The sequence below is a fragment of the Daphnia pulex genome, chromosome 6 (assembly GCF_021134715.1).
Source record: "Daphnia pulex isolate KAP4 chromosome 6, ASM2113471v1".
Classification (NCBI taxonomy): domain Eukaryota; kingdom Metazoa; phylum Arthropoda; class Branchiopoda; order Diplostraca; family Daphniidae; genus Daphnia; species Daphnia pulex.
In genome coordinates this window covers 5,659,679-5,725,531 of record NC_060022.1, presented here as the reverse complement: position 1 = coordinate 5,725,531, position 65,853 = coordinate 5,659,679, and the positions used below count along the sequence as shown (strand labels likewise).

General features: G+C 40.7%; 7 protein-coding genes and 2 long non-coding RNA genes across 11 annotated transcripts; 6 read left to right on the top strand and 3 right to left on the bottom strand.

Annotated features, from left to right (window-relative positions):
* Positions 1–9,954: 9,954 nt before the first annotated feature.
* Positions 9,955–11,254, top strand: LOC124195552. Its single transcript, XM_046590033.1, has 4 exons — positions 9,955–10,161; positions 10,278–10,403; positions 10,475–10,623; positions 10,749–11,254. The coding sequence occupies exons 1-4, from the start codon at positions 10,090–10,092 to the stop codon at positions 10,987–10,989; spliced, it is 588 nt and encodes a 195-aa protein (XP_046445989.1). The 5' UTR covers positions 9,955–10,089; the 3' UTR covers positions 10,990–11,254.
* Positions 11,255–11,523: 269 nt separating this feature from the next.
* Positions 11,524–14,214, top strand: LOC124195483 (F-box only protein 21-like). 2 transcript variants are annotated; one of them, XM_046589912.1, is made up of 8 exons: positions 11,524–11,808; positions 11,878–12,120; positions 12,207–12,600; positions 12,672–12,805; positions 12,876–13,179; positions 13,250–13,330; positions 13,394–13,628; positions 13,706–14,214. In XM_046589912.1, the coding sequence occupies exons 1-8, from the start codon at positions 11,648–11,650 to the stop codon at positions 13,876–13,878; spliced, it is 1,725 nt and encodes a 574-aa protein (XP_046445868.1). In that variant the 5' UTR covers positions 11,524–11,647; the 3' UTR covers positions 13,879–14,214. The 2 variants fall into 2 exon arrangements, with proteins under 2 accessions (XP_046445868.1, XP_046445867.1); XM_046589911.1 differs by having other exon boundaries at positions 12,873–13,179.
* A 1,911-nt stretch (positions 14,215–16,125) lies between these two features.
* LOC124195331 (tyrosine-protein phosphatase non-receptor type 4-like) lies at positions 16,126–21,298 on the top strand. 2 transcript variants are annotated; one of them, XM_046589683.1, is made up of 14 exons: positions 16,126–16,696; positions 16,758–17,135; positions 17,199–17,295; positions 17,667–17,835; positions 17,904–18,054; positions 18,135–18,314; positions 18,382–18,502; positions 18,564–18,651; positions 18,710–18,868; positions 18,933–19,959; positions 20,027–20,255; positions 20,324–20,498; positions 20,574–20,804; positions 20,872–21,298. In XM_046589683.1, exons 4-14 carry the CDS (start codon positions 17,722–17,724, stop codon positions 20,920–20,922), a joined length of 2,526 nt encoding a protein of 841 aa, XP_046445639.1. In that variant the 5' UTR covers positions 16,126–16,696; positions 16,758–17,135; positions 17,199–17,295; positions 17,667–17,721; the 3' UTR covers positions 20,923–21,298. The 2 variants fall into 2 exon arrangements, with proteins under 2 accessions (XP_046445639.1, XP_046445638.1); XM_046589682.1 differs by lacking the exons at positions 16,126–16,696; positions 16,758–17,135; positions 17,199–17,295 and having other exon boundaries at positions 17,605–17,835.
* Positions 21,299–21,424: 126 nt separating this feature from the next.
* On the top strand, positions 21,425–24,884 carry LOC124195332 (GATOR complex protein WDR24-like). Its single transcript, XM_046589684.1, has 11 exons — positions 21,425–21,711; positions 21,779–21,895; positions 21,960–22,075; positions 22,141–22,247; positions 22,320–22,536; positions 22,627–22,875; positions 22,947–23,092; positions 23,162–23,726; positions 23,788–24,312; positions 24,395–24,614; positions 24,684–24,884. The coding sequence occupies exons 1-11, from the start codon at positions 21,621–21,623 to the stop codon at positions 24,779–24,781; spliced, it is 2,451 nt and encodes an 816-aa protein (XP_046445640.1). The 5' UTR covers positions 21,425–21,620; the 3' UTR covers positions 24,782–24,884.
* Positions 24,885–25,424: 540 nt separating this feature from the next.
* Positions 25,425–26,415, bottom strand: LOC124195333 (centrosomal protein 43-like). The gene is made up of 4 exons (XM_046589685.1): positions 26,263–26,415; positions 26,152–26,205; positions 25,739–26,087; positions 25,425–25,676 (listed from the first exon to the last, which is right to left on the bottom strand). Exons 1-4 carry the CDS (start codon positions 26,341–26,343, stop codon positions 25,459–25,461), a joined length of 702 nt encoding a protein of 233 aa, XP_046445641.1. The 5' UTR covers positions 26,344–26,415; the 3' UTR covers positions 25,425–25,458.
* Positions 26,416–26,612: 197 nt separating this feature from the next.
* LOC124195359 lies at positions 26,613–27,966 on the top strand. Its single transcript, XR_006875158.1, has 3 exons — positions 26,613–27,087; positions 27,238–27,500; positions 27,561–27,966. It is a non-coding gene; the product is annotated as an uncharacterized LOC124195359 (long non-coding RNA).
* A 1,286-nt stretch (positions 27,967–29,252) lies between these two features.
* LOC124195385 lies at positions 29,253–30,537 on the bottom strand. The gene is made up of 3 exons (XR_006875165.1): positions 30,132–30,537; positions 29,719–29,981; positions 29,253–29,658 (listed from the first exon to the last, which is right to left on the bottom strand). It is a non-coding gene; the product is annotated as an uncharacterized LOC124195385 (long non-coding RNA).
* Positions 30,538–30,600: 63 nt separating this feature from the next.
* Positions 30,601–34,290, top strand: LOC124195384 (pre-mRNA-splicing factor ATP-dependent RNA helicase DHX16-like). Its single transcript, XM_046589758.1, has 6 exons — positions 30,601–31,258; positions 31,318–31,848; positions 31,933–32,201; positions 32,265–32,474; positions 32,536–32,892; positions 32,952–34,290. Exons 1-6 carry the CDS (start codon positions 30,751–30,753, stop codon positions 34,116–34,118), a joined length of 3,042 nt encoding a protein of 1,013 aa, XP_046445714.1. The 5' UTR covers positions 30,601–30,750; the 3' UTR covers positions 34,119–34,290.
* A 7,694-nt stretch (positions 34,291–41,984) lies between these two features.
* LOC124196091 lies at positions 41,985–43,577 on the bottom strand. Its single transcript, XM_046590904.1, has 2 exons — positions 42,802–43,577; positions 41,985–42,686 (listed from the first exon to the last, which is right to left on the bottom strand). The coding sequence occupies exons 1-2, from the start codon at positions 42,817–42,819 to the stop codon at positions 42,222–42,224; spliced, it is 483 nt and encodes a 160-aa protein (XP_046446860.1). The 5' UTR covers positions 42,820–43,577; the 3' UTR covers positions 41,985–42,221.
* Positions 43,578–65,853: the final 22,276 nt, after the last annotated feature.

Here is a 65,853-nt window from a genome sequence, read left to right as displayed (position 1 = left end):
ATAGGCGGACATGCAAGCTACCGGACACACGAGGGATTACGGATTTAATCGGGCGAGCGCAGAGGACTTAAGAGGTCCTTTCTTTTGATTTTTACGTAATTTGAACAACGCAAATTTTACACCAAAATTACTCACCGCAATGAAACCATGCTCGATAGCAGCCAATTCGGAAATTCTGCACAGGGAGGTGAGTGCCAGGAGAACCGCACTCGCAGCCGTTAATTTTAAAGTTAGTTGTTTGAATGACAAGTTGGCGTTATGGCCCAGAGATTCAAGATATACAATCACCACATTAACATCCCAAAACCCGCTGTATTTAGCTGACGGCGGGTTTGAAGTGAATATTCCCTTCATCAACCTTATCATCAACGCTTACCTACGTCGAAGCCCTCAATCTTTTCGATGGTCGCTGACAGCATGGACCAATAAACGTTCACTGACCTGTACGCTTTACCTTGATCAGCTAGGTTGCATAGGAAGTCCAGGACTACGTTTAAAGAAGAAGACAGCCAGACAGGGAATCCTGGTTCCTCCTAACACACCAATCAATCCAAGCGTTCCACGTGCTTCGGTATGTAGCAGATGTGGAGGCACGGTCTGCGGCCAGCAGATATTTGATGACTCCGTTCGGAAGTCCTCTTGCCTCGTACTTACTCCTGACAACCGCCAAACGGTAAGCGCCGTCCACCAGGAGAAGGGTGCGGAATCCCGATCGGGCCGGCTTGAAGGCGTTCTGTCTGAGGAATTACCAGCCACATTTCGCATGCTAGTTCCAGCAGCGATGGGAACCAGGGCTTCGTTGGCCAATACGGCGCCATCAACGTTAGCTAGGCTTGATCCCTCCTTATTTTCCCCAGGCAACGCTGGATCAGGGCAAACGGTGGGAAAGCGTAAGCCTGCAGTTGATGCCAATCCAGACTGAAAGCGTCTATCGCCTTGGCCGACGGCTGGGGGTGCCAACTCACGAATGACTCCAGTTGCCGATTCCAGGCCAATGCAAACAGATCTATCTTCAGAATCCTTTGACAACTGATTCTCGAAAAGAATGCCGGGTCGAGCATTCAGTCTCTCGCGTCCATGCGGGCTCTGGACTGAAAATCCGCTTCGTGATTCATCGCTCCCGGTAGATTGACTGCATGCAATGAAATAGAGCGGATTTCACAGAAAGATGTTATTCGCTGACTAATGTCGTTGAGGCTTGCCGACTTGGTCCCGCCTGTCTTGTTGACATAATTGACAGCCGTCAGTCCATCATTATGCGGATTGAGATTTTTGTTGCGTTGCTTGCAAACGATTCCAGGGCGTGAAGGGCTGCCATGAGCTCGAGCTCGTTAATGTGTCGGCTCAAATCACGAGAGGTCCATGGACCTCGGGCCCTACTGCTGTTTAGTAGGGCACCCCACCCGGTTAAACAGGCGTTGGAAAATAAAATCAGATCTGGTTCCACGCCGTTTAATCCGTTTCCTCTGTTGGACTGTTGTTTGCCTTGTCGGTCCTCCCCGCCCTGCCCAACCCAATTTACTTATTTCTCTTATTTATTTTCTTAGGCGCGGTGGATCCTTCAATCGAAACTATTTCGGTGGAAGCAAACAACAGTCCAACAGAGGAAACGGATTAAACGGCGTGGAATATTGGCTTCCCATTTGCCATCGCTACGTTGCGGACCACCAAAGCAAATTATCTTTGGCCCCGGCACTGAGGGAAACTTTGATATGCAGATCCCCGCGACTTGTTTCTGACTCAGAAATGTAGACCCGTTATAATGACCTATAATTAGCCTGTGCAAACGGAATGGCCTGGATGGCCCAGGCAAAGTTGTCTAAAAGCATGGCAATATCACGAAGGGATACAAAAGTAGCTTTAAGTGCGACTACACAAAGATTAACAATACTTTGGACTTTCTCCTCCAGGAGTGACAGCGATAAGAAATGTGAATCAACAATCAGACCGAGATACTCGATTATCTTCAAAGATGCCACCCCGATCGATTTTTCGTGGATAGTCAGAAAACCACAACGCTCCAAAATAGAAACTACTAGCTCAAAATCCCTCTCTGCCCCACTCTTGCTTTCATTTAAAATTAAAATATCGTCCAAATAAATAATTAGGCGTATTCCGCGTTTTCTACAAAAAGCTACGACCGGCTTCAAAAGTTTAGTGAACGACCAGGGCGCCGAGGCTAGCCCAAAGCAGAGGCATGTAAATTGGTACAGAACCCCTTTCCATCTAATCTGAAGAAATTTTTTGTGTTCGTGAAAGATGGGGACGGTAAGGTAAGCATCCTTTAAGTCTATCTTGGTGAAAAAATCAAGTGGGCGTCAGAATCTGAACCCCTTCCATTTTAAAATGATGGTATTCAATATACCTATTGAGACCTTTCAAATTGACAATGGGGCGGTAACCGCCCGTTCTCTTAGGGATTACGAAAAGGCCACTTACAAAACAGAGCTCGGTTTCCGGAACGATCTCGATCGCCTTATTCTGAAGGAGGGATTGAACTTCTGTATCGCAGATTGCCTCAAACTCCGCACTCATACCCATATTAGATTGGTTGAAAGGCACCGAAGGAATTGAAATAAATGGAATACGGAACTCTTCCGACACAGAACGAATAACCCATTGATCACTCGTGAGCGTGGGCCAAAAACCGGCGCTAAAACGAACCCGACCACCAACATAGCCAAAATCGCTAATAAGAGAAGCAGATGGATTGACATACCCTTTTCCGGAAAAGTTGTTCTTGAAACCTCCTCTGTCGGAACCCGACGGGAAGTTTGAGCTTGCTAAATGGCGCCCTCCTTCACGACCATGGTGATGGCTGCTACCCGAAGGACCGGAGTGGAATACTTATTACCGTGGGCATGGGCTTTGGCCAAGAAAAGTGTTTACACGGAATACATAAACAGCGGGTTATTGATTTTTATCATTATTATTATTAATATTAGGGTTTATTAATAAAACTTATCAAACTGATATTAAGTAAAGAAACGACTGACCTAAAAGCAGGATTCTTGAGATGCGGGTGGCTGGATTGATGGACATTTGGACCCAATGGTATCAACCGGATATTCGAAAATGTCTAACTGAAAAGGACAAGATAACAAAAAAAGTTTCAAGAAAAGAATCACCTCGATTGTCTCTAAAAAATTTGAATGGCGCTTTTGTTGTATTCTAATCGGATACCTTGTCTCTTTTGTCGCATTTCTTGCTGAAAATATCATGCCGTATTGTAGAAACCTTAGAAATTAAACTTAGGCCCTTCTACGTTTTTTTTTAAATTATCTTAAAATGTTTCTAAATTATCCTCAATAGTACAGATGAAAGTCGATGGAAGTTGTGATTGAGAGTTGAAGGAAATCGTATCTTGATTTTCTGAGGGAGTTCTGGCTGTGAATCAAACGAAAATCGATTACACAATGTATAATTAAATGTTGGTTTGATTTTGTAACAATTATTTGTGGCCTCCAGCTTCCGTTGAGTGAATCAGCGAAAACATTCTCAGCACCTTTTGCTTTCCTCCGAATTTAGATTAAAAGGTTGTAGGATCTTATCAAGAAAGAGTTGATATGGTCATCTTAGCACATCTACACTACTTTTTGCACGGGTAGGAAAGTATTAGGCTATACGTTGAGTACAACAGCTGACACATTATGTGTGCCGCACAGACGCACAGATAATAAATAAAAAAAGTGGATCATGAAATTGTCACAGTGCTCTCAAAAGTTTCGATGAAACCTTCCACAGAACAAGTATCGATTTATTGATTATGGCTCTGCTTCTATACCCACAGGTTGAAATTAATTATTCTACGTTTGAGTAATGATGGTGATCCGTGATACGTATAACTGAAAAGTGACTATAAGAAACCGTGAACAAGCTATTATTGTTACCGGGACAACAGCGATAAACGCAGTTGGGTACCGTAAAAAACATAGACCTTTCATTTTTGTGTTAGTTTCAACAAAATTCTTTGTCCTAATGTATGTCACTCCTACACAGTTCGACGAATTCGATATTTTGATATTTTATTTATAGCCTATACGTTTATTAGATATAGGCCTAGGTCTTTTCATCTGTTTTTCTAGCCGGCTTTCCACTCATGCGACTGGCATCGTTGCACACTGCAATTTGAGTTTTCTTTCCTATCCTGTAATAACAAAAGTACCAGCAAGCTGATTAATTGATAACTACCGCTACCTAGTATCCTTAGGCTACTATGTTTTTGTTTTTGTTTTGTTTTGTTTTTTTATTCGGTTCTTGCCTTTGACACAACAACTACCTTTATAAATCCGATACTGCTTCCGATCCATCTAAACTCTGAAGAAATTGTTCACTTTAATTGGCGGTGCATAAACCTGTCCCATCCGACTGAATGAATCACGCTTGGCGTGAATTACTCGGGTAGAATTCGTGCGATGCGAGGCATATTTTATTATTTATAAGTATACGTTATACACTCAAAAAGACGAAGCAGAAATACATCGCGCATATTATTGCGGATGAAAGATATTTTGTGCGCGTAAACCGACCTATAAAAAAAGGATATTCCATGAAAAAGGCTTGAACCAGTTGAATGTCAACTTTGATGGTGAAAACAGCATAGACTATTAAATGCGCTTTAAAATATTTAAAATGACATCTCTTGGAAAAAAGTGAGTCACGTTGAATGATGAAAATTACGGTATTTTGTCACGAACATTGCCTATACTACACAGTAGCGATACCCTCAAATTTTTAAAAATTAGTGTGACGGGTTATTATTCTTTAAATGTTGGAAACATGAAAAAAAAAATTAACTTATTGGTAACCAAGACAACTAAAAAAGGACAAAGTAAATAACATGGCATAAGAACAAAAAGATGCGTAGTTGCGTACCCAGTAATACGTACTCCTGCTTTTACACAGAATAAAAATCCGGTATATAAAAAGGCATTTTTTTGTACACATTAGTCAGGTGTAAGATAGAAGCGTAGCTTATTCCACATCTAGCGCTCATCTTTAATAATCTCATTCATCTAGGCTTATTACGCGCAGCCACAAATTAAAATCAACCATTAAACGTTTCAATATTTTCAGAAATCCTTTAAAACAAAGGAAATGCAAGATATTCCGTTTTTTTCTACACTGTCTAAATCTAAGATTTTCAGGACACGCCTAAAGTTGCTGGTTTTCTTGGTGAATTCTTTGTCATCGTCAGAAGCGACATCATTGAATGGGAAGCATCTCTCCGTTGCCCCGTCAAGCGTAAGAAAAATACTTGCATATAATTCTGATTAAAAATATTTGTAATTACAAATCGTTTTCAATTATCGGTCACGCAGTTCCCAGTTGCCATCACTGTAGAGAGAAATTCTTCGGGCCACGTTATTGCTATGGATGGAGTATCGCCACGCATGTTAGAATGGATGTCAGCTCGCTTTAACTTCTCGTATGTATGCAGCACAAACGCTATAATAAGAATTACTTATAAGAATTTCCCTTAAGGCCGGATTAGCGTGCAGTCATGACTCCTCATCCAATCATGGCAAAAATTTGATGTTGATTTTCACTTGAAATTTTGCAGATATTCGATATTCCATTATTTAAACAAAACTTCAATCGAAGGAACGAAAGAAATTCCTGGATTTGCCTTCTATTTGGCAAATGGGGTAAGTGCCTCTATGCGTACTTTAATTTGAGTTTCGATTACACTTTTTTTTAAACATGATTTCACATACTTGTATTTACTGGCACTTTCGAATACATCAGCAATGCGATTTGGTAATGGGAGCTATAGGAATCACAACCACCCGGATAGTCTTGGTGGATCTTTCATCAGGTTATTTGTATTCGAGTGTTACATTTATGATCCCAATGCCGGATTCCATGAATAACATAGCCGCAGTCGTCAAACCTTTCCAACTTCCGGTAAAAATAGATTCGTTTTCTGTCAATCCGTCAACTCCCGAAATCCAATCTTATATATAGAAGACATATCATTTTTGATAAAAGAATAATTAAAAAGAAGTGTAGGCCTGTAGCTTATTCGCGAAAATTAAAATGCTATTCATTGTGATATACTTTAATACCGATTTTGCTGCTCACCAGGTATGGATCGCAATTTTTTGTGTCTTTCCGTGCGTGTTTGCCGCGTTTTACTTTTCACAACAGTTTTATCAGATTGCAATTAATAATAAGCGATTATTATCTTCCTTCTTCTCGTCCTATCTATTTTACATTTCTGGCGTCCTCTTAAATCAAGGTATTGTGTGTGTATAATACATATTAGTTTTTGGAAATTTAATTTTTGAAATTTTTCCGGATTAAAGGTTCGTTTTGTCCCGACAAAAGGCTTTTCATTCGATGCATCGCATCTGCCTGGTGTTTAGCGGCTTTCGTCTTAGTCACCAGCTACAACAGTCTTTTGATTTCTTACGTCACCACTCCCAACGCCGAGCCTTTAATTCGCTCCATTCAAGATTTGTCTAATGCCTCAAGGATTCACGTTGTGGTGAACGCCGGTCAGGGCTTCGACATAATTCTTTCGGTATAACAAAATTCAAATTTCGCGCTCGCAGCCTATACACATCGTGTGAGCAATGTTGAATACCGTACTGAAGTTATTTATCTGTTTTCTGTAGAACGGAATTTACCCCAACGGAAGCATTTATAAAGATTTGAGAGATAAGTTGCGGAATTATCCAAAGTCGCGGTGCCGCACCACAGAAACTTGTGTCGATTTGGTCAAGTCCGGCAATCACGTTTACATTAACGTATGTTACGTAAAATACAGAATGACAGAATACTTGCCGTATAGATGAATAATAATCAAATTACGTAATGGATCAAACAGACTCTTTTGGCCATAATGGATGCCATGCAAAAAGATTTCAAGACTACGGGAAAATGTGATTTGGCTTTGGTCAAAGAAACAGAATATTCATTACCGTGGACATGGGCTTTGGCCAAGAACAGTCTTTATACGGAATACATAAACCGCGGGTTATTGATTTTTTTATTATTTATTATTATTATTATATTTTATTATTAATAACAACAATTATCTAAAGAAAACGAGTAAACGACTTACCTAAAAACAGGATTCTTGAGACGCGGGCGACTGGATTGATGGACATTTGGACCCAATGGTATCAACCGGATATCCGGCAGTGTCGAGCTGAAGAAGACAAAATAACAAAAAACGTTTCAAAAAATGCACCACCTCGATTGTCTCTAAAAAATTTGACTGGCGCTTTTGTTGTATTGCTAATCGGATACCTTATCTCTCTTGTCGCATTTCTTGCTGAAAATATTATGTCGTATTATAGAAACCTTAAATATTAGACGCACTTTTCCCCACGTCTCTGAAATAATTATAGACATATACTGATGAAAGTCGACGAAGGTTTTGATTGGGAGTTGAAGGAAATCGTATCTACATTCCAGAGAGCTCTGGCTGTAAATCAATCGGAAATTGATTAATACACAATATATAATACTGTAGTGTTCAACAATATTGTTTGTGGTCTCAAGCTTCCGTTGAGCGAAAGTATTTTACAGCACCTTTTACTTCCCTCCGAATTTAGATGAAAAGCTGTAAGATATTATCCGCACCACACGAAAGAGTTACTACGGTCATCTCAGCTCATCTTGGGTACAGTACAATATTTTGCACGGGAATAAGAAGGAAAGTAGGCTACGTGGAGTATACATTTAAAAAAGTGGATCATGAAGTTTTCAGTGCTTTCAGAAGTTTCCGTTTCGATTAAACCTCCCAAGAATCGATTTAATGACATGGCTCTGCTTATAAATACCAACAGGTAGAAATTCCTCGAGAAATTCTTCTACGTTGGAATTATGATGGTGATCCGTGATATACATAACTGAAAGTGACTCTAAGAAACCGTGAACAAGGTATTATTGTTACCGAGCAACAGCGACTTGAGCAACAAACATGATTTTAATTTTTTGTTTTAGTTTGAACTGTTTTTTTTTTATTTGTCACTCCTATGCCGTTCGACGAACTCGATATGTTCATATTTTTGTTGTATACCCTACGTTAGATTACTTAGATAGTAATAGGTGACCTTAGATCATCTGTTCCTCTGTTCCTTCTATAGCGCGGTTTTCAACTCCCGCGACTGGCATCGCACACTGCAATTTGAGTAGTTGTCTTTCGTATCCTGTAATACGAAAGTATCAAGCTGATTAATTGATAACTACCGCTACCCATCAGTATCATTAGACTACTCAGTTATTCTTTTTGATTCAATTCCTCCTCCACATCTGCGGATCTGCCTTTATAGCCTGTGTAAATAGAATGCTGCTGCTGCCAATCCATCTGATACGCTCTGAAGAAATTGTAAAATTTAATGCGCAGTGCATAAACCTGTCCCATCCGACTGAATGAATCACGCTTGGCGTGAATTACTCGGGTAGAATTCGTGCGATGCGAGGCATATTTTATTATTTATTGGAACCATACTGCGAGCAAGATTGATTGACACTTGACAGTTCATAACTTTTTAAAATGTGCTTCCAGAAACACAGATCGGATTTCAAGATGTCAAAATTTGTATGCATGTTCGTAACGAATCGGAAACAGGAGCACCGAAAATGTCACATACAAAAGAACCACATGATTTCCTGAAGTCTATAGCCAAAGAGTAGCCTTTTCAGTGTGGTAATCAAAGGTTTCAAAAGCATCTCCTGATGAAATCGTGTGTCACAAACCCAATCGGCTCTGCTCGAAGCAGTTCTACCTGCACCTGCAACATCACACAAACGTTTGTTCCATAGAAATATCAAAAGAGATCCTGAATATGCCCAGTCTTAACTCGCTTTTGCTAGCTCTGCTAATTGCGAATCATTTCGCAATGGCACCATCCTTCGAAATAATAGAGGGGAAGCATCTCCGCATTGCTACATCACCCGTAAGTTTTCATGTTTAACGTTATATTTTTTCGAAAGTTAACAAGACACCATGCACCTGATTCCATTTATCCAGTTTCCAGTTGCTCTCGCAGTTGAGAGAAATTCTTCAGGACATATCATTTTTATGGATGGAATTTCCCCCCGAATGTTAGACTGGCTGACAGTTCGCTACGGTTTTACGTAATAATCTTGAAATGGATCAACGCTAACTGTCAATATTTAATATTGGAATCTATCCTAACCTTATTTTTTATTTTGTATGTTCAGGTATTCCATTATGCAATTGAACAGAACTACATTTGACGGAACAAGTTCCTCTCCCGGACCGTACTTCTACTTGATAAACAGGGTAGGTTGTACCTGATGACTATGTATTATGGTTATCTTAATGCTGCACAACGACAACATGCTAATAAATTCGTTTTGTTGGAATATTTTAACAAATATGACAAGGAATGTGATTTGGTAATGGGGGCCATAGGCATGACAAATACCCGTCTCCCCGTCTTGGACTTTTCTCAAGGTTATTATTACACGGGAATTGCATTCATGATTCCAATGCCCGGTAATTCAAACAACGTAGCCGCTGTCGTCAAACCGTTTCAACTTCCGGTAAAAATCTTAATTGCCAATATTTGATAAACACGCGCATTATCGAACGCAATGCGTGTCTTCCCGTTTTCTTCATTTCTTTGTGAACTTATTTTAAAGGTATGGATTGCCATTTTGACTATTCTTCCCTGCGTATTAGCGGCTCTTTATTTTTCAAATCGTTATCGTGAAATCTACTTAATTGAGCAACCATCTTCTTGGTTCTCGACTTTTTTTTTCTACGTCTTCGGAGTTCTCTTGAATCAAGGTAAAAAATGCTAGCTCGATAAGAAAACGGCAACTGCAACCAATCATGAATTTACTTCATAAATGTGTATATGACTTCGTTCAGAAATTGAGCCTGCTATTGTTCGGCATCACTCAAATGACTATTACGACCGACATTTTCTATTTTTAAATTTTTCTTAAAATCTATCTAAAGGTGCATATTGTCCCGACCGAAGACTGTTCATTCGACTGATCGCCATCACTTGGTGTCTGGCAGCTTTTGTTTTAGTCAGCAGCTATAACAGTCTCCTCATTTCATACGTCACCTCGCCAAACGCCCAACCGCTAATTAATTCAATGGCAGATTTGCCAAATTCAAGTGTTGAGATTGTGGTGGACGCTGGACAGGCTATAGATTATGTTTTGTCGGTACGTTTCAATCATTCGCATACCAATCATACGCTTACTTTAGTAATTGCTATGATTTATATTAAAATGGGGAAAAACACAAGGTAAAAGTTTCTTTGTTTTATGCTAAAACTCAGAATGCGGAAAATGGAATAAGCAAACATTTGGGAGATAAGTTTCGTAAGTATCTACCGAAGTCACGCTGCTTAAAAACACAGTCGTGTGTCGACCTGGTCAAGTCTGGCAATCACGTTTACATCGCCGTATATCTATATAAAATGAACCTGAAGATGAAGAACACTATTTTTACTATACAGTTTTGAAAATCATTCAGGCTCTTCTTGTCGCACTGGATGCCATGAAAAATGATTTTCACACTACGGGAAAATGTGATCTGACTTTGGCAAGGCAAATGGAACCCGGAACCCCGGGAACTTGGGTTTTGACTAAGAACAGCCCTTACACGGAATACATAAGCAGAGGGTTATTGCTTAAATATTTTTATTTTTATGTTAAAAAAAAAACAAAAAAAAACAAACAACAGAAATATCAGTTTTGTTCTACGTATATGTTAAATTCATGAATATAATTACAAATTTTTCACGCAGGATTCTTGAAATGTTTGCAAATGGATTACTGGACATTTGGACAAGATGGTACCAGCCCGATGTTCGACAGTGTCTAGACAAAGCGAACAAGATCATGCAACTGAAACCGTCCAAAAACAATCCACCTCAATTGTCTCTCACAAATTTGACAGGGGCTTTTGTCGTATTGTTAGTCGGATATCTCGTTACTTTTGCAGCATTCATTTCTGAACATTTGTTTTGGCATGCAAAATTGTTCTAGGGGCAATTGAATCTCATTTGTCAATCACAAAACATCCAACCCGTGCAGTTATTTTCTTATGTTAAGGGTTTTTGTAGCACAGGCTGAGCACAAGGCTGCAGCGCGTTCAAATAACTAGATTTTAATCAAGAAGCTTTTGATGTATGTAGGGAAAAGATGTGCCCTCTAAGTATACCTTACACTAAAATCTAAAATAGACGATTCACATAACTATGCACTAAATCGATTGATCCCTAATTATTCGCTGTTGTATCGTGATCGTGACTCAAGAAATAATTAGATACTTTAAAACGTGTTGTGTAATTTTTTATTTCAAATTTCAAATAATCTTAATAAGATAAGATTCATGTAATTTGAATACGTTAATTTCTGCAATTTTCTGTTTTTAAAAGTTATTGCTGAGTAAAAAAGCGCATTATTCATTATTCGAATTCGAACTACTATTTTAGCTCAATAGATGGCTTAGCTATAGTTAAAAAACGGCCAGCAGATGGCGTGAAATCAGATTAGCCTCTTCGTGGCCTTGCTCAAAACCACATGCATATGCATTTGCTAAACTGTTGACCTGTTGACTGAGATCATTGTGAATTCGTAATCGTAATAACTGTAAAAAAAATACGTATTATTATCCACCAAACGTATTTATCTGATTCCAACCATGGATCTTCTTTCGTTGCCAAACGAAATTTTGCTAAATCATGTATTTTCAAGAAGTTTTCTTACAATCACAGACTTGAATAATCTGATGAGGTCTTGCCATGGACTTAACAGCTTGATCCGACACTCTAACGACCTGTGGAGGAAGAAGTTCATTAACAGGTGAGTTTAATGACAGTAAAAAAGTACCTTGTTGAATGAAAATCATGTGAATTTTTGTCCCTCGCAAAGGTGGGGCAAGAATTGCTACAAACAAGAGGAGAAAAATGAAGTTATATGGATGAAGATGGTTGCTCTTCGACTTAATCTGGCTCAAGAGGTTAAAGAGACTGTAGGAATGATGTCATCAGTATGCTATCCATTAGGAGAAATGGCATTACCAATGGGTCCAGTAAACAAATGGATAATTTCGGCCCATCCCATTCCAAATTTTGTTGAAGCTGAACTTTGTCAGCTATTGTCCAAGTCTGAAATGTAAGTTTCATTTATTTTGTATTGTTAAATTTTGAAAATTAAAATTAACTTAAATTAAATTTTATTTGCTATTTCAACAAAATTAGGAATGATAATTTGGCATTGAATTACTATGCCAAAGCCTTGTCAGAGAGTTTTTGGATGAAGAAGCTTGACCAACAATGGAAAGATTATTTGTCTCAACCAGAATGTCAAAATTCACTTTTAGGAGGAGCTGTGTTATTCTCTCAATGCATTCAAGGAAATTACCTGTGTTCCAGAAATGTTGAACCATTAATGAAGATCACAACTGAAAGAGTGAAGCAACTTGTTGCTGAAATGGGGAATAGTGCACCTGCACTAAAAACATATCCTGCTAGCTACATGAGGAATGCCAAGAAGATATTATTAACTATAAATAAAGTCATGTTTGAGGAAATGGGTTTTAGCTGTTCAAAAGAAAATGAAGATTGGTTCTTAATCAATTATCAAATTGAAAAGGTATTATATACATTTAGCTACTTTGATTTGAAGATATTGTCTTAAGTATTGTCGGATTTTTTTCTTTCTAGGTACTTGAAAACAGGACAGGGTCCGCAATTTTAATAAGTATCGTATACCAAGAAGTGGCAAGGATGATGGGCCTGCAATGTGAGCCGATCGACTGTGGTGGTCAAATACTTCTTAGATTTCGAGAATGTTGCGAGTAAAAAAAGAAGAAGAAGTAAATTATGCTCTCCTGTTTTCTAATTTTATTTAATTTTTATCACTAGAAGGAATGTGGATTCGAACTACTATTTGATTGACGTCCGTGAAGGCGGTTCTTTAATTCCCAGCACTCCTGCCATTATGGGTCAACCAGTTGTTTCTGCCGAATGCATTTTTCAACGGATTTTGAAAGCACCGATTACTACTTACCAGGAATTCTTCGATGATTTTGATTTTCTCGAAAAGAATTCGCTTAAGTTCTTCCGATTGGCCAGCGTCATTTCACCTCGAGTTACTCGATTTGTTCTGGACTACGGGAAGCTCTCCGCCTCTTTTGGCATCCATTTGGATGATACTATTCAGTTACTTCAGGTATTTTCCTTCGATAAATAATAACTGTTATTTATGCGAGTGACTGTTCTTTATTTTTATTGATATCTAGTCTGCAGGCCTTCACGGTGATCCAGTGATGGCCGATTGCATAACAAAGCGACGCGAACAATATGCTGAAATTTCGCTTGCTGTAAGATTCTACTTTAACTTCAGAATAACAATATTTTAGCTTTATTTATCTTTGTTTTGTCAGAAAATTGTTTGTCCTCGGTTACCATCGATCAAGTACGCAGTTGGCCTTGTCTGTCACTACAGCTACATAGCATGCGGATTTAAGAAAAGTCAACCTTGTGTCATTGTTTCCTGGGATGCCAAGTTTCAGAAATCAGAAGAGTGGTTGACTTGGCCGTCCACTAAAAACCTTGATCAGCCGTATTATCGCATATTAGGTCCAAAAATTGAATACGGCAAGTTGTATGTAGCTCAAGGTAATAGAATCAAGTTTTTTTACTGCATATTTCGAAAGGTTTATAATTCGTCCCCTAATTTTTGTTTTATATTTAAGAGACTTTGGAGCTTCATCCTGTCGGTGTTGCAATCCAACATGAAGAACTATGCATTCACTTTGAACGATTTGACGGCCGCAGATATTTACCAAACACAGAGAAGAAGGCGCAATACCCAGAGGACGAGGATGTCGCGATCTCATTGATTAAGAGTTTAGACGACCAAAATTAATTGTACGTATAAGTGATTGGGAAATGTCAGTATTTTATCACGTCTAAGGAAGCCTTTGATTATCCCGCCAGTTTTTATTTTAGATCAGATTGTCATTGTGCGCTTTTATCTCTGTTTTACACTTTTAAGGTTGAACGGGTCAGTAACTATTATTAGGGTTAGTGCGTTTCAGTAAAATTCAAAATGAATCTAGTCTAGAAATTTACAACTAAATATTAGTAACTTAGTAAAACCTACTTTGTAAAAAATAATGTATTCTTCTGGTATTTGTTTCTCTTTATCCTAACTACATGAGTTGGTGGAAAAATAAAATTGTTTAATTAAAGTTTAATAAAATTCTTTGTTTTTTCTCTTCTGATTGAGCACCGTATCACGTTTGTCGTTCTCTTCCGCCGGCAGCATCCCAATTATTTACGTTCCGCGCACGAAAAAACTTCAATGAGGATCGGACTTACAGACAACTTGAGCCTGTTCTCGCTTTCCAATTAGAAATGAATCGTAGGCAAGACTGTTCCGATCCGTCTGTGCCTCAACAACGAGAGTGGATATTACCTGGACATTTGCATGTATAGGGTAAACGACTGACCCACGAACAGGAGTCGTCAAAGACGAAGCATATGGACCTCGCCACGGACCTCTGCATGGACTTCCCATTTCAACTCCTTATATGACCAAAGATTATCGACAGCTAAACGATTCCAGGCCCAACCCAACGGCACAACTTACTTACGATGGTATGCGGGTATGTTCCGACAGACGTGCAAACGTATGTGGAATGAGTACATCGCTCGCAATTTGAAAGAGAACATCGTCCTGCTGTTTTAGTTTTGGTTTCAGTGACGCAAAACCAAATAACAATTTGGCGCTGTGCCCGATTCGACTCGATCCTAAAGAGTTCATTGTTGGACTTGCCGCATTGAACCTTGTCATTCGGAAGAGCCATTAATGTAAAATTCTTTACTTGCATCCACGAGACAATTTGAAAAAGAGCCCCCACTCACATTTTCGCTGACCCTGCTGATTATGTCCGCATTCAACGCTCGATTACGATCAAGGTTCACTATTTAACAAATTCCTCTGATGTAGCCACGTTGAGGTCCTTATTGAGCTCCATTCTGCGTTGCTTCACACGCAAATGACTGCGACAAAGTAAATTTACTTTTCAAATGAGAAAACAATCGCACTGGGAGCTAAGAAGAAACGCCACTCCAAAAAAGAAGAAGCAAATTCTCTCTTCAGTCACTGGAGAATGGCAGGGGTCCTCCAATCCGAAGTTACACCTAGTCTCTAATCCTGTTTTGTTTTTGTTGCAACACATAGTATAAAATGCTTTCAGCTCCATAGTGACAGTAAATGAAAAAAGTTGGCATCCCGTATTTCAAACCACACCTAAGCCGCCCTTGAACGGTGAACGGATGTATAACTAACTAGTTAAAGTTTAGAAGGGAACTATTGTAAAATCTATTGAATTATTTTTAAAAATTTAAGAAAAAAATTCAAAAAAGGTTGGACCGAGAGGGGTCGGATTTTACTTATTTAATATCTAGTTAGCTACTTTTCCTAGGTTGTATGAAACGAATGATTGTTATTTCATCCATTAGAGGCCGGCCATTAGCTGCATACACACGTTGTATACACTAAACCGGCTTATGCTCATAGGCAATAGCTCACATGAGTCACATCCCTATACTCATAGCACACAACCGTATGTTACGTTTTATTAATCTTAATTATAATTAGAATTCTGACTGACTTAAACCTTTTCTTATTGACACAAGCTTGTTCACTCAATCGAACTTTTTTTTTCGAACTTTTTCTTGTAAGCAACTATGCTCACTTTGAGAGTCGAACCCAGGTCTCTAAATTCCAAATTTCTACGGTCTTACAGCGGACGCTTTATTTGACTCACCTACCCGGCCCCTATAGTTAAATGTTATTTTCCATTAATTATTTATAACTAATTTTTGGTGGAATTTCATTAAAGTGGAAATTTCAGAGATTAAAGAAGTCAAAATTAAAGTTTAAAAAATTCTCTGTTTCTTTACAACCGTTATGTGATGACAATTATTGTTTTATGATGTTGGGACAAATGTCGACGAAATCATTTTAGTATTTTACACATAGTTGTGTGTGTGTTAACTAGTGATTTATTAAATCTGCTTAAAGGATGTAGCCTAAACATTTGAGTTTTTTTTCAACCTTAATACATAATACCATTCATAATAATACCCGTATGGCGGCGTTGCCAACGGAAACCGATGACTAATCCAAACAAATTTGTCAACCTATTCCGTGCCGTTACGTCTTTACGTGACCTCGTCGGCTTGGTCTTCCTACTCTTCCAACTTCCATTCCAAGCAATTTCAATTTCCAATACCATTTCTGCATGGTGCATGCATTGCATTTAATTATTCAACGTCGAAAACTGTTGTCTTCATGCCAGAATTGCTTTTCTGTCCAAATGAAGTCCTAAATATGATATTTAAGTCCTTTACTTGATCCCTGATTTGAAGAATATTTCAATTACTTGTCATTGGCTCATCGCATCTGCCAAATGATAAAAATAAAAAACCCAAATAATTAACGACCATTAACGTTTGTGGAGCACAGCCTATTTAAAAGCTTAAAGCATGCAAACAGTTGTTCAAGATCTAAGAAATACTTGTAGCGGTACGTTTGCTTTGTGTTGGTACTATCCAGTTGGAAATATTCATGAATTCATCTAGCTACAATCGGAAAATTGCCTGTTGATGAATACCCCATCACCCCCTGAATTTGTTGAAGACAAACTTACCAGACAGATATTTCACCAAGAAGTGTGAGTTAAGTTTTTTAGAGTAATATTCAGAATTAATATATAAAATGTTTTTACTTTCCAGGATAGAATATAACCATGTGCTTCTATTAAAAAAATCAAAGAAATTGCCAAGATGTTTGATGATTTACAAGATATCTCAAAAATATCTCAAATTTCATTTACAGAAATTGCACCTCAAGACTTATTTGAAAATGGCTGATTTGGTTTGTTTATGTAGTCAAATTTTGAGCAAACACTTGAAAAATCAGGCAAAACATCAGCATGGTGACATGGCATCAGATTTGTTTCAAGAAAAAGAAAAATGTTGAATGTGCTGAAGCTAATAATGATACAGCTACAAATGTAGGCTACATCTGATTGCATTCATTTTTTTTTCATGAAATGAAGTTCTCCGATGAGTAAAATTTGGGGTACATTGAAAATTTAGTAATTGACAAAGGTAAAAGCAACAAAAAAAATTTATCGGATTTGATATTTTAAATTCTTTTTCACTTGAATCAAGATAACTAAGAAGAGAAAAAGATTACCAGACCAGACAAGGAGCTTTTGTCTTTAAGATAAAAATATTTAGCATTTTCATGATGGAAGTGTTTTCCTTGGTAATATTCTATTATTATTATTATTTCAATGTTGATTGATATTTTAGAAATCATTGTGAAGGAAGATCAGTTTTGCGAAGATCTCAAGAAATATTACCATTAGGACGTAAGTTAAAATTGCCTTGTATTATTTCATTCAAGAAAATTTTACCGTTACGTTCTGAGGGTGTTGTTTCCATCGTCTACATATAATATAAATACATAAGTTTGATGTCTATAGTGGGCAGCGTTTGAATTTCACGCCCCAATTAACGAAGAATATCGATAAGTGAAAACATCGATTCTTTGGAAATAGCAGACGACACTCCGATGAAAATGATTTTTTGTGGATCGATACTGACGCGGAGTCATTGTTTACTTGCAATGCATAGGCCATCAAAGCCAGTCAAAGTTGAGGTGCTGTAGGATCGGAAGCCCAACAGGAAAATGAACCAGCATCGGAGAGATAAATCTAACCAGAAACGGAAAAAAAGATCACCAAAAAACTTGCATTGCATTGTGCATTTTTTAGACCAAACTGCTTTGCTTTTTCGATGCAATGTAAGTCTTTCAGTCGTCTCTTTCTTTGCTGTTCACGTTTGTTTTTCAACTTTTATGTTTTGTTGCAGGGGAAAGATAATGGAAAGTGCTTGATGGATCAGGTGATCCAACGTTTTGGCCTTCGTGAACCCCAGTATTTTGGACTCTCCTTTCCTGCTGACCATTTAATAGGCTGTTGCTGGTTAGAGTTTGAAAAAACTCTATCTCATCAATTTAAATGTAAATTCCATCACAGATTTTACTTATTAAGTGTATATTTTTTTGCTGATCAAAGAACAATTGATGCATTTGCATTACAGGTTCAACTGGTCAGATCCATCTCAATTTTGAAGTAAAATATTATGTTGAGAACCCCAGTCAGCTGCTTGATGAGCAGACTCGATGGCTTTTTTTCCTGCAGACTTGGAAAAAAGTTGTTAATGGTTCCTTACCTACTAGCCCTCAAACTTGCTGCCTTTTGACAAGTTACTATCTTCAAGGTACTCTGATTAACAGTTAAATGTTCCCTCAATTAGTTACAATTTTTCTTTTTTTTTACAACTTCAGCTACATTTGGTCCTATCAGCTCCGAAGGTGAAGATCTTATTAACATCTCCAACTTAGAGAGTGTTCCTAGTGTTGTTAAAGAAAATACTCCCGTCATCTTGGAACTTCGTGGATTGTTAAAGTATTTTTTTTCTTGCTATTTTGATGAAATTCTAAATAAAATCTGTTAAACTCTATTTTAGAGAGCAGTCCATCGAAAGAGCCCAGACAAATTTTCTCGATCACGTGAGAAGAGTTGAATTATACGGAGTTGATTTACATCCCGTTAAGGTATGTCAGGAACGTAGTTTTATTAAGAAATTCATGATGTTGATTTTATAATTCATAGGACGGTAAAGGCAAGTTGATTCAGCTGGGAATTTCTGGCCGTAACTTGTCAATTTATCGATCCAGCAATAATGTACGAATCAATTCGTTCGCCTGGTGCAAGATACTCCGACTCTTTTACAAAAAGAAACGTTTCTTTATTCAACTCCAACACGAAAAGGTAAAAATGTGACAGTAGAAATGGTTGAACAAAGAAAATGACAAGTCTTCTTTATTGTCCACAGTTTGAAGAGTACGACACAGTGGTAGGATTCATCCTGCCTACTAAGAGAGCTGCTAAACTCTTGTGGAAAAACTGCATCGAGCAACATTCCTTTTTTCGCTTGGGCTGTCGACAAGTGGATCCAAAACAAGTCACTAAAGGCGTCTGGCCCGTTTTACGCAAGCTGTTTACTGTTCAATCCTGCTACAATGTCAGAGAGCCCTCGACAAAAGTGGCTGTTGACCGTCGTTCCATCACTTACCGACGATACGATCATCTTCACAAAGTCCAGTCGACCACTGAAGGGACTTCTCCGCGCCCAGCTTGGTCTAGCAGCTTACCGGGCAGCTTGGATGACGACGATGCTAAAAGTGGAATGAAAGAAGCGATTGCGTCCTCTGCGAATGATAGCCCGTCTATTTCACCCGTTTCAACTGCGGCATTCATCCCGAACGGACTGCAAAGCTTTGAGTATGCGGACGAAGATTCTCAACCGGATCTACGCCTTCCACTCTATTTGTCAGATACTTCTCCATCAGTTTCTTGTTCTCGTCATTCGACCGATCAATTTGACGTCCGACTCAAAGCCGACGCTTCAGGCGTTTTTGGTTTCAATTTGCGCTTCGAAAAGGAACGATCCAGTGCCCGTCTGTCTCGTCTTTTACCTAATAGCTCAGCGGACATGAGCTATCCTCCTATGCATGTCGGTGACGAGTTGGTGGCCGTCGAGGGCCACCCAGTTGAATGTCTAACTCAGGCCGAATTGATGGAATTATTCCGAGCGGCCAGGCAATCTTCTTTGACTTTATCACTTCGTCGAGCCGGTTACTGTTGGAATGAACAGGACGAAGACCCTCCCGTGCAATACATTTTGGAATCGACAGAGATGTCTTCTAAGGAAAGCGTAGCTGCTATTGCAGATGGTTTGCGTACCGGCCGTATCCTGTCACATTTTGATCTTTTGCCTCGAACACGTCCAGAACTTTCGTCCAGCGTTGCTCGTCGTGACGAAAACATTCAAAAGAATCGATACGGGGACATTTTTCCATGTGAGTTTTATATTTCAACTTGATACGTTGGCTAGACGAGAAATTCTAATTTATCTTGTTTCCATAGACGATTGTAACCGAGTTGTGCTCTCGTCTTGTCAAGACGAAGATTACATCAACGCCAGTTACGTCAATATTCCCCTGCCGGGTGAGAACAAAACACTCCGTTATATTGCTACTCAAGGGCCTCTTCCACACACCGTGGAAGATTTTTGGTTACTTGTGTGGCAGGAGGAAATCCGAACTGTTGCCATGGTGACACCAGAAACGGAACGCGGCCGGGTCAAGTGCCATCGGTGTGATTTTTTCTATTCTCTATCATTATAATTATAACTTGTTTCTAAAAGAAGTTTTCTTTTCAAAGTTATTGGCCAGAAGTGGATGAAATCGTTCGAGTGGGATCATTGGTAATTAATTGCCAAGCAAAGCTGGACCATTTGGGTCCGTTTATTCACCGTGAATTCCTTGTAGCCGATGAGCAGACGGGAGAAATGCGAGCCATCTCGCATTGTCAGTATCTGGAATGGCCTGATCACGGGGTATTTAATTCATCAACTATCAATTTATACTATTAATAATTTAATAACTATTAATAACATCAATTATTTTATTAGGCTCCCGTTTTAGCTTCTCAATTTCTAGAATACGTCCGTCACATTCAGAAACTTGGCAATAATGAAGAAGAGAACGTGGTGTTGGTACACTGTTCGGCCGGAATCGGACGTACGGGAGCGTTTATCCTGCTAGATTCTGTTTTACGGCTCATGGAAACCGATTGCCCCATCAATCCTATCCATTTGATAAAGATGATGCGGGATCAGAGACCTATGATGCTGCAAACTTCAGTAAATAATGTCTTCCCGTTTAAAGCTTACTATCATATTTTGTTGTTATAAAAATTATTATTTCTAGATTCAGTTCCAGTACGTTTGCGAGTGCATCATCGAGAGTTTGCAAGGTTGAATAAGGTTGAATTACGTGTCTACCGGGAAATTATTATTCAGTCTATAGGAATCCCAAAATGACTGGGAAACTAAGTTTAAAAAAAAGAAGGCACTAGTCAAGAAGAGCGGCATCTACCATCTATTCATCAATTGATGGATTTGGCTGAATCTCAGCACGAGGCAACTCAATCCAAAGATATTTTCATTTTTATACATTCTAACCCAAATAGCTTTGTTCACTGCTACCAAAAAATTAACTAACTCATTTTGCTTCCATCGCATATTTGCCAATGGATTATTTGAAAAAGAAACTCACATTTTATAGCTACAAGTGCTAGATCTTCCACCATTTTGTGTTCCCAATCGAACAAAATACATTTCGTTTTTTTATTCTATGTTTGCCGACTTTTCAACACAAAAAACTTTTCTCATTCTGCTTTTGTGCTTTTAATTGGAATCGCAAATTTGCAATTCGCAACGTCGCAAGGGAAAATTCGTTGCTTTGGTTATGGTAAAATGTTGCAACTGTGTGAATCAGCAGACGACTGTGAGATTATTGTCTTTGTTGATGTTTTGGTGTGAATCATTTCCTTTGAATTCTATACCCTTTGTCCTATCGAGTATTGTCCCCAACTTTATCATTTCCTTTAGTTTCAAAATCCGTTGATACTTATTTAAGCTGCCCAGGGAAAACCTAGGGCTGTTGTGATCATTGCGATGCATCACATGACATTGATGCAAGAGGGCCCGATTAATACTCTTGCCCTCAATCGAGACTGCAATAAAGTTGTTGTTACCGGCAGAAATGGTAATGCTAATAATATTAAAACATCGAAAATTTAGTTCTGCTCACATTTTCATATTTTAAATTTTAGTTTTCAAGGTTTGTGAAATCAAAGACACAGGTTTTGTTGAAAGAGACAATATCCGAACAGGAAAGAATTCCAATCTAAATTTTTCTTGCAATGATGCCTCTTGGAATCCAGTTGATGGTAAACTTCTTCACTGATTTTAAGTTACATGATTTAACATGTCTATTTAACTAAATTTGTGTAGAGCAATGGCTGGCCACTGCTGCCACTAATGGAGCTGTTGTCTTATGGAACATTCAGAAATCTATTAAGCTCAAACAGGAAACAGTTTATAATGATCATAAAAGGACAGTTAACAAGGTATTATCTTAAATTTTTAGTTGCCTCATTTTGTTTGAAAATGCTTTTATTGGGGGAGAATGTAGGTGACTTTTCATGGCTCAGAACAGAACATGTTACTTTCAGGAAGTCAGGATGGGACTATGAAGTATTTTGATATCAGAATGAAAGCTGCAGTCATGACATTTGTCAGGTAAAACAAACTGAAATGTTATTAAAACTTGGATCTATTTAACTAACATTGTATGCATTCTCGAAATTTTAGCAACGCAGAGAGTGTACGAGATGTGCAGTTTAATCCATACCAGTGTTTTAGTTTCGCCGCTGTGTCAGAGAACGGAACCGTTCAGTTGTGGGATCTCCGGCGCCAAGACCGATCTGAGAAACAGTTTACAGCACACAGTGGACCCGTTTTCGCTTGCGATTGGCATCCTGAAAACAAATCGTGGCTCGCCACAGCCGGTAGAGACAAAGCCGTCAAGGTCTGTTTTTGGAAATTTTACGCGTTTATATTTTAATTTTTTTCCTCAGCCAGATGACGAACGAATGATTCAGCATTATACCATTAATAGGTTTGGGATTTGGGTTACCGACCAGTGTTGGAATACACGGTAACAACAATGGCTTCAGTGGGCCGTATTAAATGGCGCCCTCAAAGGATGCATCATATCGCCAGCTGTGCACTTGTTATCGACAGTGTGATCCACGTGTGGGACGTTCGTCGGCCTTATATCCCGCACGCTTCTTTTAACGATCATAAAGACATCACAACTGGTATTGCTTGGAGAGGTTCTCCGGACGTTCTACTTTCAACTAGCAAAGTCTGTTATATGAAAATGTTGAATTAATTTTTTAAAATCTTATCTGATTTGTTTAATCAAAATTTACTTAGGACTCTTATCTCATCCAACACGTTATTGCTGATGCTGAAAGGCCAATGGAAAAGGCCAATCCCATTTGTGTCACTTATAATTCTAAAGGAAGTTTGACATTGGCAGCAGTTGATAAGAACTCCAAAAAGAGTAAAATTCTGACACTGTGAGTTTTTTTTTTAAATTATATTTTCCATTAAAATAGACTATTTAATTTGTTAAACTGTTTTGTTAGACCCAGAAAATCTAAGTCTGAGTCTGAAGACTATCCGGCCGTCCGGTGTTCTATTTACGTTTTTGAGAACGAGAAACCCACACCTGCGCAAGTGTTTCGGGATTGCGCACGACATTACTGGCTGCAGACAACGACGGGAAAATCTTTGGGTGAAATTTGTGATCATAATGCAGTCGTGGCATCAAACGCTGGTCGGATTCAAATCGCCACGATATGGCGAGTTGTCAAACTTCTTTTTGGCTTTTCCGGTTTGGAATTGACTTCAACTTCCGCGGTGACGTCAGTCGGTTCCAATCGACCGACAACCGTCAGCAAAGAAGAATCAGAGCCAGGTGATTCCGGTATCAAAGACGCTTCAACTCGACCCAGCACGAGACACCAGTCCGGAAATGTCTCATTTCCCAATCAGCAGGCAACACAACAGTCTGAGACTTTGGTAAATGGAAGTGGATCTAATAACAGTAATAGCGCCCCAACGTCCAACAGTAACGAACGCGGAGTCTCGGACACTTCTGGAGGTGTCAGCGAAGAAGCCGAATCCGAGGTGGAAGACATTGATTCTCAGGTAAAAGGATATATGGGTGACAGTCGTTGCATTTAAAAAATAAATTCTATCATTTGATTAGGTCATGCTGTCACATATTGCGAGCGGTTCTCACTTTAATACGAGCGATTTTTTCTTCGGGGATGCCGAAGCCGATGTGTTAAATGACTTTAATGGAACTTCAGACTCTGTGCAAGGCAGGAAAATTAGTGGAGATACTGACCAGCAGCAGCAGCAACAACAGCAACAGTCGAATCAGATGGATTGGATTTTACCTAGTGAAGCCTTTCAGCTTCGTCACGAAATCAAAGATCGGTCTCCACCTCCGGAACACTTTCCCAGTCGCTGCTTTGCTGGAACTCGTATTGAAGCTCAGATGGTAGAGGTAGAAGACACGACGTCGGCTCTTTTGTGTTTACCTGGATCGTCCAGTAGTCTCGGCACGACCTGCTGGAGTGGCGTTTCTAACGCTGTAGAGATGGTTTATCACATGGCCGAAGACGGTGATGTCCAAACAGCCGTTTCGCTAATTTTAGTTTTAGGAGATCGGATTCGTCACATGTTAAATGAGTCAGCCGTAGAGCATTGGATTCTCGCTTACATTGACGTAAGCGTGTACTAATTAATTATTTTTATTTTGTTCACTTCTTTTTTATTCCTGTTACTTATTATTCGTTTATTATTGACAGTCCCTTAGCAGATGTCGGTTATGGAATACTGCGGCCCTGGTAGTCAAATTGTCGCAGTGCGAAAGTGTCCAGTTGAGATTCGACGTATACCCGACCCATTGCAATTTATGCAGTCGGGCCTTGCAGCGTCGTGGTTGGCTATGTGATTCGTGCAAGACCATCACCAATACTTGTTCGCTGTGCCATTTGGTCGTTCGAGGCCTCTACGTTTGGTGTCGAGGTCATATTCATTTACATGTACGAAGATAGGTTAGATTGAATGAAAATTTTGTTTCTAATTATTCAACAGGTTGCTCTCATGGAGGCCATTTACTTCACATACGCGAATGGTTCTCCCGGAATAGCGCCTGTCCCACTGGTTGTGGTCATGTCTGTGAGTTTGACTGAAATTTTTACAACGACAATGTTCATACATAACAATGATATAAAATTTGATAATAATGTCCAGATTCTGGTTTCGGTAAATAAAGATATGTACCTTTGAACCTTACTAATGTCACTCAATCTTTATTTTAAAAGAGTAGGCGAACCAATCGATATGGTGTTTTTGTTTTGGTGTAAACAGGCACAGTGAATCTGAGGTAATACTTCTTATAGGCTAAATTGCCTGGTGCCAAAATTTTTTCTCGGAGTTGGATATTACGTAAAAAAAATCAAGTTTAGTATAATGTGTGTTAACAGTTTTGATGGCTAGTTGTTGTGTTGCGACAATTTTAACGGCAGAAACACCAAGATTGAAACCAAGATTGAAACAGCGTGCAGTACGTAACTAGTTCATCCGGCACGTGTGCCTGTCGTATGTTCACAGTTTGTTTGGTTACACAGAGGAGCAACTGTCATTCTTCTATCATTTTAGCGCCCTTGTTTCCTGCCTAAAACGTTACCTCATTGTTATTCAGGAAAGAATAATTTGTGTTTGTTAGATTACGATTTTCAAAATTTTTGTTTGTTTAACATTGTCAGCTCATAGAAACAAATCTTTTTTAAAAAAGATAATACAATTATATTGCAAAATCAAAATATAGGATAATTTAAAGTTTTTGACACCAACCCCTGATTGAAAATCAAAGCTTTTCTACATGGTCAGCAATTCCCAAGGAAGAATTTGATGTTGACTTATCCACAGTATCTGCTGCATTTGAACTCTGACTTGCTAAAAGGTCTGAAGCGGATACATCCAAGTCTTCCTCCACACTAGCCTCTTTGTTCTCATTTTTGGGTGTTGATACTGAAGATTCAGAAGATGACTGGAAATCTTCATCATAATCATCATTTTTCTGTACTATATATGGATGCAAATTACATAATGAAGAGATAATTTCACATTTAAAGTTGAAATAATACCTTTGAGATTTCCAAGTTTTGCTTCAATAAGTTCTATTGATGTTGAGGTTAGTTTTTTCTCAGTGTTTGTTCCAGAAACAGCCGGATTTTGTTCTTTTATAGAATTTGCAACCAATGCATGTAAAAGAGGAACATCAGGATTCACATTTTCCAATCCTAGCTCTGACGCCAAATTTGAACGAGACATGTTTTTATAAGAAACACCTTCACATGTTTCAGGATCAAACACTGCTAGTGTAAACTGCATGTTGAATGATGTAAGGAAATCTCGTACAAGGGACATTGTGACAGCTCCATTCTTTGATGAAGCAAATTGCTGGACAGCCACATTGCTGTTTGGAAAAGTGACCTAACATAAAATATATTGACTTTATTATGACTAAACGATTTCAAAAGTAACTACTCTGGGATACCTTAGGATCTTCTTGTTGATCTAATGCCAGAAATGTGCTTGCCCGTAACTGAGCCTTAATAAAATAATGGATTAGAAATCAAATTAAAAAAAAGTCTAATATGTATTATACTCTTAATTTTCCAAGAACACCATTATTTTCGAGAGTTTTTGCAATAAGATCTCGAAGTTCTGGATCTTCTTCTGTAGACATGTTTGTGTTTGACTTTGGCTGGCGGTTGTCAATGGCGACGAAATTCAAAATTGTTCAAATGATGAAAGCGTCACCTGGTTAACACGGTAAAAACTAATTTTTTTGTGATTGTCATTGTCCAAATGTAGGCCTACTTGGAAGTAAAATAATTTACGAATAAACATTTGAAAATATTTTACAAGATTTTTTGGATTTAAAATTTTTTTTTGTAAGATTAAATCATTAAAATAACATAATTCCTTTTTCGGCTTTTTTAAAAATCCATTTGACCCAACACAGTCTTCACCAGTGAACTGATACTGATCCGATTCCGTGTCGTTAAAAAACGGATTTTTTGAGGGCCGTAGAACGGATTGGTTTCCGTTCTCTTACGCTAGAGTCGCATGAAGGCAATAACGTTATGCCTACCCTCTAGCGCCTCTAGCTGATTCATAATCGGATTCGTTTCAGTTAACCGATTTTTGACAAATCAACGCGTTTTTCAAATCAGTGAGCGGACCCGTTTCCGTTCACAGATTCGTTTCAGTTTATTATCAACTTGTTTTTTATAATAAGAAGCCGAAACCTTTCCATTATTTGAACGGCTTCGTTTCCGTTTCCATATCACGTTTTTAGTAAACAAATAACTATTTGCTTATTAGAATATTAACCGATTTTAATTGTGTTATTGAAAAGCAAAACAAACAAAATGTCGTCGGACAAGAATTAAGTGATCTGTTGAGAGATGCAAAAGGAGTGAAACAGGTTTGTTGTTAAAAATTTGACAGCTTATTTGTAGCCAACGATTTGATTCTCACAGAGCTTCTAAGTTATTAACTATTGTTGAGGAAAGAATTTAAATTTCTAATCTTAATCTTGTTTAATTTCTATTCCTACAACTATTTCTTTGTCTAGCAAAAACTGAGAAAGTTAATTTCGTCAGCACAGCAGCACCCAGTGACCCAGAAGGAAGGGATTGTTTTGATATCAAAACAATTCAACCTTCCTGCAGTAAACTGAAGCCTGACAAGATTCATTTAAGAGGCTGATGGAAACAGAAATATTGTGTTAGAGACTTCTGTACCAAATCCATATGGAATTCACCTTTACAACCTACTTGAATAAGACGTTGAACAGAAGAACCTCATCTAGTCTCGTCATCACTCTCATCTGTGTTGGTAATTTAATGATCAAATTTATAAGTGACAACACTTCTGTAACCAGATCCCTTCCCTCAGGCTGCAGAGCTAAAGTTGGAATGTCTGTTGTTCAATCTCCAACGTGAAAGACCAGTCATTGGAGATTCTTTGAATTCAGACAATGTTCGAGTCAGAACTCATAGATATCCTTTACCAGCAGCACTACTACAGATTATTGCAACGAAACAAAAGGCTGAAACAACTAAACAGATAATCTATTCATATTTCTTTTATCTTATTCAAATTGCTCATTCTTTTAAGTGTTTGTGAAATCAGGTGGACAGGCACAGGCTCCAGAATTATGTCTCACATGATATAATTGACTGGGCTTGCAACTTACATCAAACACTTCAAATTCATACTTTGGTTTATATTACTTTTAATTGAAACTTTCGTGTAATTTTAAAAGATGATGTATAGAATAAATTGTGTATCGAATCAAAACTGTCTTCACATATCCTTTATTCTCTTGCCTAAAAGCTCGGTCCTCCATACAAACACGGCAAGTTAATTAACTCATGCATGCTGCCTACAGCTATACAATCATGCTACAATCGTTGCTTTCAATTAGGCTCATAACAATCCTACTATTACCATAACAAATATAACATGAAGCTATAAAATATGTGTAGATTCCATCATAAGTTTTATTTTCGTGGATGTACTGTCCAACACTCAAATTTCCCACCATTAAAAATGGCCTTCAGCTGCTAGAAGCTGATTGGGCGTTTCATTTTTGTTATTTTCTATAATAAATATAACGAATATAATTGATAATTATGCATCACTAGATGCACCGATTCATGAAGATTCTTAAAATCTAATTATTTTGCTTAAAACGTAAAGATAAATGCCCGTACGAGCATGCCAAAGTTTCGTGGTTTTGACTCATCTTCCCTTCCCCCAAATTTTATCAAAAATTTAAAAATTTAACTGCGACTTAATTATGAGTCGAAAGTTGGTAAATCTTACAGAAATGGATAGCTCTTGTCGAGATCTATCGATTTCTGTAAAATTTAAAGTGAAAAAATCCAACACAAAAAAATTTTGAAAGGGTTTCTACTTTTTCGTTTTTTCGGATAGGTCGAGTATTGCGCCGAACCGCAAAAACGAAAAAGTAGAAACTCTTTTGAAAATTTTTCGTGTTGAATTTGTTCATTTCAAATTTTACAGAAATGGATAGATCTTGACGAGAGCTATCCATTTCTGTAAGATTTATTAAGTTTCGACGTATAATTAGGTCGCAATTAATGTTTTAAATTTTTGATAAAATTTAGGGGAAGGGAAGATGAGTCAAAACAACGAAACTTTGGCATGCTCGTACGGGCATTTATCTTTACCATTTAAGCAAAATAATTAGATTTTAAGAATCGTCGTGAACTAGTGCATCTACTGATGCATCATTATCAATTATACCTGTTATAAAAATTATAGAAATATCAATTTAATAAACGCCCAATCAGCTTCTAGCAGCTGAAGGCCATTTTTAATGGTGGGAGATTTGAATGTTGGACATCACATACATGAAAAGAAACTAATACGGTGGAATCCATACACATATTTCTTATATAGCTTGATAAGATATTCGTTATGGTAAACGGTATGCTTATTTTTATGAGCCTATATTAAAGAAACGATTGTAGAGTCGGAGGCATGCGTTAATTCATTTATCGTGTTTGTATATATGGATGTATGGATGTCCGAGCTTTTAGACGCGAAAATATAGCAATATAATTCAATACACAATTTATTCAACATCTTTTGAAAATTTACATGAAATGAAAGTTTAAATTGAAAGTAGGCCTAATGAAATCAAAGTATTCGAAGTGCTTGGTATGCCTTGCCATTCAATCCTTTCAGCCCAATCAATGAGCAATAATTCTGAGGCCGGTCCACCTGAATCAGAATCACAAATAGTTTAAACAATGCATCATTAGAGTAAGATAAAAAGAAATACGATTAGATTCCCTTTAGTTGTTTCAGCCTTTTGTTTCGTTGCAATAATCTGTAGTAGTGCTGCTGGTAAAGGATATCTATGAGTTCTGACTCGAACATTGTCTGAATTCAAAGAATCTCCAATGACTGGTCTTTCACGTTGGAGATTGAACAACAGACATTCCAACTTTAGCTCTGCAGCCTGAGGGAAGGGATCTGGTTACAGAAGTGTTGTCACTTATAAATTTGATCATTAAATTACCAACACAGATGAGAGTGATGACGAGACTAGATGAGGTTCTTCTGTTCAACGTCTTATTCAAGCAGGTTGTAAAGGTGAATTCCATATGGATTTGGTACAGAAGTCTCTAACACAATATTTCTGTTTCCATCAGCCTCTTAAATGAATCTTGTCAGGCTTCAGTTTACTGCAGGAAGGTTGAATTGTTTTGATATCAAAACAATCCCTTCCTTCTGGGTCACTGGGTGCTGCTGTGCTGACGAAATTAACTTTCTCAGTTTTTGCTAGACAAAGAAATAGTTGTAGGAATAGAAATTAAACAAGATTAAGATTAGAAATTTAAATTCTTTCCTCAACAATAGTTAATAACTTAGAAGCTCTGTGAGAATCAAATCGTTGGCTACAAATAAGCTGTCAAATTTTTAACAACAAACCTGTTTCACTCCTTTTGCATCTCTCAACAGATCACTTAATTCTTGTCCGACGACATTTTGTTTGTTTTGCTTTTCAATAACACAATTAAAATCGGTTAATATTCTAATAAGCAAATAGTTATTTGTTTACTAAAAACGTGATATGGAAACGGAAACGAAGCCGTTCAAATAATGGAAAGGTTTCGGCTTCTTATTATAAAAAACAAGTTGATAATAAACTGAAACGAATCTGTGAACGGAAACGGGTCCGCTCACTGATTTGAAAAACGCGTTGATTTGTCAAAAATCGGTTAACTGAAACGAATCCGATTATGAATCAGCTAGAGGCGCTAGAGGGTAGGCATAACGTTATTGCCTTCATGCGACTCTAGCGTAAGAGAACGGAAACCAATCCGTTCTACAACCCTCAAAAAATCCGTTTTTTAACGACACGGAATCGGATCAGTATCAGTTCACTGGTGAAGACTGTGTTGTTTGACCGCTAGGCTTGACTCCACAAGTTAGTCTGCTTCGTTTGCCGTGGAAGATCTTGTAGCTTTTTTGCTTGTCCGGCAAGTTCAGACGGACTCAACGTTATTAATGCCTTGTTTACAAATTCGTTTCTAATAAACATTTAAAAATGAGTTTAGAAACGTGGGTTAGCGATCAGTTAATCGAGATATTGGACTTCAGTGACCGCTATACTTCTCAGTTTTTGACATCCCTGGCTCATAAAAGTTCTTCAGTGAATGAACTTATCGAAAAAGTTCGTTTCACAGACACTATCGATGTGACAAATGCAAAAGTGATGAGTTTTCTATCAGAGTTATGGGGAAAGATTCCGAGAGCTGCCCCTAAAGTAAATGTTGAAAGAATTGCCGCCAAGCAACAAGAACAAGCCATGTTAGCAATGATCGAAAAAAACAAGAGATATAAGCTGATAGAAGACAGCGATGAAGAAGGAATGGCACCACCTCCACCACCAGTAAATAAAAAGATCAAGAAGGAAAAGAAGAAGTCTGATTCAAGCAGTGAAGATGAAGATGAAAAACAACGAGTCAAAGATTTGAAGGAAAGAGATGAGTTCTCTGAACGTCTTAAACTCAAAGATAAAGATAAACAGAGGAATGTGGTTACTGTGGGAAAAGGTATATTTACTATTTAATATTTGTAATAACTATTAAAATAAAATGTTTAAATTATCTAGGTTTTGCTGAAGCTGCAAAGAGGCTTCAAATGGAGGCTGAAGACAAAGCCAGCGTTATTCCCAAACTCAGAGTGGAATCACGTCGAAAATATTTGGAGAAGCGAAAAGGAGACAAGATTAATGAATTGGAAGCAGATATTTTCGACGATGAGTACTTGTTCGATGAGCAACAACTCACGGAGCGTGAACGAAAGGATCGCGAATACAAGAAAAAAATTCTCAGTCTTGCGAAAGAACATGACAAAGCACGAGAATTGGAATTGGTTCAACGATACCATATGCCCGATGATAAGCGGGACAAAGCAATGCCTGATAGGTACGTCGAGATAGATGACCGTGAAAAGCAACCTCATTCCGAACAAAAAGTTTGGGAAGATGCTCGCATGGCCACTGCTCAGTGGAATTTCGGTGCCAGAGATGCAAAACAGCGTCTTCAGGAGAAGGGAAAAGTTCATGATTATGACCTCTTATTGGATGACACCATTGACTTTATCCAAACAAACCAACTTGCAGGAACCAAGGGTATCGAAGGTAAAGTAACACACCTAAAACCTTCTGAATAAATGTTTAATAATCTTATCCCTCCACCTTTTTTTTTCGTTTTAACTATATTAGAACAACCTGAGGTAAGCGACATCCAGAAAAAGAAAATGTCTCTTCAGGATACGAGGAAATCGCTTCCAATATTTCCGTTTCGCGAAGACTTACTCCAAGCCGTCGAAGACCATCAGATCCTGATCGTGGAAGGAGAGACTGGATCAGGAAAAACGACGCAAATTCCCCAGTATCTGTACGAAGCGGGATACTGTAAAGATGGCAAGAAAGTCGGTTGTACCCAACCACGTCGAGTTGCAGCCATGAGTGTTGCTGCTCGTGTCGCCCAGGTAGAATTCAATCAAGAATTGTAATCTTGACAAGGATCTTATTTTGTGCGATTCCGTTTACAGGAAATGGGCAAGAAACTCGGTAACGAAGTAGGCTACAGCATTCGATTTGAAGATTGCACGTCAGAGAGGACTGTTATCAAGTACATGACTGACGGTATGTTGCTGCGTGAATTTCTCTCTGAGCCCGATTTGCAGAGCTATAGTGTCATGATTATTGACGAAGCCCACGAGCGAACACTCCATACCGATATTCTTTTTGGGCTGATCAAGGTGAGCCGTCCTTACACAACAACTCTTAAATTGTTGAATAATTTCCTATAAATTCTTTCAGGATATTGCACGGTTTCGACCTGACCTGAAGCTGCTAATTTCCAGTGCTACATTGGACGCTGAAAAGTTTTCCGATTTCTTCGACGAAGCTCCTATATTTAGGATTCCCGGTCGAAGATTCCCAGTCGAAATTTTTTACACCAAAGCTCCTGAGGCTGATTATATCGATGCTTGCGTTGTCACTATTCTACAGATTCACGTCACACAAGACTCGGGTGACATTCTTGTCTTTCTTACTGGTCAAGAAGAAATTGAAACGGCACTGGAGAGTCTGACGGAACGTACTCGAAGATTGGGCACCAGGATCAAAGAGTTGCTTATTCTTCCTATCTACGCAAATTTACCGTCAGACATGCAGGTTCGTTTTTGCTTATTCAAAGTTTATCCTTTTCATATCTTTTCATTTTCTCTTGCCAGGCAAAAATTTTCGAGCCAACGCCTCCCGGAGCACGGAAATGCATTCTGGCTACGAATATCGCAGAAACGTCTTTGACTATTGACAACATTATCTTCGTCATTGACCCAGGCTTTTGCAAGCAAAATTCCTATAATGCCCGAACTGGCATGGAATCCCTTGTTGTCGTTCCTATTTCGAAAGCGTCGGCGAATCAACGAGCTGGACGTGCTGGACGTGTAGCAGCTGGCAAATGTTTCCGCCTATACACAGCATGGGCCTACAAGCACGAGCTTGAAGAGAACACTGTGCCAGAAATTCAGCGAGTTAATTTAGGCAACGTCGTTCTGCTTCTCAAATCACTTGGAATCAACGATTTGATTCACTTCGACTTTTTGGATCCGCCTCCGCACGAGACTTTGGCTTTGGCACTGGAACAACTCTACGCTCTAGGAGCCCTGAACCACATGGGCGAATTGACCAAGCTGGGCAGGCGGATGGCTGAATTCCCCGTTGATCCTATGATGGCGAAAATGCTCCTGGCATCCGAAAAGTACAAATGTTCGGAAGAGATCGTCACCATTGCAGCCATGCTCTCAGTCAACAGTGCAGTCTTCTATCGACCCAAAGATAAAGCAATCCATGCCGACACGGCTCGAAAGAATTTCTTTTCACCGGGTGGCGACCATTTTACCTTACTCAACGTTTACAACCAATGGGTTGACACGGATTTCTCGACGCAATGGTGCTTTGAAAACTTCATCCAGCATCGATCAATGAGACGCGCAAGGGACGTCAGAGAACAGCTTGTCGGCCTTGTGGAACGAGTTGAAATTGACATGGTTTCTAATAAAGAAGATTTAGTGGCTATCGGCAAGGCAGTTACGGCTGGATTCTTCTACAACACATCGCGCCTGTCCAAGACGGGCGGATACAAGACAGTCAAACACAATCAAACTGTGCTCATCCACCCAAACAGCTCAATGTTTGAGGAACTTCCTCGTTGGCTCATCTATCACGAACTTGTATTTACTACTAAAGAGTACATGAGGCAAGTTATTCAGATTGAGAACAGTTGGCTTCTGGAAGTGGCTCCGCACTACTACAAAGCCAAGGACCTGGAAGACACAACTACTCGCAAGATGCCTAAAAATAAGGGCAAATCACGGGCGGAGTTGGGTGACCATTGAAATTGACCACACCACTGAAATGAATCTTGAAAAAAAAAAATCCGTGATGCATCATTTTTTAGTGATAACATGCATATTGAAAAGGTGCGTGCCCATCACCTTCAGGTTTTATCAGTGTTATTTGCCATCTTGTGATCTTTTGGGGCCGATAAATATACAGTCTTTTTTTCTATTTCTTTTCCAAAATGTTTACGGTTTGGTTTTTTTTCCGCATCTCTAATTCATATTAAATGTTTGTGATCTAAGGTAAATCGGATTTTATTTATTTTTTTTTTTTTTACTAATTTTGGCAAAGTCTGTAAAACATCCCACGTACAAAACACAATTTACTAAAGTTCTCCTGTCCTGACGCATCTAGCTTCTAGGTAGAGCGACTGTATGCATCTGACAAGTGATAAAGATAACCAGCAACAGCTCAAGTCATGTCAAAGCTAGGGGTAACTTTTTAAAGTTCCCAAAACCCGAAGCCAACTCAGTTGAGCGTAAATTAAGTGTAGTTAGTAGCATTATTAAAAATGAGTGATCCGGGTGTTTTTGAGCGAGACGAAACCGTAATTACTTTTGTAAGTAATCTACCCTTAAATTACATTAGAAGTTTGGGGGGAGGTGACCTAAATCTGACGTATATATAAGTGCGCAAGATACGCGCAGAGCAAACAACTTACAGTGACAAGGGCACCTTCATGAGGTAAAGATTTTTAGGCACTACCATGAAGGACGTTCAAGATTGAATACATTATACGTTCCTACGCTCGAGTCTCGACACCGAGTCGCAGACTCTATAGAGTATAGTACCGTAGCTTCCCGATTGGTTCTTGGAATCCATTTTCGAGAGTCTTATTATTCAGCAGTGATTGAGTGAAGCACCGAACACGCTTTCCAACTCATGAGGTGATGGTCTAGTTCAGATACAAACGGTCAGCAGCAAAGGAAATTCCTTCGTCCATGTCTTTATTGGATTCGTGGCATAATCTATTGGAGCCGACCGAAAAAGAAAAAAAAAAGGTTTCTTTTTCAATCGGAAAGTAGGGCACCCATTTTAGTGTTAAAAGGATGTCTTTTCCCAAAAGTTTTGAATAAAATAATTGCTAGCCTTTGTATTTAACGTCTAAATTACACGAAACATATAACGTCATTATTCTTTCATTTGAAAAAAAGAGTCACAGAGATTTGGGTGGGCTTTTCTCACGAGTAATAGTCGCGGTTGACAACCAGTTCTGATGAATAACCCGGCAAGATATTTAGAAACAAAGGTGTTATTACCAGGAGGCGGATTATTATTATTATATAAAGACATTTCTTGTATAGAATTAAACATAAGGTCTTTTGCTTCTCGAGTCAATGACAGGGTTGAATCAGAAGAGTGTGTCACTGCTCCAATAAATATTTGGGATTATTGTGTCTGTTGGATTTGGACTGGGAAATCGAATTTGTCTGAAAATGAATCCCTCGCAGCATCCCTCCGCTCCCCCCTCGAGGAATAAAGATGAATAAGGTGTGTGTGGGGGGGTTTTGCTGCAATGTTTCCGAGTCGTTGCATTATTTTTATCACGAGGCCAAAAAGTCTGATGGTATTGTGAAAGAATGAATAAAGATGGTGGGTGGTCTGGAATACTGCCATAAATGACGAGTGTTATACAACAGGCCGCTGTCCTGGCTTGTTCTTTTCGTGAAAAAGAATAAAATAATACAACACAGCGTCGTGATCAACATTTTGCCCTTGAAAAAAACAAAAACGAAAAATTCCAACTACTCCGGGGTATTTCATAAAAACTTAATTACGACTGTTTGTGTGAATTTTAAAGTGTTTCTGTGGATGTTACGCACATGTCCATAAAAGGAACAGGATTTCATTTGCCATTAGCGAAAACTCGTCCTATACATGCACTATCTCATTATTTATTATATACGCTCCAAAAACATCCCATCAATGGTTGAATGAGACGATTTTATTTGCCTGCGCTAATAAGGCGATATATCGTTCTGCAGCCCATGTCTATACAGTTTGGGTGCTCTTATCTTTTATTTCTCGATCTCTTCACAGTTCACATGAAAAAGGAAATTCGTCGTCATTTGGATGAGATGTTGCTGGTGAGAGACGCGAAGACAAAATAATAATAACCCGCACCGATATGTATATATATACTGCGCTATATTGCTCCACTAGCTCGCTATCTCACCATAATTGAGGGTTTCTAACGTCAAGACTGCGCTAAAAAGCACCTAACTTTGTTTTGTTTTTGTGTGTGTGTGTTTTTTACGATTCCAACCAATAAAGAATCAGCGTGGAAATAAATTTCGGGTGAAAAAGGCGGAAACTCCGAAAAAAGACGCCAGTTTTTTTTTTTCTTTTTGCAGATAATTATTTTGTTCTCCTACATAATCTCCATTTGGAGGGAAAAGATATATGGTTTTTTCACGTTGAAATGGCCTGGGCCAGTCTAGTTATCTAGCGCTAGGTGGCCTTTGGTGTGTATTTCAATTGATGACATTTTATTACGAGGAAAAAGGGGATTATCACGCGGCCAGCGCTGATGCGGTTCTCGGTCCCACCGCCCGTCTGACACCATTCACGGTCAAACCCTCTTTTGAAAAAGAAAAAAGAGGCAGACATTTTGAGTGTTGACCCCAGCTTATATAGTGGACGTTGTTACGTGCGAGAGTGTTGATACCTCATCACATAAAAAAAAGAAAAGAAATGACCGCGGTATTTTATTTTTTTAAAAGCTCGTACAACCTCATCTGGTGGGACGACGGCCATCGTAAGGGAGGAGGAGGATATCATTCGATTTTCCCGAACGGAAAAAAAAACGACCAAAGGAGATGAGAATAGCTGGGGACGATGTATGGAGAGGAGGAACCCCATTTTCGATGCGCAAATGGGATATGTTCTGCGTGGAAATGACGGGGTAGTAACTTGAACTGCGCGGGTTGGCCGTCACTGCTGACACGATTCAAATCAAATGAGATTATCGAAGGAACGAGTCCGCTGCGGATATAGACGGGAGGAGACCCCCTTGCCTACTATAGTCACTCTTTGCACACATATCGGAATGATTTCGTTCAGAGGGTTCCGGGGAGGAAGAAGAAGAAGAAAAATAAAAAGGGAGAAGAGTTACGCAACTTCAAACGAGGCGAAATCCCCCCGAGTACTATATAGCTGCTGCTGCTGCTCGTTTCCATTCTTACAATCTTCCTCTTTTTCCTCTCCACTTTTTCCCCTCGTCGTTTCCCACTGAATATAAATTCACGTCGTCTGCCAACGTGTGATTGCGTCACGACAGATTGGATATGCATTCGGAATCGAGACAAGTCCGGGGACTGAGAAGAGAAGAAGAAGAAGAGAGAAAAAAGTTTCTTATAGACGCAAAGGGCATCTTATATGCATGTGAAAACGGTAGAAAAGAGTCGAGATAACAAGTTCGTTTTTCTCATTCTGTTTTCTTCATTCTCAACAGAGGCAAGAAGAAGAAGAAGAAGAAGAAAAGAAGAAGGAGAAAACAAAGAAGTTGAATTATTGTTTCGACGGCGGCGACAATGCGCTGGAAACCCGAGGAATGTTTTCTTCTTATTCCCATTCGTTTGGTGAATTTCTCCGGCAGCTTTATAAGAAAAAAAGAAAAGAAAAAAAGAAAAGCTTGTTCATTTGCATATCGATTCATTATCTGGCGACTTGCTGCTGTTCCAGCTGTTCCTGCTACTCCTGCTGCTGATGTAAGGGAAAACCGAACAGAAAATAAAGAAAAAAAGCTCAACAGAGGAAGAAGAAAAAAAGAAAAATTTGCAATTCAAATGACATGATGAAAACCAAACACGACCCCTTGTTCTTTTCTGTTTCTTTCTCCCTCCCCCCATGCGCACATCGCCGCCCTTCTGCTATAGCTTCGGACATGGAATCGAATTGATCCAAACGGCTTCCGAGTGTATATCAAATGCACTAACGCAATCGACAAACTAGCCAACATTAAAAATTCTTCCATAAAAATTCTTCCACAGTAAGGTAATAGCTGGCCCTCGAGCTGCGCTGGCTGCCTGTGTGGATGACGACAATGACCCAAAAGTCCCATGGAAAGCGAAGCTGGCGACGTGCCGCAGAGATTCCCAGACCACACAGGTGAGTTCCTCTGGTTCTTTCTCGAATTCAAGAAAAAAGAAATAGGAAAAAGAAAAAGAAACATTTAAAGGTTCTTTGGGGTTAGCCAAAATTGGGTGGCCCCAGCATGCCGTAATGGCCGCGCTATATCCCTTTTCCCTTTTTGACAGATTCCGTATAGTGAAAGGAACCACTTTGTCTCCTCCCTTTTTCCCAGTTTCCCGTCAAGCCTTGCGTACATATACTATCGTTCGCGCTCCTACCGTTGCCAGGGAGGAGGAGGAGAAGGAGAAACCCACGAAGCTTGAACCGGTATACACACAGCAGAGTAGAATGAATGAGGTGCAATAAAAGATGCTGTGGCTGTATTATACGACACGGAATTGACCGCTGGATTTCCCTTCGTCTCTCGTCCTAACCAACAAAAGACGTGGGCCTGTCGTCTTTGCGTGGGAAATGTCAGCAAACACCAGTCACCTTTTTCTTATCAACATTCAAACACACACACAAGGTGTCTATAGGGCCCACCTATTCAACATCGGATAGTCGTCATATATATGCTACACTATTCACTAGCCGACATATAGTGTATAGTACACTATAATACCTGGTGAGAGTTATTTATTGTGGAATAGATTCCAGTCGATTTGTCCGGCCGCGCAAAAGGGGAAACCCGCTCACTCCGCGAGATCCTTTGAATCTCAACTCCCTTTCGTCCCCCCCATTCTCCCAGCTCAGAAGAAGAAAAACAAGTTCCTCCTGAATCCTATAGGCCAATTAAAGTGATGTATTCACACAGGTGATGGATATACCGCTGGACCGACACGGCGAGAGCGCACCGACAACCACAAGGATTTCGGTTGTTTGCCACCCCATTGTATAGAGTTGGCTGCTCTTTTCGGCTCCTGTTGTGTGTGGACATTTCCGACCGATTTCCAGCCAAAGTTGTGCTTGAATGGAAAACAAACTGCGGGCGGCCGTCGGAACAAGAAAAAAAGAGTGTTTGACCAGTTGTATGTGTATACATGTGGGGGCGGAAGCGATTTGTAACGGACGAAATAACTGGCCAAAAAGGAATAGAAGAAAAAGGTTGTAAAACATCCTGTTATTTCTTGCTTGCCTTTTTTTGCTTCCATAAGTTCTACCAATGTATGGAAACACACAGAGAGACGACGGATCCCAAAAGAGTTTTTTTTTCAATGGCGTCAAGTGTGGAAAATAAGTGCTTGGCGGGGGTGAAAAAGTCGGTTCCAGCCATCCATCCTCTCTCTCTGTTTGCAGTTGTAAACTTAAAGACGTTAAAGTGTGGACAAGCCAAAGCCGCTTTCTGCTGCTGCTGCTGGCCCTCTCTGTTGCCCTACTAGACACAAGCAGAGGCTCTTGTATTGTATTTGGATCAACAACAAGGACAGCACACTTGACCGAACCAAAACAGTAGTAGTTGTTTCTCTCTCTTTATAGGGATCGATGTAGACTATATAAGAGCAGCTCAGTTCAGGAGTAGACATTGGGTTGTTTTTCTTAGATTCTATTCAAGAGCTCATTGGTCATAGTTGCCTTCCTTTTATTTATTTATTTTTTCTTATTATTCCGATTTTCCCACGGAGAGGGCTTTATAGCAGATCGGCCTCTTAGGAATCTTTAGAATCCGGAATAGGGATTCACCCGACTCGGAGAGTGACCCGCCATGCAGCCGAGGAATGGAGGACATGGAGTTATCCCCTCTTTTATGTATATGGACTGCAACTGCACCAACACGGCCGAGTTGTCTTGTGTTTATTTTTATGATCTATGCACAGGCAGCAGCAGAGGCTGATGCCCGATGAGAGCACAGCCTGGGAAGAAGAAGAAAAAGACCGGAGAAGAATATCGTTTCTCTCAGGGTTGTATACTTGTTTGGTTTTTTGTGTCTTATAACCCTCAATATTCTACACAGCCCCCGTGTATATAGATCTCCTCCTAAATGGCTGGTGGTAGAGAAGGGGGGCTACTACTCTGTTTTCCTTTTTTCAATCAGTTCTGCTCAGTCGTTGTTGACTTCTGGGAGTCAAAATTTGAGACGGGCACAGACAAAATTTCGTTACGGGAATATCTCTCTCAGTCTCTCCCTTTCTTTTTTGCCCTTTTCCATGTAATCCAAACAAAACTCCATAAATCTGCACGGCGAGATTTCCCACAGGAAAACTTTCTCGGCACGGTATAACCAACCACGACAGCGACAACATTCAAAGCAGTCAAGACATCAACAACAAGAGCTGCAGCCACACCAGGCGTTATTTCAAATTTCCTTCGCCAGAGTCTCACACGGCTGATCAATTCTACAGTCAAAATAATATCGTGACAATGGAACACACAGACACACGCGCGGAAAGATGGGGGAAAATATATATATAAAATACAAACACCATTTCGATTTGGGGAATGAATTCATTTTCTGGCTGTGTTTGTTCAGCAGGAGGAGAGAGAGAGAGGGTTGGAAGCAGAAAGAAAAAACAAGATTTATGTGTTACACATCATATAGGCCTATATTCTATAGCTGGGCCAGGAATAAGTATTGAAACACCTGGATCATCATACCCAAATCGAATGCTCCGCTGCGCGCGCTCCTTATTCAAATTTCAACAAAAATGCGCCACCGACCACTTTTTTTGTTGGGTGTTTATTTTTATGTTTTTTTCTTTTCTTTCCTTTTCTTATTTGTGTGGGGATCGGGAAAAAAAAGGGGGAAATTTGAATTTTTCTCCGATAGAGCAGAGGGCGCGCTGAATTAATTGGCACCAGCATCTAACCCCGCAGCCTCCTGCAGCGCACAGGTGAGGAGAAGGGTTTCAGATTTCCTTTTTGTGGAAAATATTTTTTTAAAAAAAGCTGCTCACCCGAAACTAAACTGTATGCGCTATAATTTACGATCAAAGTGCTGACTTTTCGGGCCTCCTTCATCCATCGGCGCGGATATAAAGGTCTAGTAGTGCCACAGCACATGTATACACAGGCTTCCCAGGATATTTATTTAAACTCTCTCCAACATGGTGGAAGAATGAATTATGTTGTACTCCCTCTCCTATTCGCCATCAGTAGATATATCCAGAAGGAATTGAAGGGCAAGAAAAGACTTTTTTTAAATAAAAATATATAATAATATAAAAAGAAACTGGTTCCTTTCCTTTTATAATATTTTTAAATTTTTAAAATAAAAAAGGGGCGAACACCACATCAGTTCGTTTTTTCTCCTTTTTCTTTACATTTTTCTGACAATAAATAAATATCATCAACTGCTCATTAATATTTCATCACGGACAAGGCCGGAGCGCGCTGTGTCTATTTGCTGAGGAGAGCCGCAGTCATCGTGGAGGAGGTTGGAAGGTTCCAAAGGAGAAGAAGAAGAAGAAGACAAGCATTCGACAAACGAGGAACATCGCCCCTCTCGCAAACATGAGGTGGCCGTTTAATGTTGATTTGTTGATTTGACTGGGCAAAGAAGAAGAAAAAGAAGAAGAGGGTGGAAGAAATCGCTCTCCGCTATGTTGACTCACACTCGAAACGGCGGGCGTTCCATCGACCACCGCGCCTCGACTTTCTTCTTCCGACTACCACCAAAAATCGACTCTCAATTGTTTGACGGAAGATATTTTTCCAGTTCCTACCTCGTCATCTGGACCAACTTAAAAGAAAAAAAAAAAGAAAATCTCAAAGATCTTCCAAGTACTGCCCTCACAAAAGAAGTTTGTCTTTCCCTTACGTATAACACAAACGTTTTATCATTTACCATCATCTTGTTGAGGGAGAAATTGTATATTTTATTTCATCTGCGCAAAAATAAATCTCGACGAAAAATGACTTTTAGTTGTCGCACAGCACAAAGTGTCGGAATGGGGAGGACTTTACGTACCCAATCGCCTCAAACCCCACAAAATCTAAAGTGCAAAATGGATTTTGGAAGCCAACAAATAAAAGGGCAGCGGGAGAGAAGAAAAATCAAAAATCAAAAAGACGCACACACACCAAACACTTTAGGCCATTCCGCCTCCGAGTCCCATGAGCGTGCAGGTGGGTCGGGGACGCGGTCGTTTTTGCGGGGGCCGGAGTTTCGGTCCGTTGGTGTTGACGTTCGACAAAGACGACGCCGATTCAATGGGTCCAATAAACTGCAATTGGTTGGCCGCATGGAAGCCGGATGAGGACGCACTCGGATTCTGATACTTGTACGGATAAGGATATCGTGGGTAGTAGTAATAAGAGTTGGCCGATGACGATGACGACGTCCCGGCAGCAGCAGCCGCAGCCGCGGGACGGTAGTCGTAATCGTAGTCGTACGGGTACGGACGATAATACGTGCCAGTCTTTGGATAATAAGGCATTCTACGGTGTGGAATCACCGGATTGTAAATGGCCGCCGTGTCTGTGTTGGCCGCTTTGATGCCAGTCGAGTGGACCAATAAGAGCAGCACGAGGGATACACAAATGCGCAAAATGATCTATTCAACAAGAAAAAGTGCCATTATCGTTTTAGTAGCTAGTCTAAGGATGAACGACGGCAAATACACGCGCACAAGACATTCAAATCACATGAAGGAGGATATGGCGACTTACTTGTTCCTTGCGTGACATCAGAACGTCAATTGCGCTCTCTTGGCTGCAGTACAGTTCTGTATATGGTGGGCGACTCGCTCTATTTTATAACTTAAATTATTGGTTGATTTAGCAATAAAATGGCGACGTTAAGGGACATTAATGCAGCGCCGAGGTTCAATATAATTTGACAACCCTCTCGTCTTGTTAGTCACATGGTCTATTTTCGGTTCCATATACTGTAAACTATAAGGCGACACAACATGGCGTTTTTTAATTCCCAGAAAATTTTATTTAAATTTCATTTCGTCCCATACCAATTGCGCAAAAGTGAATTTTCTCTCTTCCCTGAATTTCACTTGTTCCAGGAATTTTGTCACGGTTTTATTAGTTTGACGGCGTAGATCAAGTTTCGGCTATGTCCAAGAAAATACTTGGGGGCGTCTATAGCGCCATGCGCATAAAATAAATCGTCGTCCCACTTTGGACGAAACGAATTGATTATTTTTTAGGCAGCGAGAAAGTGGTCACTCATCCGTCAATTGATGATTTCACCCAGCTGGTTATTATATATTAATCGGAGTTGAAAATGCACAAAAACGGCGCCACGTCAAATTATTGATTGCGGTATAAAGAGTTTGGACGACGTGACAATCAGCTCAGCCGTTTTTTTTTTCTTTTTTTCTTTTTCGGTCGGTGTATGGCCGCTCCGACACTTTCGATGGCGATGATTCAATCCGGTATTTTCTCCGTGGCCGTCCGATTGGTTCAATCGTTTGGCTGCACGAAAGCCAACTGAAGCCAAACGTGATGGGGGCTCTATGATATCATGCGAAAACAGGATCACGACGACGATATATAATCTACTATACGGTGAGTGGTGTTGGCGATGAGAATCCCTCATTATATTTATCATGGCCCGGCTGTCCCGCGCCACCGCAGCTCGGATATATACTACGTCGTCTAATCTAACAAAGCCATTGAAGGCCCGTGAATTATAATAAGACATATGAACAATGGCGGCGCACAATCGCGTGAAATGATCCGTGTGTAAGGTGGGATCTCATATCGTTATAGAGATTTTATTCAGCGCCAGTCTCATCATCAATGATGGGCGACTGTATATAATCTTTTAGATTCCACCTCTCGGAAAAGGACACGGCGTTGACGCAAGATCGACAACTCCCAGGACATTATCGGTAGGTGTAAACCCAAACTAGGAATGTATAATAAGAATAAGAGTCACAGGGACTTTTATTTTTTTCCTTTTTGATGGCCGTAATAATTTGCGACGTCTATTCAGCGTCACATATCCTTGCAGAGACATTGACAGACTTGTAGTAAATGCGCTCTTATTATTATCTTTTAATAAAACAAACTCTATAGTTGACTGTAAAAAATCAAAAATTGTAGCTCGACATAAATTCTTGGAATTGTCTCTACTTTACGTCATTTGGCGACATTCCAAAAATCGTTAAAAAGGGGGGAAAAAAATAAAAATAAAAGTTCGGCAAATGTTTTAGTTGACTTGTTTTTCCGCCCATTTTTTCCGCTCTTGCCTCCCCTTGTTAAAAAAGGATATTCGCCGTGCGCCAGAGTTAAGGCGCAGTCATGCTGATGCGTTTAAAAATGAAAAAGAAACAGAAAAAAATGAAATAGAAAACAAAAAAATAAACGGTCGACTGCCACGGCTTTTCCGACAGTATAAATCAACAAGATGCTGGGCGAGCGAGAGAGAGAGAACTGCAGTTGGCATCATCCAGCAACACACAGACACACAACAAGAAAGAAGAACGCGCTTGAATGCCGAACATAAATTAGCGACTGGCAAGTCGAGAGAGAAATAAAAGAAAAACAAATCAAAAAAAGGAAACAACAACAACGACAATAATATAAAAACGAGAATATGTGCACACATGAATATGTACACAACACAAAAAACGTCTCAAAAAAAGGTGACGCACGCCAGAACGGCGAAAGAATGTTGATGAGCGAATGATTTTCTCGTCACTTGTGACGTCACTTGGCCAGAGTCACACAGCACACGCCATCGCATTAGAGTCTCAGGAGCCAATAAGACGGTGAGTCTAATCATCATCACCGCGCAGCCGGAATGTGATGAGCTGCTGGACTATACACATACTCATAGGTAGAGACTCCCCAAATAAAACAAAAGCAAAACCAAAAAGGCAATCCCAAAAGACTGGGATTATTTGTTGTGTTGGAATCGTCCGTCGAGAGATGAGATAAGAGATCAAGAGACGTCGAGTCATTGCCGCCCCATCGGCTCAAACAGGCAGGGGGCCTCTCTCTGGCAAACAAATCAACTGCTGGATGTGTATGCGCGCGAGCGAAGAGATTTTTCTGTTCCTTTTGCCCTTTCTTCCATAGCCGGATGGTATGGAAAAAAGGAGAGAGGTAGATTGATTTTTCTCCTATTCGTTTTTTTCTTTCTTGTTCATCATTTTACCTTGTTTGAACATAATCATTTTCTCTTTGCCCGTTCTCCTAGCCTCCTTTTATTTGTTGTTATGAGATGACTGCGCGGCCCAGTTGGCTGTGCGTCCATTCGCCCAGGCCAATGGGCATCCGCATCCGTACGCGCACGGCGAGCGTGCCCGGCTCTGCTGTGTACAGTGTACACATAACAGCAGACACATATACAGGTAGCAGTTTCATCTTCGGTAGGAGGAGGAGGAGAAGATGATCAATCCGTTGTCGGAAAAAATTCATTGCCCAGCAGAGTTTTCCATCCATCCACTACAAAATGAAAAAGAAATAAAATAAACTCGGGGCCCGCTTGATGGATGGACCGAGAGACTTGACCGCTAGAAGCGGTTCATTCTCTTTGAGATTTCCCAATCAACTCGTCGCAAGGTTGCGTGTTTTTTTGGGGCTTCTCAACCCAACAAATCATCTCATCTCCGCGGCTGCGCTGCTCTCCTTTGCCCACAGTCCTCGATCACGTCGTCATTTCTCTCTCTCTCTCTCCCCCCACAAATGCTAATGATCTCTCCTCTGGCCCCCCCTTCCGTGTTCCGGCCGTGTTGTTGTGTCCTGATTAAGGCCGGCCTCATCACTTATTCAAACACGAGACGGCACGGCAGATCTATCGAGTTAAGGGAGACCGTATAGTAGCCAAAACTCTTTTTTTTTTTTTTTTTTGCCCAGCTGGGCCATCTGTTGTTGCATGTCCGCCAATCTGTTATTGTGTGTGTTGCGATTAGTCGTCCCATATACTCTCATTGTTTGTCTGTTTATTATGCAGCTATGATTGCGCTGCATTCCCCAGAGACGGAGCAGGAATGTCTCCCACCTATAGACTCATCTTCTTTCCTGCTGCTGCTGCTGCTGGCCCCCCTGGACCCCCTTCCCTGGGCAGAGCACACGGAATGACAATTATTCTTATCGGATACAAGGAAGGTTCAAAGGGCGGCTGCGGCGTGGGAAATCTCCCCCGACTAAAACACACAGAGAGAGAAGAGGCCAATGTAAACAGGGGAAACACAATAACAAAGTGTTTGTGGAACAACTGTTTTGTCGTCTCTGGAAATATTTAACTGACTGCTCTCTCTCGGTGATATGGTGTTGGCCAGCGCGGCGTGCGGTATTGTAACGACTCACCCCTTTTATTTTATTTTAAAGGGCCCCACATTTCTCTCATTCCTGGCTTTAATAATATTCCCCACTATTGTGTGTGTGTGTGCATAACAGCAGATATCACCTGCTGTCCAACCCCCCCGGTAAGCGGCCCGCACGCAAACACCTGGGCGCGCCCCCGCTGCACGCCGAAGATCATCTCTGCGATACCATCCGTGAGATAACCAACAAACAAATGGGGAAAAAAGCAATAATAGATAAAAGATGGTTGGCCACCTCTTATTCTCTCTCTCTTACTTTCGACTACATTATTTGTACAACGCGCAAATGTCCCGCAAGCCGATTGTCAAATTTTTTTCCAGCCGAATGAATAAGTACGTCCGAAACTTCACGTTGCAATATGGGACGTAATGATTGAAAAAAAGAAGAAGAAGAAGAAAAATACTGGAAAAGGAACTCAATAATTCCCGGTATTGCACACCTCCATCTCCATGGCTCTGGCAACATTATTACCGGTCCGTGTGTGTCTGTGGCTAAATATGCGAAGTCGTAAAAATGTGAAAAGAAAAAAAGGACGTAGTAGGGGATCGAGAGAAATGTAAATAAATAAATAAAACATAAGGACTGATGGCTGAAATATTTCAATGATGAATAGTGCGCGCGGCCGAATAGTACTACATATAATAACCCCGGCTATATGGGTTTTTCTCCTTTTCAAGAGTCTATATGGCCAGCATGTTTGTTTTTTCCCCGGGAACCGCAGGACTCCTCCAGCCCTGTAAAAAAAAAAACCTCTTCCAGTTTCGACCTTTAACAGCGCGCTCGCGACAGGAGGTCCTCCACCTTCTTTTCTTCTCCTTATTCTCCTACATTTGATATACAGCAACTTGCATCGATAGACACTGCTGGGCTCTCTACTATAGCTCTACAGTCCGTCATCCACTTCAACATCAGCAGCTCTATAGCGCACCTATTCCCCCCGCTTTTCTGAGTCGAACGCTCCTGCTGCGGTTTGTTTACCTTTGGCTCTGATGCATATATTGAAATGTGTCTTTCTCCTTTTGACTGGTTAGGGACCCTTTACGTGTGCTCTATCTCACTCTGTCTCCGCGTGTGGCTCTCTCACATATCCGAGATGGAAGAGAGAGAAAGAGAGGCTGCGGACGTCGTACAAGTCCGCCATTCCACCCCCAAAATGGACATTCCATATACTCGGAATAAAAAACACTCGCTCAAAAAACTCTCGAAAGTCCATCACACATGTAGCTAGAGAATAGTCTAACCGGCCCCGGTCTCATCTTTCTAGACTTGCGCGCGCTCAAGTTTAGTCCTCAACTGTTTTGTGGTGCCGTTCCATGTAGGGGCTCGGCGCGAGAATAAAAGTGTCTAGAAAAAAAGACGACGATGAAAGATGTGCGGATGACACCCCGTCACTTGTCCCTGCTGTAACAGTTGGGCATTTCACGTCCGTCAATGTCTCTGGCGGGCGCGAGCAAAACGCGCAGAGAGAAAAAGTCAAATAACTATCGCGGACAATATTATCCGTATAAGTCAGAAAAAAGGGAAACGAGAGAGAAAAAGAAACAAGAGATGAGCGAGATTTATGGTCTCGATAGCTGCAACCAACGTATATAGAGAGCCATAACGTCTCCGCGCTCTCTCCCATTCATTCAGTCATCGGTTATACGACAAGCAGTTAACGTTAACCCTCGTAACAGCGGAAAGAGAAGAATGTCCCGAGCCGTTAAACAGGCTCGTGAAAATCGGGAAGAAATTGATTTGTAACTGGCACTTTTCTTTAGCTCATTCTTCTCCTTTTCCTCTTTTCTTTTATGGAAAGTGAAAATCCCGAAAGGAGGAAAAATAAAAATAAAAGAAATAAAAGAACAAACGAGAGAAACGCGACAACAACACGACAGAAAATCGTTGGCTGGAACACACAAATATGCCAGTCGGATTATTATTGGTGTTGTTTGTTTGGGAGCCTGGTAGAAAACGAGGAAGTGCCGGTGTGGCGACAGGTTCCTCTTGGTTAAAAACATGCCTTGTTACACTTTGCTTGAAGTGTTTAAAGTTCAAATGTTTTCGAATGTGACTCACAGAAAAAAGTTGTGAGGTAGTACAAAACAAGCCTGATCTGCAGTCGTTCGACAAATGAGATTTTTAGTGAACCCGTATCGAGAAAAAACAAAAACGGAGAAAACAGTTGTAGTCAACCGCCTAGCTCAGGAATAAATATACTCCGTGACCAGTGACCACATAACGATTTATAATCAACGCCACCAAAATTTTCAGAAGGAAGAATATGTATTTGTCCTACCTTTGTGCCTGGGAAATACAGCCAGGCACCTACAGTTGCTCCATCCATCCGCTGGAGAGTTAAATTACAGCAGACGGGATAGGGTAAAGGGTGTCCTCGTGAATACACCCACATTCACATAGGCGTACACGAGGACATTTAAAGAAAAGGGAAAAAGAGAGATCCGTAACTCGATTGGCAATGCAACGGGATGCTTTTTATCTAAATAAAAATAGAAAATGGGTTACGAAAAAATATTGACAGAAACAACAAGTCATGAAAAGTTGAAAATGAGATGCAGGGTAAACCCTAATTGTTAATAAATGGGAGAATGGAAGGTTTGCATGTAATACACTACATTGATGCAGGTAATGCAGCATTAAAATATCTAGTACATCACAGGTCAATTAAAGTAAACAAAATCATTACCCAGGCGATAAGATGCTGAGATTGTTGCTGACAGGTTATCACCTGCACAAGAAAAACTTGCATATTCTGTGGTTATGATTGCTGGCTCTGGCCTCAAATCTGTGAAAAAGAAATATGTTACACAAGTACAAACAAACATACCATTCATCAACCGTAGGGCAATCACATGATAAATGCTAGTCAACTAACATTTCACAAATTTGTAACAGGTTTAACTCTTCTATAGCTCCCACAATCATTCTATTTATATTTTTAGTTTTATTTACCCGTTATAGAGCATGGAGTATGACGGTTATCACAAATGGTTAACTCTTGAAATTTGTCTCTGACTTTTTCGAAATTTTAAACTAAACGGAAGCAGACGACACTTGTCCAATTGTCTTCTAAAGTTCTAATCAGCATGCTTACCGATAATGCGATATCGATAGAAATTAGAAATGATAAAAAATCAAACTCCCCCTCAAGTTAATAATTAATTAATTTTCCCTCTTATGTTAATTAAGTCCCCCTTATTTAAGTATATAATTCTCCAGTAGAATAATTCCCCGGTAGAAAAATCGATCCCTTCCCGCCCACTCTCCGCCAAAATTTTCCTCGTTTTTATGGAAAGTGAATATCCCGAACGTGAAAATAAAATAAAAAAAAGAACAACGAGAGAAACGCGATAACAACACGACAGAAAATCGTTGACTGGAAGACACAAATATGCCAGTCGGATTATTATTGGTGTTGTTTGTTGTGAGCCGGGGTAGAAAGTAAATAAGAAACAAAATTCTGGAAGCTGTGCGCTCGATTGATTCGAGTTGACCCAAGGTGGAGCGTTCCTTTTTCTTATTTTCACTCGTCTAGGGATGACAATAGGGTCCCCTATTGTGTTTTGTGTGTGTGTGTTTGTTGGGTCCTGCGTCTTCTTCTTCCTCTTCTCTGGCGTGAAGTGTGTGCTGTGCCGGAGACTGTGGAGGCCGGAGCGAGAAGAGACTCAATGGGGGTGAACAGGGAAAGGACACACGATGGGAAATATAAGGACCCCCAGTCAGATGAGTTGTTGCAGATAAGAGGATGACAAAAGAGAGAAAGAAAAGACTCGCACAAGCTGAAGAAGTAACGAAGAAAAGAAGAATAGAATAAATATGGACAGGAAAAAAAAATAAAATAAAAATCCATCCGCACACACACTCCCCCCACCAGTCAAACCCAACCACACAAACCACCTCCATGCCAAAGGTGCCACATACCCCCAAAGAAGAGAGGGACTCAATAGGAAAAAAAGGGAACTTGAAAAATTGAAATGAGGTCCTTGTAGTAATAATAATCGTATTCGTCCTTTTCTCTCGACAAATTTCTTCAATGAACGCGCCCCATCAGCAGCAGCACGACAGCGACAGACAGCTGAGAATACACTCAGATACATGTATATATATATATATATAAATTCCAGCACTGTTTGCTTTGCCAGTCTATTATTATTCAACGCCACACAGCCGGGCCCTCGCTCGATCCCTATCTCACAGCACTAATATTTCACTGACTAAAGACAAGATAGCAATATCGCCATGTTACTACGGTACTAGACTATACTATACAGTATACTGGTGGTGTAGACTCGATGCGTATTGAATTTTCGGTGTAAAGGAATTGCTGCTCATATCTATCCCTCACCCTCCTCAATCCCTCAAACGTCCCCCCACCACAAAAACTTATTTTTTCTTCTTCTTCTTTTTTGACGGAATCTCCGGATGGGGTTACACATATATATCCTTGTCACTATAGGATCTTTCTCTTTTATCTAGCTCTCTTACTTTCAAAGAATGTCTTGATAGAATCTCTCTCTTACTGTGATTGTAATATCGTTATAGACTCTCCGGAGCTGCTGCTGCTGCTGAACTAGATGATAATTCGGATAAGATCAGATTGGATTAAAGCTCAGAACGTGTACACTATGTGAGCTCCGGATTTCGCAGTTGGCAGCTGCCGGTCTCGAGCGACGTATTGACGCTGTTATCCATCCGTCGTCTCCTTGATCCATGCATTCATTTCCGCCATATACAGCCCAGCCAGCCAGTGAAGGATTACACACCTACAGACGGGCCGACGAAGCGACACAAAATTATTTTCAGGAGTTTGGGGGGGCTGGAAAAAAAAAAGAAAGGGAAAGTTTTTTCGCTTTGATAGTTGGCAATGTTATAATAACACAAGCAAAATATTTCCGCCTCAGCCCGGTCAGGGGCGTCAATAACACGCCCCCCTCCAAATGTCGTAAATTTGAAAGGGGAAACCAAACAAATCAAAGGAAAAAAAAGAAGAAAACAAAAAATAAACCAAAATTAAATTCTCTTCTCCTTTTTTTTAAAGGGGGGAGAAGAAAAATGTTGAATAGAACAACACATGTACTTGATGATGGGCGTGTGTTTGTTTGAACGGGTCGTTTGGAAAATCATCAAGAACATTGTTAGTGTACACAGAGAGAGGCAAGAAGGGAAGAAGAAAAAAAAGATGAAATTTCTTATGTAAACGAATTAGGGCGCGGGCAAAGAAGTGAAGACGAAGAGTCACCGTGCTGGCCCACGTGTGGTGCCCAGCGGAGCGCTCGTCCAGCCAAGGTTTTTGCTGCACACACAAAAAAAAAACAAAAAAACAGACGAGAGGAGAACAACGAAATGACGAGAGGGTCCAACATTTTGATTTTTGGGTTTGAGGTTTTCCTGCTCGGTCATGACGCTTCATCGATGATGCAAGAAAATCACTTTTCTCTTCTTCTTCTGCTTCTTGGAGTTTCAATCAGGACGGGTGATCTCGTCTGCCGTCCGGCCAGCCATCAACTGGAAGAAAGAAAAGAAAAAGAAAAGAAAAAGAAAAACTGCTGGAACACCTCAGCATATTGAAAAAAAGGAAATCTGAATACATACAAGGAAGGCGAAGAGAGAAAAACCAATCGGGGCCGCGCAGCAGTTTTGATCCACAGGGTTGATTGAATCGTGATAGACGATGTTGATCGATGATGACAGATCAAGACAAGCAATGATCGCACGCCTCAAAGCTTTTTCTCTCTCAAGAGAGAAAGAGAGAAGAAAGAGAGTCTCAGACGCGTATATAGCCAAGAAGTAGTACTACTAGATGGCTGGGCTTGTCGATGTATTTTCTTATTTGTGTGCTGTGTGTGTAGTGTGTAGAGAGGTTCTCGGCGATGAGACACGCACAACTCGCATCTTGATCAGGCGGCCGCATATGCGTATAGACTTACAGGGGGAGAGAACATGTTATATAAGGACGGCGCTCTCAATCGTCTTGTTCTTCTTCTTATAAGCGCATCGCTATATGTACAACGCGGGCACGATGTTGATAATGTGCTGCACGCTGGGGCAATCCCATCAAAGTTAATTACGGAGGGCTCTGATGGCAACATCTCCATCAGTTATGGGGCCGAGGGGATATTCCTTCAACTGTTTCTTGACAGAATGAATTAACGAGCATAACAACCGGGCGTGGATCATTTTTTTTCTTTCTTTTCTTTCTTTTCTTTTCTTCGACTTGGTAATGCAACGAGTTCACGATGACAACAACAAAAAAAAAGAAACTTTTGAAATTGTTTTTTTTTACAGCTATAGGAAAAGGCATCTAATAATATTATTTTATTTTAAAATTCCCGCACAAAAAGTTGCCCATATATTTGTCGAGTTCCAATGGCCTTTAAATCATAACCCAAAGTTTTTTTTTTCCGATGGGACATTGCGATACCGGGTAGAAGCCCCAGCAACGCATACTATCGTAATGGATTTGAAATGTTAAATCAATAGGCCAAAATGTCCAATAAATCAGAAGTGCTGCCCGCAGCGGAGGTTATGTTGTTGTTCTGCTCCATCTGTGCTGCTGTGAAAGAGCGCGGCCTTGCGCCGGCCGCTCTTTCTTGTATACAGATCTCGACTTAAACGCAACTAATTTGAATCCTCCGCTGCTTATTCACAGGTGAGATTGGAATGCTGTGAGAGACTAGCTGTAAAAGAAGAAGAAGAAGAAGAGTAAAAAAAAAAGAAGAACGTTTCCGATGATGATGGCATTCGTGCCAGGGCTTCTTTCCCGTTTCGCCGTTCGTGCCATCTCCCGCTGCGGCCGTTGCAGATCGAACGCGCAACCAAAGTGTCGGATTCAACACGATGAGATTCTTTTTTTCTTCTTCTCCTTCGTCTTTCTTTCAAAATCCATGCTAATTCTAGACGCATCATAATATACAGCGAATCGCTTATCATTCCCGGTGATCTTTCTTGGGATGTACATATTTTTTCTCTTATATACAACATATTGCAGAAAAGAGAAAAGTAGATTTTTATTCCAATCTTTTTTGACTTCGGTTTTATTTTTAGACTCATGGGGAAAATAATAATATTCTGTGATGAGTGAAATAATCAATCCATCGGCTTCTTCTTCTTCTTCTTTCTTTTTCTTAAAGGGGGGGTTGGAGGGAGTGACTGGAAAGTCCTCCTTTCCTCCCATTTCTTTTCTTTGCCTTTAGCTTTTCTCTTTTATAGATTAGACATTTTTCTTCTTCTCCTTTTTTTCAACCTCCCCTTCTTCTCTTAAAAGGCGGAAAAGAAGAATTCATTAAGTCTCCTCGGAAAGAAAAGAAAAGAAAAAATAGTGGTTGCCTCTTACACACACACACGGATATATAGCTATACCCTCCTTCCTTTCGCAGGAGATAAATGACGGGCCGATCGAAGGGTTTCAAATTTACGGTGGTCCGCGCGCCGAGTTCCAGGCATTTTCAAAGGTTTTTGTGCAGGACGGAAAAAAAAGAGCGAAAGGATAGAAAAAGGAGAGAAAAAGTTATGGCAAAAATCCTCCCCCTCATTTCCTTTTGTTTGAAAACCCAAAAAGGTAAAAAAAGGGAAAAAAAGAAGTTCCAATCGTTTTGGTTCGGTAATACAATATCTGGAGGATGGCCCTGCTGGAAATTATATTATTTTATTTTTTTGTTCCAAGAAGAAACAAAAGAGTGCTGTATGAGGAATGAAGGAGGCCAAAGTTTGGAGATAAATTGCTGTTGATGGATATAAATGGACTCCTCGCACAAGGTAAACTGTATAATATGGCCAGCGCTCTATGGATGAACCTGGAAAAGGTGGGAGGATGGATCGGCCGCATGATGATCGCCTGATTGGGTATTTTGTACGGTACTGAATCCGGAATTAGACCCTCATTAGCCACTTTTCATCGGTCGTTTTTTTCTTCTCCTTTTTCTTTTCTCTTTCACAAAATAACGTCGGCGCGGCGGGTATTGTTCTTCTCGTCTTCCGGACAGACAATTGGACGGCGATTCTTTTAAAAAATAATAAATATTACGACCCCTACACCATTGTTTGTTCAGTCTGAGAGAGAAGATGAAAGCCAAATTCCGTGAACCCTTTACCAAATAAAGAACAAAACAAAAGAAAAACAAAAACAAAATATCCCGGACATAAAAATCGGAGAAGAAATTCGACGGGGCCATGGGGCGGAGATGGGGAATATAACTGATTTGAATAAACAAGTCAACAACGTTGTGTGATCCATGGTTTATGGAAGTGACAGGCAAAGTGAACGAAGGCAAGATATTGATGGGCCGAGAGCTTATATAGACACACGCCCGGGCTTTTTCCTCCCGCCAATACATATTTCTCTCTCTCCTGGCTGTTGGGCTTACGTAATCGGTTGCGCTGTTTAATGCAAATTTTTTTCCCCCTGCGAAACGAAATAAAAATGAAAACGCGATCCATAACGTATATGTATATATATAGCGTCTGCTATGTTGTGTGTGTGTGACCTGTGTGTATATAGCGGCGGTGACGTCACGTCTGCATACCACGGACGCCGATGGATGCGGAATAAACTTAGCCGTGCGTGGGGATATGTCTACAACCGTGTTCGATATGAGTTTTAATGACTAAATTGAAGCCTTCGAAAGGCTCAAGTCTTGCCTTCATTATGCAAACGAGGTCGTCAACTGGCCCATTCCGAGAAAAGGGGGGGGGGGAGAACCTTGGCCAGCCGCAACCGCGTCTATACAACCGGAGAATAAGAAGAAAAAGAAGAATAGAAAAAAAAAAATGGAAACAACAAAAGAGCTGGAGCTATTACCTACCCAAAAGTATTCGAGCAGTAGATTTGTGCTTGAATGTGTTTTTTGGCCAGTCGAGAGAGAAACGGCTGGCCAAGAGCGCCGCTTTATTCTGCAGCAGCCGATATAGAATGGAATTCATTTGCCTTGAAAAGAAAAAGAAAAAAGGTAAGAGAGAAGGACTGGGCAAAGCGCTGCTGCTGCTGCTGTGCCGCATCTGCAGCGCACAATTGGTCAAACAGCCGCATGAATGTTTAACGCTAGTTAATGACAGGGCACGCCGATTGATTTACGAACAGATCAACCAGAATGGGGAGGAGTTTTGGGGTTTCGTCTCCGGCGCGCGAGAGAAAGACGCGCGCTCTCCCTCGTACCTCGTCCACTCATCTCAGCTGTCGGTAAATCAACAAACGAAAAACACCGATCTAACGCCGACTCTCTGAACTGGCTTGCCTTTCTCCAACGGAAAACAACACACATGATGCGCGCCTGCAACAGCAACTTTAGCGCCTGGGAAATTTGCCATCGGAATTCTCTACAGCTGACACATATGCCTCGCACTAATATTCACCACCGATTATCCGCCAGAGAAAACCCGGAGTGAATATTGTGGCCAAGGTTGCATCACACATCACTGTAACAATATTCTCTCTTCTCCCATCTTTGTTTTTCTTTCACGGCCACCACAAAAACCAAGAACATGGTATTATTCCAACACTAAGGGGGGCCCTCTCGGAAATAAAACAGCTGAGCAATCGATATGTGCATAGGAATATAAGGGAATATTATAGTTTCAACATTTAGTGGCGCAGTTATATCGTTGTGCGATGACAATCTCTTCGGTCGAAAAAGACTATTTCAACTATGTTAGACGATATCCACTGTGACTAATCCTTTTGGGTCGATGCTTCTTATTCTTTCAGATTTTTATGATTTTCTTATTCTTAATACGATTTGACCAAGATTGTTTCAATTCTCAAAAAGGGCCAGAGCCAGCTATATAGCTCGTCCGCTGATGGAGACAGATAAGTCTAAATCCGACGAGGTTTCTCATCTGGCGGTAGCGCCGGACCGGTTTTCTCGTTTGTGATAGTACCACATTCCACGGCGATTCAAATCGACAAGAATTATAACCATACAACACGGAAATCTCCTATATGGTTGGTTATAGTAAAGGCGCATTAACGACCTCAATATAACAATTGTCCACAATTGTCTCTCCAGCGACAAAAGCAGCCCAGGATCAGCTACACTATTGTAACCGCCATATTATCCAGGCTGACATTGAACAGGACCGCAACGAGCCGTCTGTGACAGCTACACACTATATAGACATACCACAGAGTCGCGTGGGTGTTACATCTATAGGCAAAGTTGATGAGCCAAGTGATCACTTACATCCCAGAAAGTGTTGACGATAAGTGTTGTGTGTGTACTCTGCTCGGGTACAAGTACAAGCGTGTAGTTATTCACATATCCATCTGTATGTACAAGTATGTATAAGATTATGTACAAGTATGTATAAGATAGAATAGCAGAATGGAGCTGGTTATTTGGCCGGAGCCAGAAACGGACAATCCGCACCGAGTGTCAGACAGGCGAAGAGATTGGAGCCAGTGGAGCCTTGAGGAGTTGAAAAGAATCTAAGCAGGCGAAGGAGCACTTGTTCATCTCCACTTCAACTGACAGGAACCTTCGTGTCGAGCTGTTGACTGCAGCATCAGTCTATCCAACAATTGATAATAACAAATGGGTATAACTATATACACATGCGCATGTATTATTATTACGTGAGTGCGTTTTATTTGGTGGACTAAAGCGAAAAAATACGAAAAAAAAATAAGGGAATGCAGCAATGATATAACAAAAGCAATCTGTTCACATTTGAGAGACGGGCCAAGCCAAGGAGCATCTCATCTGCGGTTTGTAATGGTAGACGCGCGCACTCGTCGTGTCACGTTACAAGAAAAACTTGGCGCAAATTCCACCAAGGACGACGCTGCTGCTGGGCGCCGGGTTCCATCACGACTCAATTGTTCAACTGACATCCGATGCTGCTGCTGCTGCTCAGGCCGTTTCGTGACGAAATTCCCATCATTAGATTGTGTGTATTCCAATGTGAATAAAGTTATTACAAAAGCAAATAATAAAAATAAATAAAAACTTGTTTTCTTTTTAATAATGTAGCACATCAGTGAATGGGATGAAAGGAACTTAAACACGGACGAGACAAAAGTTGTTTCTTTCCCAGCGCATTCGTCAAGTCTCGTTTACGCTGTCCTTGTATGCAGCAATACAAATTGCACATTAAAGTTTGGGCCAAATCCCAAGGTCGAGAAACTATTGTCGAAACGGTGGCCCAAAACTTTGGCAGACACACGGACGGACGGACATATTAGAAAAAGGTTCAGCCGCTGCTCTTTTCGGTAGTAGCACTAACATAATATATTATTGGCAGGTCCACATGCAGCGAGAGCAGCTCAGCGAACAGGTATACATAATATAAAAAGCAAACTGTGCATATAAGCAGCAGCAGCAGCACAAAAACGTCAAAAGTTGTTTTCGTCTAGTTCATTAGCCGGGGGGTCGTTAAAAAACTTTCGAAATTACACGGATATAATTGTCTCGGCATAGTTTTCAACATCGAGTTAAGGAGAGAGAAAAAGAAAGAAAGAAAAAGAGAAACAGAGAAATAAGAGAGAGAGAGAGCTGGTTGTCAATGTGGAGCATAGAGAGAGAAATAGGGCCGGCTCTCTTCTATTCCTCGGTCGAGCGCCAGAGCAGAGCCGAGAGTCTATCTATAGGCTACAATCTCGACACGCTCAACTCTGTAGAGGTAACAGGCCGCCATGGTACACTCATTTCCCAGGCTTCTTCTTCTTCTTCTCCTTGCCCGTTTGACGTAGACATATTTCGACACATCTCTCTTTCTCTCTTGGAGCGAAATGCTCCTTGTCGTGCTTCACTTTGTGCCTTTGCTGCCCCCTGAAAAATAGATCGGAACCCCAGCAATATTCAGCAGCAGCAACAGCTCCTTGATGTTTCTCTCTTTTTGTGGAGGTCTATCTAATAAGTCGCCGAAGAGTCTAGCTGGTGTGTGTGTGTGTGCGCGCACCCCGTCAACACAGCCCCGAAAAGAATATCATGGCACATCACGCCGGCCGAGAGAGAGGGGACGAGAAACGGGCTTTTTTTTTAGCCCCTCTCTCTATACACGCCCGGGCCGTGTGATGATGCCCTTCGTGACAGTCGAGATAACGGAAAGAGATATCTTAGCTGTATGCCTCTTCTTCTTCTTCTTTTTCCCCCCCCGCATTATCTTTGTCTCTTTGCATCTTTTTTACTGCACCGCTTCTTTTTATTATTTTTTTTTATTTTTTTTCTGCTTTTGAAAAGAAGAAGAAGAAAACGGGAATTAACATTTTCACAATTCGGGTCCGCGTCTACTTGGTCTTACCTCCAGCCAAGAGAGAAGAGGGCAGGGTCGCGGTACTTGGCCGAGGGAAGATGAGCCACTTGAGAGTTATTTTCGAAGGGAAACATGTGTTGTTTGCGCGCTAGGTTTGTGTGCAGTCTGCTCTGTGCTGTGTGCTGTGTGCATGCGGGGGCACTTGCTGATGGACCAGCAGCAGAGACTCCCGTTCGCGCAGGGGCAGTCACACACAACTGTGAGCGCATATTATAATAGAGACTCGCATGGTACATAATTGAAACGGAATTATTTCTGAATCAACAATGTTGTTGCGTGGAGAGCGTTTACGGCACGAAATGTACAAGCTCATCTTGTTTGTTTCTCCTTTTTCTTTTTCCCCATCGCGCCGGCCCATTTTGCGGCTGGGAAAGAGGAGGGGAAAAAAACACGAAAGGGAATCAAAGAAGATTGCTTCAAACCCCCCTCTCCAAAAGCAGCGGGAGGCTGCAAACTATTTGACAAGTCCGTCATCATCGGTTTGTGGGGAGTGAAAGGGAAAAAGAAGAAGAGAAATTCCTCCAGTGGGACCGTGACGGAGCAAATAATTGCGTGAGCCAGTTGATGACTGTGCACGCGGTGGCACTTGGCAGTCAAAAGAGCTGCGGTTGCTGCGCTCTGCTCGTACTAGACTGCTGTTACTGTACAGGGCAAGTACAGCAGCAGCCCGTCACATCACGGAGCGGCGCGGATCCCCCTCCATTTGAAATTCAATCCGTCCGCCAGTGCGGAGGGGTTTTAGCTCCGGAGTACAGAGTCGAGGAGAGAGAGAGAGAGAGGACCTTTTTTTTCGTTGCCCCCGTCAAGTGGATGAGGAACGAGTTGCGGTATCGAGTAACACGAGGCAGACAGTTAATTAACAGACAAAAAAATGTCTCGTCTTTCCACCAGGGGCCACTAATACAACAACCCCTTCTCTCATTTCATTTTCTCCAATCGGCAGCAGAGAAAAGAGGCCCAGGGAGCCGCTAATAGAGACTGAGAGAGCGATAGCGGCCAGATGCGCAGTCTGATATACTGTATACGCACTTGCAGAAGCATTTTAAAAAACACGATTACCGCATCATCAAAAAAATGTTTGTGACCCTCCCTCATCAAAGTTTGAATTGCGCAACTCGATACACCGCAGTTAAGGAAATTCTTTTTTGCCCTAGCGATGACATTTTTTCTTTCTCTATAAATATACACACGGCAGAGTCGCATTCCTCCGGATGCGAGTGTGTGCTGTGTGTGTATGGGTGACGACAACTACCGTGTGCGCTGGCTGGCCTTTCATTGACGTGTCGTTTGACACCGTGTGTCACCCGTACGTCACAATAGCCGGGCCAAAGTTCTGCGACGATTGACAAGGAGGCGAACCCCGCGAACACTCAAGTTCGCATTTCTCTTTTCTTCTTTCTTCTTCTTTTGGAAAACGGAGCTACAACAGCCAAAAGATTGGGGAAAGATAAGAGAAAATTGGGACAAACAAGAAGAAGAAGACGCTGATGGTGGTGGTGGTGGTGAAATCGGATCTGTTGCGCACAGAGACATGCGGATTTCTCGCTGGCCAAAAACTGCCAAACCTATATACTGGAACATGAGGCCGCTGCTCCCTAAAAGAGATATCCGATTTCAGTACTACTTGATTTTCATTCCGCATAGCGCACACATTTTTCTTTTAGGGGAGAGGAGGGCACCTAGAAAATGACCGGAAGCTATTTTCTCACGGAATTAGAGTAAAAATGTCTTTATAACGAGATATAGAAACATTCTTCGCATGTCTTGGCCCATTGATCAAATGGCTGGATACCAATAGACTCGTTTTCAATGGGAACACAATGCGGATTGTGTGTACAGGAGACGGACCAGATATGCACCGGACGACAATGGGTCTGGGGTGTTTAAAGCAATTGCAGAAACCCCTCCAGAGACAAAAGAGCAGATTCCAGCTACTAACTACATACAAGAAAAAAGAAAAGTGGTTTATCTCCACTTGGATGAGCGTCAGTCAAGTTTCGATGGCGCTGTCGCTGGCCAGCCAATTGATTTCATTCTTGTTCTCCCCCCCAGAAAAAATATTCAAGGAATTTGGCCGTGACCTGGACGGGCGCCGCGACGTCAAAGGAGGCACTAATAAAACACATAACACGGAGGACTGACAGTCTATTAAATATTTCTGTGTGTGGATATATATAGCTAACCTATAGATGTTGTTGTTGTGTGTGCAGTCTCACGAAAAAAGAAATAGACGAGGAATAAGCGAAACTCTAAAAGTCGGGGATATAAGAAGGCGGCCGACACGCACGATGATATGCCCAGCGCAACAACAGCAACAACAACAACAAGAGAGAAGAGAATGAGGAGGAGGAGCTGGGGGCATAGCTAATGAGCTGCCGGAGTGCCGTGGAGGTTATAGAGAGCGGCGAGGTCCGCCGACGGGCACGAACGAGATGATTTGAGTGAGAGAACCTGTGAGATATATACACACACACACACCAGTCCCCCCCCCCATTCTCCACCTTTTGGACGATTGTTATGTTAACAAACGAGTCGTTCACAAAAGGTTGAAAATAATAAAAAGAAACCGAAAGGTAGAACGAAGAAGACGGCGGTATTTATTATTAGACCTATGCGCTTCTTCTTCTTATTTATTTTGATTTTTTAAAAATCTATTTCGTCTTTTTTCTGTTGTTTCTTCTTCTCGACACAATTTGAACGAGTCAGTCATCACTCTCCTTCTTCTTCTTCTTCTCCCTCTTTTTTTCTCACAGATTGTTGATTTTTAATTTATTTTGATTCCACCGATTCTGTCCGTCTTTTTTTTTTCTCCTGCAGGCCAGCGCGTCTTTTTATTTTCCGCTCGACCGGAACGGACGTTTACAAATACAAGAGAAGAGCCTGAATGGCAGGGGCAGCTGTGAAAATCCAACTGCTCCCAATTCATCAAGGTACTGATCGATATCAACGGTGTGAGAAATCGATTAACAGATTACTGTCCAAGCTTTTTTTCTCTCTCTCTCTCCCTCGTACACACTTTTAAAGCTTCCTATATGTAGACAAGGGGGTAGTTGTCAGCCTTTTTTTGTTTTGTTTTGTTCCATCAGATTTTAGGTTTTTTTTTCTTCTCCTTATTTTGAATTTCCTGGGGGAAAAGAAGGTAGTAGCAGCTACTACTACACTATACTGCAGAGCCTATGGGGCTGCTCACATCGAAAATCTCCACCACTTAATACTTGTATGGGATTCCGAGTCTAGTATGAGATTTGTCAAGTGATAAACCATCTTCTCTATTTTTCTCCTCTTCGTCCAGCAGCACTGCAGCAGCAAGCCCAGCCTGGGTCTGTAGAGAGGGGGCCGAGCAGTGTTCACTTGCTCGGACAGGTGTGATTTGGAACAATGGAACTATCTCGACTTGTGATCGCGACGTGTGTTCCGCTTTTTGGCTGCAGCAGCGCATCTCTCGCCAGGGACCGAAACCAAGAAGAATGAAAGAAGAAATTGAAGAAGAGAAAGAGCAGCAGCAACTGGAGACGAGAGAGTCGGTAATCGACGACGAATAAGTCCATACCTATTTTAGGTATAGAACAAAAAGCCTGGTAGATATGCGCGCTGGCCCTTATAGTAAACATATATATTCCGTTTTTCCATGTGCATACATATGAGCTTTTCCCCCCATTTGACTGACTGTTAATATCAATCGCTCCCATCTAGCTGCTGCTGCCTGCCCTTCTGCGACCAAAAAAAGACAATTGTGACAGCACACCTGAAATATCGCACCACCAAATTGGCAATGTCTTTCTTTTCTTTTTTTCTAAGGGAGCCCTGCCCATTTGTCACCCAAAAGCATCGCCGGATAATGGATGGGAATAAGTCGCTTTTGCCAGCAGCCCGAGCCAAAAGCTAGCAGCCACTTTTCCAGAACTGGAAAAAAATCAGGAAATTGATAATTGTATTCGGTTAAATAAATGGACTTGTTTTTTTGTTTTCGATTAGACTCTGTGGGGAAAAAAAAGATAATAAAAATAAATGAAAAATAGAAGGGCTCAGGAAAAAAAAAAAGAGTTGCATAATGAGACCGCCGCCTATGCAGATCCGCACGATTACCATACTAATATGGTGATTAACCGGGGCTAGATGGCCTCCGCCTCTATCTGGCTGCTGCTGCTCCGGTATATATCAGCTCTCTGCTCTCTGTGTGTGGAATAACTAATTAATTCCAAAACCAACCGAGAGCAGAGAGTTCAGAGCAGCAGAGCAGAGAGAAAGTCTAAACCACACGATCAGATTTCGCCCGCTCGTCAAAACCGTGAAATCAATGATCCTAAATCATTCTCCGCTGGTGCTCTCCTATATGCAGTTTTCCCAAAGTCAAGTCCGCGCTCGTGTGTAGATATGTATATAGTATTGGTATATCTATCGGGCCGTGAACTCGAGAGTCGTAACGGCGGCCTTGTGTCGGAAACAATGGTCCGAGTCTGATGCAAATAAGCAATTAGCTCCGCCCGGCTGGGACCACAAAACTATACCCAAAGGGTGGATATCTATAGTGGTGTGCTTGGATACATAATAGTATATACATGAGAAGGATCTTGTTCGCATAGTGATAGACACAGGTAGTATAAGATAGGGTTAGTTGAGCTTAATTTTTCTGTGGAAAAAAGAAGGAAAGAAAATGCACCACATAATCAACTAATAAGTGTAAATAACAATAAGTAGGGTTGGCTGTCAGTCTAATATTTTTGGGTCTAATCATTTATATTTGAGAGTTGTGTGTGTTTGGCTGGCCGAGCGTTGGCCGTCTGCTGTTGCTGTTTTGAGAGGGTCACTCATCACTTATTATTATTAAATCAACCACAGGTATAGATACACCGTGTATGTTTGTTTACTTCAGCGATTGTTTGGTTTTGTTGTTTCTTTTATTTTCTGGTTCCGATGCGGATTAGACACTTTCATCACCGGCCATCAAAGTGGTGGGCAAGTCTCGGAGCGTCAGTCGACATCTGTCACTGCACACCTTTCCATCTCCTTGTTATGCACCACGGTCCGTCAGCAGGTAAAAAATAAAAACAAGACGAGAGTTTGGCTGTGGGCTTCCTCGCTCCGCCCAGTCACATCGAATTTCCCAGCAGAAAAGTAACACACTAGTCGAAAAGTAAAAAAAAAAAGAAAGAGAAAAGGATTTTTCTTAGGAAATGGGGAAACACGGCGCATTGTATACACCAGCAACCGCACCACACAAACACCACACGGTGCGCGCGGAATTATATTGATGTATAATAAGAGGGTAAGTGGAAAATGAAGGGCTCAAGTCATCAAAAAATTAGATATCGTCGGTGTGTATATGGCGCAGCAGCGGACCCACATAGTAACCCCCACCCATCCATGGGAAACATACAAACCCCCCTGGAAAAAAAAACAGAAAACAAAACAAAAATGGAAAGATACATAGAAGACGTTGGGGAAAAAGAAGAAGAAAAAAAAAATGGAATTTAATAACTTCCCCGCTGTTTGACTGTCGACAGGTACGAGGAGAGAGAAAAAGAGCCAAACCCCAAAACAAAAGACTTTCGGGCCGCTCATGCAGGTATACATACACAGCACGTAAATTCTTCTTATTCTCTCTCTCTTTTCTTCTTTGCTGGAGCAGAAGAGAAGAAGTATAAGAAGAACATTTTCTTCTTCGGGGTTTATATTTATAACAAGCGTTTGCGGTGTGTATATTGTATGGTGGTTCCGTGGTGGGTACATAGAGGAGAGCAACAGCAGCTACACAATCCGGACGAAATTGACCAATTATCTACTCTTATAGACATTCTCCTGTTCGCACCGAGAGAGTCGACCGCTTCTCTTTTTTTTTTTTCGTTTTGTTTTGTGATGAAAGTTGGAACCCAAAACAAAAAAAAACAAAAAAAAAGTGAACCCCATCGTCTCTTGACTCTCTTTTTTTTTTCTATTTACCCGCAAAAGGAAGTGGATGGAAATGGATCAACTGGCCGGAACGATTATCTCTGTTTGAAGTCCGGCGAGCAACACAACATCACACAGCTAGCCGCGGCATCGTTTCAAAAGTCTCTCCAGGAAAAAGAAACCCAAAATAGTATAAGCGGAAAAAACAGTAAAACGTAATAAAATTAAAAGCCAAAAAAGGAAAAAAAAAATACCGTGACGCAAAACGACGTAACATTTCTCTTCCCCCTTCTCTTTATAAGGGCTGTAAATATTTTCACTCGGCGGATCACAACATTATCAAACCAGTTCCCGGTATATAACCCGAAAAAAAAAGAAAAAGTTAACACTTTGTGTGCTGTGTGTGTCGTCACGTTAAACCGTGTCAAATGTGCAGAAGAAGGAAATTGTTTTTTGTGTCCCTTTCAAGTCTCACGCCGTTGTTGTTTTTTTTCTTCTCTCCGGCGAAATTAGTTTTTCTTTCTTTCTTTTTTCCGTCTTATATAGCTATATCCTATAGAGACAAACACGGGGAAATATTGTAGTATATCTAACTGGATTTCTTTGGCCGGGCTTTGATTGATATAGAGTCGGGATAAAGATGACAAGCGAAAGAATATTGTTATAGCGCGCGGCTGGGAGAGAGGTAGATGATTGCGTAAGCCTCTTCTCTCTTATTTGCTAGCTTGGTTGTTCCAAAAGGGAGAGAGAGAGATGATGATTTGATCATTTTCTTCCCTCCCAAATAACAACAAGAGCCAAACAACAACCAACCGGCGATAGCGAGCTCGAGAGAGAGAGATGGCAATATAATGCGAGGCCCACGGATCGTTGGTTGGTTCTATATCTTGACTAGCTCCATATCGGTTGAGCGGTTTGTTTGCCTGGAATTATACACCGCTGCACACGGCGTGTGTACGCAAACATATCCCACGACTGAATGCCTTTGACTGATTGAGGGATCGACTCGTCGTTTTTATTTTTTATTTTTTTGGTCCAACGGCGCCGCTTACACATACGTATGATTTATGCCCTAGACGCACTCTGACGCACATTTATACTCCTGCCGCTCCTGCCTGGCGTCCAATATAAATCTCGGCCCCATGGATGGGAGGCTAGCTCCTGATGGGAAAAGATGGGCAAAGCCAAAATATTGAAAAAAGGGGGACGACGACGCAGTCAGTCGGATATGGCGAAAAGGGCAAAAGGAAAAAAAAAAAAAGCTGATAGAGTTGGCCTCGGTTAGATCTCAGTGAA

Excerpts from the sequence above, each read along its gene's own strand:
- LOC124195332 (XM_046589684.1), top strand. The coding sequence starts at position 21,621 with ATGCATCACATGACATTGATGCAAGAGGGCCCGATTAATACTCTTGCC. Across the intron at positions 21,712-21,778 it reads TGTTGTTACCGGCAGAAATG|TTTTCAAGGTTTGTGAAATC; the intron begins GTAATGCTAATA and ends TTTAAATTTTAG. Across the intron at positions 24,313-24,394 it reads GGATTCTCGCTTACATTGAC|TCCCTTAGCAGATGTCGGTT; the intron begins GTAAGCGTGTAC and ends TATTATTGACAG.
- LOC124195384 (XM_046589758.1), top strand. The coding sequence starts at position 30,751 with ATGAGTTTAGAAACGTGGGTTAGCGATCAGTTAATCGAGATATTGGAC. Across the intron at positions 31,849-31,932 it reads AGGAACCAAGGGTATCGAAG|AACAACCTGAGGTAAGCGAC; the intron begins GTAAAGTAACAC and ends TAACTATATTAG. Across the intron at positions 32,202-32,264 it reads TTGCTGCTCGTGTCGCCCAG|GAAATGGGCAAGAAACTCGG; the intron begins GTAGAATTCAAT and ends TTCCGTTTACAG.
- LOC124195552 (XM_046590033.1), top strand. The coding sequence starts at position 10,090 with ATGGCAGATTTGCCAAATTCAAGTGTTGAGATTGTGGTGGACGCTGGA. Across the intron at positions 10,404-10,474 it reads GCAATCACGTTTACATCGCC|GCTCTTCTTGTCGCACTGGA; the intron begins GTATATCTATAT and ends AAAATCATTCAG. Across the intron at positions 10,624-10,748 it reads ACGGAATACATAAGCAGAGG|GATTCTTGAAATGTTTGCAA; the intron begins GTTATTGCTTAA and ends TTTTTCACGCAG.
- LOC124195331 (XM_046589683.1), top strand. The coding sequence starts at position 17,722 with ATGAACCAGCATCGGAGAGATAAATCTAACCAGAAACGGAAAAAAAGA. Across the intron at positions 18,652-18,709 it reads TTGATTTACATCCCGTTAAG|GACGGTAAAGGCAAGTTGAT; the intron begins GTATGTCAGGAA and ends TATAATTCATAG. Across the intron at positions 20,256-20,323 it reads GGCCGGGTCAAGTGCCATCG|TTATTGGCCAGAAGTGGATG; the intron begins GTGTGATTTTTT and ends TTCTTTTCAAAG.
- LOC124195483 (XM_046589911.1), top strand. The coding sequence starts at position 11,648 with ATGGATCTTCTTTCGTTGCCAAACGAAATTTTGCTAAATCATGTATTT. Across the intron at positions 11,809-11,877 it reads AGGAAGAAGTTCATTAACAG|GTGGGGCAAGAATTGCTACA; the intron begins GTGAGTTTAATG and ends TCCCTCGCAAAG. Across the intron at positions 12,806-12,872 it reads AGATTTCGAGAATGTTGCGA|AAGGAATGTGGATTCGAACT; the intron begins GTAAAAAAAGAA and ends TTTTATCACTAG.
- LOC124195333 (XM_046589685.1), bottom strand. The coding sequence starts at position 26,343 with ATGTCTACAGAAGAAGATCCAGAACTTCGAGATCTTATTGCAAAAACT. Across the intron at positions 26,206-26,262 it reads GTGTTCTTGGAAAATTAAGA|GCTCAGTTACGGGCAAGCAC; the intron begins GTATAATACATA and ends TATTTTATTAAG. Across the intron at positions 25,677-25,738 it reads AAAACTTGGAAATCTCAAAG|TACAGAAAAATGATGATTAT; the intron begins GTATTATTTCAA and ends ATCCATATATAG.